Source organism: Lygodium microphyllum, chromosome 28 (assembly GCF_053477565.2).
Source record: "Lygodium microphyllum isolate KBCC chromosome 28, Lygodium_microphyllum_v1.1.10, whole genome shotgun sequence".
NCBI lineage: Eukaryota > Viridiplantae > Streptophyta > Polypodiopsida > Schizaeales > Lygodiaceae > Lygodium > Lygodium microphyllum.
In genome coordinates, this window is record NC_141162.1 from 121,837,603 (window position 1) to 121,909,691 (window position 72,089).

The 72,089-nt window shown below is 42.0% G+C and overlaps 2 protein-coding genes across 2 annotated transcripts; both read right to left on the reverse strand.

The window, feature by feature from the left end:
* Positions 1 to 14,540: 14,540 nt before the first annotated feature.
* Positions 14,541 to 21,159, reverse strand: LOC148011932 (glycine dehydrogenase (decarboxylating), mitochondrial-like). Its single transcript, XM_087670945.1, has 15 exons — positions 19,671 to 21,159; positions 19,336 to 19,581; positions 19,106 to 19,183; positions 18,917 to 19,017; positions 17,891 to 18,086; positions 17,697 to 17,779; positions 17,344 to 17,529; positions 17,009 to 17,122; positions 16,751 to 16,903; positions 15,911 to 16,102; positions 15,757 to 15,834; positions 15,505 to 15,630; positions 15,221 to 15,319; positions 15,014 to 15,131; positions 14,541 to 14,935 (listed from the first exon to the last, which is right to left on the reverse strand). Exons 6-15 carry the CDS (start codon positions 17,718 to 17,720, stop codon positions 14,844 to 14,846), a joined length of 1,182 nt encoding a protein of 393 aa, XP_087527071.1. The 5' UTR covers positions 17,721 to 17,779; positions 17,891 to 18,086; positions 18,917 to 19,017; positions 19,106 to 19,183; positions 19,336 to 19,581; positions 19,671 to 21,159; the 3' UTR covers positions 14,541 to 14,843.
* Positions 17,769 to 20,879, reverse strand: LOC148011933 (glycine dehydrogenase (decarboxylating), mitochondrial-like). Its single transcript, XM_087670433.1, has 6 exons — positions 19,671 to 20,879; positions 19,336 to 19,581; positions 19,106 to 19,183; positions 18,917 to 19,017; positions 17,891 to 18,086; positions 17,769 to 17,843 (listed from the first exon to the last, which is right to left on the reverse strand). Exons 1-6 carry the CDS (start codon positions 20,877 to 20,879, stop codon positions 17,769 to 17,771), a joined length of 1,905 nt encoding a protein of 634 aa, XP_087526559.1.
* Positions 21,160 to 72,089: the final 50,930 nt, after the last annotated feature.

A 72,089-nucleotide genomic window follows, 5' to 3' on the forward strand; every position in this document is an offset into this window, starting at 1 on the left:
TATCTCGAACTATTAGTTCATTGGAACCTTAAAGTCATGCATAGCTAGTACAAACAACAATCATTGGAATTAAGATTATGATGCCTTGAGATTCGATGATAGTGACTATGTTTATCAATCCTATTCAGGGTTGGGCTAGATGTAACAATAACTCTAGGGAAAGCGAAGAGCTCAAGGAATAGGAAACCCTAAGTCAAAAGAAAGACAGATGCTTTTGTACTCGTTAGGAAGAAGGATTGGTTATCAATCAAAGTAAGGGATTATTAGAACCCATATCTTGAGTAATGTCCATAGTTGAATGGATGAAGTCCTAAGTAATGTTTGCATGGAATCACTTAGATCCCAAGGGGGAGAGCAAACACGCGATGGAAGGTTATCGCAACTATTCCTACAATGTTTGGAAAAGGATACCATTGTTTTGTTGATTGATTAAATAACTTCTTAAATGCTTTTGCATTAAACTCATTGTGGGATGAGAATTGGATGATTATTCCAAGTGCTTGTGTTTGATGGTAAAAGCATGGCAGGGGTCTGTAATGACAAGTTGCCATGGGAATAAAGGAATGTTCTTCTTGGAAGATGATATTAGGCTAATTGCCTTGATTGTGCTTGATTCTATTCTAGATACTGGATAAAAAAGGAAATTATGGCCATGTGATTTGGACTGGGTACTTCTATTGGAGAGAAGGGATACATAATTCTCTTGTATGGGCGGGAGACAAAGATTAACTGGAAAATAAGTTAAGGAACTTGTTTGTCAAAAGGATTGTTTGCACTGTTTTCATGTTTGTGCTATAAGTTACGTGAATGAACCATGTTCCCTAAAAGGATTAATTAATGAAGCTGAGTTTTAAATGTCACACATAATTGTGGTAGGTTCTTATTAGAAAACTAAAGCTATCAAGGGAAGCAGGTAGACAGAACCCCCAACGGGTCTGTCCTACGGCAGGGTGGCCCCAAAGGACTGGGAGGCTTCTCACAAGGTTTTACCGTCATTCGACCACTAGGTAATGTTAATTTAGAACCGATTTATGCCGTTTTAGGGGACCGGAATAGGACTATGCCCTACAGATAGGGAGGTTGAGCAGTGCATCCATCTCGTTTCCCATTCTCTTTGAACCAAGTGTGGCATGGATCTGCTTCGGCTTGGGCATCTCTACGTAAAGTAGAATGTCCAAGACCCAACACTAAAATATTGTCAGGAGACCTTGACTACCAAGGACCCAGATTTGAGGTCGATCCTAGTGGGTTCGACCGCGAATGTTCCGTTGCGAGGCAGAATCAGGAAACCCTAAGCGACAAACCCCATAACATTCCATGGGAGTGCCGAGCAGCGATGCTTAGATTCGATGGACCGCTAGTACAAACTTCGTGATGATATATGATTGATTTATGTATGGTTCATAGACATATCCTAAATAGACTAAGTGAGATGATTTGATTGTCAGGCACCTTTTGCACCCACAAATGCTGACATGTAAGAAAAGAAATTTATTCTTAAGCAAGTTAGGGAACCCGAATTTGGTGGAGAAGGAATAGACATTGCAGCAAAGGCGAAGACATGGATTGAATCGATGGATGATTATTTCTCTACTTCGGGAATTGCTGCTACCAATTAAGCAATGATAGCCGAACTTAAGTTAGTTGGCATGGCTCGGATATGGTGGAAGCAATGGTGCAAAGATCAAGGTATTTCAGAAGTCGCTATTACTTGGGCTCAACTGAAAGATGTTGTACATGGACGTTACCTTCCACCGACCTACCAGACTTTGAGGATAAATGAATTCTTCAAGCTAAAGAAATTGGAATTAGCACTGGAGGCTTATTACTCAAACTTTGTGGCCCTACTAAAATACGTGCCACCTATGGATATTGCACAGCAAGTATCCAAGTTTTGTCATGGCCGTCTTGAAGCAATGCATCCAACAGACTTGCAAGATGCATTACTTCGAGCCAATTCAATCATCCAAGAACTTAAATTGAGCAATTGTAGCAAAGATGACTCTCGAGATCAGGACAAGAGATGCCACACGTGCGGAGAGATAGGGCACATCCATAGGAGATGTCCCTACCGTCAATGCTTCCATTGCAATGAGCTAGGACACGTTCAAGAAGACTGCCCTATTGACTTAAGTCCAGAAGATATGGAGCCTCCAAGTAAATGAAGCTACACAAGTGTAGTCTTCGGATATATAGAGGAATCGGATGAAGACGAAGGCCTAGAACCCACTACACCTCTTTAGGATGATTAGAAATCCTAGAAATTTTTGTCGACATGAAATACAACTTGTATTGGAATAAACTTTACTCTTGCAACTACAGTTAACCTTAGTAATATGAGTTGCATCTATTTTGAGCCTAGAACTTGCAAATGATTAGAGGTACTCATCAAGGAGTGACAATTATAACTTGCAGTGAATTTATCTTAAGTCGTTTCTTCTCAACTAATATGGATTGGGTCTTACCAGAATGTTGAAGCTTGGAAGTATTCTTTAGTATTAGAAGCAAAGCCGATTGTCCACGAAGCTCAGTCCCAAACTAAGAAGAGGAAAATCTAGGAACATGGTTTCCAAGATAAAGGACCACTTCAATCTGTTAAAAGGATCCTAGGACAATTTGGTCTAAAGAAGAAACTCCTGGCAAGGACAACTAAGGACCTTGCAACCCCAAGTGATAAAGCTCCACAGTATTTCTATTGCAGGGAGTTAGGTCATTTCAAAAGGGAATGTCCAAAGCACCCTAAACACCGATGCTCCGAGTGTCACAACATTGGACATAACTACGTCAATTGTCTCAACAAAACTCAAAGAGAACTTGAGCCTACAAGAAATGAGGTTGTACAAGCTTCACTAATCCAGAATTTACCAAAAATTTTATCAGATACTTAGGAAAAAGCCTAGAAGATATCCATGAGATGTAACTACAATAAACTCTTCACTTGTAATCCAGACTTGAATAGATCTAATACAATAAGTTGTTGTTTCAAAAGACCGCATGTTTATGAGTGATCAAAGTAGCATAGGGGACGCATGATGGGTCTTAACACACAAGTCCTAAGCCCCACTAGTGCTTGTCTTCCCCAGTTCTTTCGAGATGAAGACATCTTGGGTTCTCTAAGGGGGAGAGGATGTAACAACCCACCGTGAGATCCCCCCTTAATAATCGAATTAAAAACAAAATGTTTATAATTATTATTATCCTCCCCCTGTCGTCGTCGACAGGTGGCAAGGGGGGAGAGAAGGGAAAGAGGGCGAAGATGACGATGAGGTGAAGTGGGTGGCGGCCAAAGCTAGAGTTGACGATGACGATAACATCTAGGAAGCAGACAGAGACTAAAGGCCATGATGACAAGGGAGGGGAGGCCACATATTTACCCACCCCTCTGGGCATAACAGCCCAACTGAGCTGCTCTAAAAACTCCCCTCTGCCATACAAATTAGGTGGTGGGAGAGACTACCATCACTCTACACCCTCCCCCACTATCTCTTTCCTCACCCCAAAAATAAAACCCCCTCCTATTATAAACCCCCCCCCCCCCCTTGCTATCGAATTGTAAAAGGAATACCACCCTTTTTGCCCTTGTTGACTAGGAGAGAGGAGGTGAGAGAGAGAGAGAGAGAGAGAGGAAGACAGAGAAGAATAGAGAGAGAGAGAGAGAGAGAGAGAGAGAGGAGAAGAAGAAGAGAGAGGGAGAGAGGAGAAGAAGATAAGAAGAAGAAGAAGAAGAGAAAGAGATAGGGAGAGGAAGAGAGAGGGAGAGAGAGAAGAAGATAAGGAGAAGAAGTGGAAGAGGGAGGCCTTCCCCTCTTTAGAGGGTGACCACACACTTCATCTCTTCCCCGCAATTTATTCCCTTTCTCTGCAAGTTAAACCCTCTCACAATCAAAGGAAGTCACCTCGGCACATCATCTCTCCGACAAGAGACGACAGAGAAAGGGTAGATACATAAGCCGAAGTATGGCCCCCAAATGGAGGGAGACACTCACCAATGGTAATCTCGCACCCAACAATGGAGCCACTAGCCATGGCATTTTTGCGAATACAAATACAATGTTGGGTATGGATATTTGATATCTGAATGTCCAAGTAAATTCCTTCCGCAACCATAGATGACCTTGCATATAGATCTATGTTTATGGCGCATTGAGATTCACACAAACCCATGTAAAATACTTTGCATCCCTATACTACGCGAAAAAGTCATATGTGGCATAAAAGAACATATAAGGTTACTTAAGAGTTATGCACATAGACGATGCATGCATGGGAAAGAGTCGTATGTGGCATAAAAGAACATAGATTGTTACTTAAGAGTTATGCACATAGATGATGCATGTGAAAAAGTCATACGTGGCATAAAAGAGCATATAAGGTTACTTAAGAGTTATGCACATAGACGATGCATGCATGGGAAAGACACTATGAAACATGCATCGATGGTACACAAATTGATCTTGCATTAAAGTCTTGCTAATATCTCGAACTATTAGTTCATTGGAACCTTAAAGTCTTGCTGATATCTCGAACTATTAGTTCATTGGAACCTTAAAGTCATGCATAGCTAGTACAAACAACAATCATTGGGATTAAGACTACGATGCCTTGAGATTCACCGATAGTGACTATGTTTATCAATCCTATTCCGGGTTGGGCTAGATGCAACAACAAATCTAGGGCAAGCAAAGAGCTCAAGGAATAGGAAACCCTAAGTCAAAGGAATGACTGATGCTTTTGTACTTGTTAAGAAGAAGGTTTGGTTATCAATGAAAGTAAGGGATTATTAGAACCCATGTCTTGAGCAATGTCCATAGTTGAATGGAGGAAGTGCTAAGTAATTTTTGCATGGAATCGCTTAGATCCCAAGGGGAAGATCAAACATGCAATGGAAGGTTATCACGACTATTCTCACAATGTTTAGAAACGGATACCATTGTTTTGTTGATTGATTAAATAACATCCTAAATGCTTTTGCATTAAACTGATTGTGGGATGTGAATTGGATGATTATTCCAAGTGCTTGTGTTTGATGGTAAAAGCATGGCAAGGGTCTGTAATGACAAGTTGCCATGGGAATAAAGGAATGTTCTTCTTGGAAGATGATATTAGGCTGATTGTGCTTGATTCTTAATTGGATTAATTAATGAAGGATATTTGCACGGGTGGATCATCTCCAAGATCGCACTGCGAATTACCCCAAGAGGGCACTGCTTGATTCACGGGCCGAAGATCGAGTGGTGAAAAGGCCATCCATGGAAGTTGTGTCTCACTCCTAGGTCGCTTGGGGTCATTGGAGCTTTGGACACCCCTTGCCTAGTCCAGAACGGAGTTGTAGACTACCGTGAGCCCAACGTTTGGAGGCGTTGGAATATCCTTTTCTAGACACTAGATAAAAAAGGAAATTATGTTGCCATATGATTTGGACTGAGTACTTCTGTTGGACAAAAGGGATATATAATTCTCCTATATGGGCAAGAGACAAAGATTAACTGAAAAATAAGTTAAGGAACTTGTTTGTCAAAAGGACTGCTTGTATTGTTTTCGTGTATATGCTATAAGTTACGCGAACGAACCCTGTTCCCTAAAAGGCTTAATTAGTGAAGCTAATTTTTAAATGTCACACATAATTATGATAGGATCTAATTAGAAAACTAAAGCTATCAAGGGAAGCAGGTGGACAAAACCCTCGACAAGTCTGTCCTAGGGCAGGGTGGTCCTAGAGAACTGGGAGGATTCTCACAAGGTTTTACCGTCATTTGACCACTAGGTAATGTTAAGTTGTAACTTATTCATGCCATTTTAGGGGATCGAAACAGGACTATGTCCTACGGGCAGAGAGGTTGAGCAGCGCATCCCTCTCCTTTCCCATTCTCCTTGAACCAATTGCGGCATGGATCTGCTTCAGCTTGGGCATCTCTACATAAAGTAGAATGTCCAGGACCTGATGCTAGAATGCTATCAAGAGACCTTGACCACCAGGGACCTAGATTTCAGGACAATCCTAGTGGGTTCAGTTGCGAACGTTCCGTTGTGAGGCGAGCTGGAGAAACCCTAAGAGACAAACCACGTAACATTCCATGGGAGTGCCGGGCATCGACGCTTAGATTCGTTTCTCGATGGACCACTAAAACGTGCTTGGACAGCCGATAGGCGGGCACGTTACAGTTTGGTTGCCTTTACCTTAGCCTTGGAGAGCCTAACTTCAATTTGATGAAGATAGAAAAGATTACCGATGAAAATGGTTGATGATTGCAAGATATTGCTTCTAAAAGACTCCTAAAAGGGCATTTAATAATAGAGTCATTTCTTGCAAAATTTGAGCCAAAAAGGGCGTCTCTCACCAAAAAACAAGGCACTTACTTTTTTTCTTTTTTAAAAGCTATTTTTAGCAAGTGATAACTATTTCTAGGCCTAGAAAGGACCATCTCTCTTGGAATAAATTCACACTCCAAAGCAAAATCTTCAAAAATCAAGTAGACTTGCATACATTAATCTACGTTGTCATATAAAATGTGAGATCAGTTTCCTTTCTTTCAGGTCATTGACTTTGATGGAAAAGAAAGTCGCATAAATTGAAATGTGTTGTGTAAAATACAAATTATAGCGGTTGAGTTCATTGTTTTCATTGTATCCTTTCGTGTTTCACATGTTTTGCTCTAATGGTCCTTGATGGAAAAGCAATCACAATATGGATCATTGGTGCGTATGTGGGCTCTGTCATGTGAAATGTGAATTCAATTATGGGGATCATTATTACGCCTTTCTATTTTTGCATTTCAATGTCATGTAAAATGCGAATTTAGTGGTTGGATACATTGTTTTCAATGTATCCTTTTTCCTTTCATACATTCTTCTAGGGGTCCTTGATGATCACATAACCATTTAGGACTATTGTTCAACATTGTGCTTTAGTGATTTCTATCTTTTAATTTTGTGAATTTGTTTGCCTTTGATTCCTTTTCTCTCTCTCTTATCCATTCAAATTTTCATTTTTCCATCCTTGAATCAAGTTAGGGTTTTGAATTCGATGGGACACCAATTTTGGCCTAGGACACTAATTTTGGCATCAATATAGAACTATTGGGGCTTAGGGTTATGGCAGAGTTGCGAAGGAATCTACACACTCCAATGGGTATTTGTACTAATTAAAATATGTGTATAATATGAATTTAATGGGACATTCCTTTTGACCCAAATTTACCACCATTAGGTTTTTATTTATATGTTATATTATTCTCTCTCAAGTTTGTAATGGTTTATAGGTACTTAACTTTTCATGGATTTGTGAGATAAGTAATCCTAATTGTGTTGCTTTAGGTTCAAATGGAAAGTAACCTATTATTACATGCTCCAGTGGATAGTTGTAGTAACAAAGACATGTGTCTAATATGTATTCAATGGGACACCCCTTTTGACCCAAATATACCACCATTAGGATTTTCATTTATATGTGAGATTCTTCACTCTCAAGTTTGTTTCGCTTTTGGAGCTTAGTTTGGAGTGTCGTATGATACACGAATCTAGTTATATGGTTGTTTACTTCCCTTGGCTTTTTTTCGTGTTTCGTATATTTTGTGTAAAGTTGCTAGTTGATAAACGGGTTTATTTTTATATTGTTGGAGTTTGTTATGTTGAGGTATGGCTAGAACTAAGACTACTACAAGGAAGTACAAGGTTGATCCTAGAAAAAATTCTGAGAAGATCCAAAGGATGTATGTGGTGAAATTCAACCAGAGGTTGAGGAGCTAGATGAGATATTGGTGCCCCAATAGATTTTGGCACATAAAGAGAGAAAGATTAGAGGTAAAGTTTTCAAAAGATACTTGGTGAAATTTGAGAATTATTCACCAATGGATACTAAATGGAAGGAAAAGAGTGACTTGGCAGAGCACTCTCAATTGTTGTAGTTTTACCTTGAGTCTTTTTAGTTAGAGCCAAGCTCAATCAAGTTCAATACATCAAGGGTCCAAAGCATGGCATGATACTCGAGGGAAAGGTAGCACTTCCACTCCTTCAATGATGGAAAACTCTAGTATATAGTGGAACTCAAATGTATTCAGTATGCACCCAAGATGTTGTGATGATAGTATGTATGCCATCAAATCACTATCCAAGGTACTAGTCACTACATTTGGTATGCATGTGGTATGGTTTTTCATCAACAACTCTAAAACATATATTTGTATCGACTTGCATCAATGTATGATCATTAGAGAGATTGATTATCAGCTGTTGGATTTTAGTGGATGATCATCAATTTGTCGATTGTATTCAAATGGTTTTATGGACAATTGTGTGCTCTAGGAATTCCATTAATAGTTCAACCATGGTTTATGCTTGCTTCATGCTTTACTATGGTTATTTAGCTAGAACAACTAAGAAACATGAGTAATGGATGCATCCTATGAGTTTATGGTAGCAGTTTTGGATTTTAGTTTTATATGTTCGTTAGATTGGTTGGAAATTTTCATCAAGTATTTGGCATTAGCATGATTGAGTGATAATGGCCAATATTATTCTTACTATGATGCCTTTGGAAAGGTTCTAGTGCAATATATTTTGCTCGAACACATGGGAGTGAAATCGAGGAAAATTACAAGGATTTCAAGGGGGAGGTCTATCATGAGGATGTGAAACTTTGATGCTTTACTTAGCATTTGATTAAGAGTCAATCAAATGTGCAAATGTGACTTGCATATGTGATGTGTAAGTTAGTTATTTCACATAGTGAGACTGAGGATCCGAAGATGCTAATGGGTCTCAAAGGCAAAAGCTATAATAAGTTGTATTTAATAGGTATTAAGTGGTACATGAAATTAGAAGTGGGTCTAGATCACTTAGTTAGCCTTAAGTGCCAATGATCATACTGGGGATTGGGTATGAATGAATTATTTAATGCCATTCCAAGGACTAATGAGTGCTTAAGAATACTTGGGTAATAAATTGGCCTAGCCAATTTGATTATTGACTTATCAATTTTTTTAGCAAAAATAATAATTATTAAATTAACTTAATAATGTTGAACATCCTAAAAAGTGGATTAGAAAGGCTACCACTTGGCAAAACTTTCCCATGCAAGTGAAGAAAAGGCTATTGGAGACTAAGATAGGGTCACTCTAGTTGTGCACAAGCACACACACACAAAAAATACTATTATTACTACTACAAAAGCTATACGCCCTTTCCAACCAACAAGAGACCCTCTAGGAGTTGACAATCTACCTAGAATGATCTACAACAATAAGAAATAACCTAGGAAAATGTTTTGCAACTAGGGACAACAATTTGGGTCTAAAACAACACATTTAAGGTTTCCAAATAGCTGATGACAACAAGAAATATATTTGGAAATAGAGCAACAACAGATATGAAGAGTTTCTCACAAAGGAACTTTGAAATTACTCTCTACAACATTCTCTCTAATCTCCCAATCATTTCTCACATTTCTTCAACAAATTCGGACAATTCCAACTATTGTGGTGGGGATTGTGAAGAATCTCTATCGTAAACCCCAATTTACAGCGAAGTGTAGGGTTTGACAACCACCTCAAGAAGTGTGCTTAGATTTGCAAGCCTAGGACTTAAATTTTAACAATTTATAGCAGTTGATATTTGAAATTTTATAAGAGATTCAAGAGACTAGCTAGCCATCAATGATTTTGGGATGAATTCATCACCCAAGGAGCACCTTGAAGGCCAATTCCCTGAGTTAACCAAGGGGCAAATTCGTTTAAAGTTTGCTGGTCATTTGTGCCAGCAAGAGTTAATTGGAAAGTGAACAAAGATTCAAAGGATCTCATTGTATTCCATCCAAATTGCAATACAAGAAAAAAAAAATTGCAAGCACGATTTTTGGAACCAATAGGCTGCACAGCGTATTGTGCTAGATTAAGTGGTAAATTAGCATTTTCCCTTTATGCGAATGTTATGCTTACTGTATTATTGCTTGATCATGTTAATTACCACCCTATCTAAAAAGGAAGACAGGTCTCACAACACATCCCAAGCTTTATTCTATTCGCCAAGATGGTAGCTCGCCCTTGGAAAGTAGTACACATATAATCTCCTTCGACAAGCAAATTATATTTGGTTTCATGGCTCTTCACACACTAGGTTGCAAGACAATGTTACTACTACAAACCCCAGGGGCATATCCACACTTGAGCCTACCCAAAGTAGGAGCAAACACTTGTGTATCCTCACCTTTTTCAAATTCAGGAACCATATCTTAACCTTCATCAAGAATAGAGATTAGAGACAATTTCTTTGCTGGGCTACCTTGTAAGGGAGCCATACCGATGCCCAACATTTCACTTCAATTTAACCCTTTGATTTCATGTTGCATGCTTCCAAATTCCAAAGTTGCTTGATTGTTCCCAAGTTGCCTGAATGTACACGGTATCATCCACGTGAATTGGCCTTAAATTTGGTTTCTAGTCAGTATGTCTATGAACATCCTTGGCAAACATCCATCGTCTACACTGTCAATGGGGCGGGGGCGGCGGGGAATGCACAAGCCCCTCTCGAAACCTCCCTGCTAGCGACACCGAGATCCGACCCAACCCACCTCTCTCTCTCTCTCTCTCTCTCTCTCTCTCTCTCTCTCTCTCTCTCTCTCTCTCTCTCTCTCTCTCTCTCTCTCTCTCTCTCTCTCTCTCTCTCTCTCTCTCTCTCTGTGCTAGAGCAGCGAGCGTAGCAACAAAGCAATAGGAGCAATGGCTGGAGCAATTGGAGTGGCATGCACAGGCCCCTCTCGAAACCTCCCTGCTAGTGACACCGAGATCCGACCCAACCCACCTCTCTCTCTCTCTCTCTCTCTCTCTCTCTCTCTCTCTCTCTCTCTCTCTCTCTCTCTCTCTCTCTCTCTCTCTCTCTCTCTCTCTCTCTCTCTCTCTCTCTCTCTCTCTCTCTCTCTCTCTCTCTCTCTGTGCTAGAGCAGCGAGCGTAGCAACAAAGCAATAGGAGCAATGGCTGGAGCAGTTGGAGTGGCATGCACAGGCCCCTCTCGAAACCTCCCTGCTAGCGACACCGAGATCCGACCCAACCCACCTCTCTCTCTCTCTCTCTCTCTCTCTCTCTCTCTCTCTCTCTCTCTCTCTCTCTCTCTCTCTCTCTCTCTCTCTCTCTCTCTCTCTCTGTGCTAGAGCAGCGAGCATAGCAACAAAGCAATAGGAGCAATGGCTGGAGCAGTTGGAGTGGCATGCACAGGCCCCTCTCGAAACCTCCCTGCTAGCGACACCGAGATCCGACCCAACCCACCTCTCTCTCTCTCTCTCTCTCTCTCTCTCTCTCTCTCTCTCTGCTAGAGCAGCGAGCGTAGCAACAAAGCAATAGGAGCAATGGCTGGAGCATGGCATGCACAGGCCCCTCTCGAAACCTCCCTGCTAGCGACACCGAGATCCGACCCAACCCACCTCTCTCTCTCTCTCTCTCTCTCTCTCTCTCGCTCTCTCTCTCTCTCTCTCTCTCTCTCTCTCTCTCTCTCTCTGTGTGCTAGAGCAGCAAGCGTAGCAACAAAGCAATAGGAGCAATGGCTGGAGCAGTTGGAGTGGCATGCACAGGCCCCTCTCGAAACCTCCCTGCTAGCGACACCGAGATCCGACCCAACCCACCTCTCTCTCTCTCTCTCTCTCTCTCTCTCTCTCTCTCTCTCTCTCTCTCTCTCTCTCTCTCTCTCTCTCTCTCTCTCTCTCTCTCTCTCTCTCTCTCTCTCTCTCTCTCTCTCTCTGTGCTAGAGCAGCGAGCGTAGCAACAAAGCAATAGGAGCAATGGCTGGAGCAGTTGGAGTGGCATGCACAGGCCCCTCTCGAAACCTCCCTGCTAGCGACACCGAGATCCGACCCAACCCACCTCTCTCTCTCTCTCTCTCTCTCTCTCTCTCTCTCTCTCTCTCTCTCTCTCTCTCTCTCTCTCTCTCTCTCTCTCTCTCTCTCTCTCTCTCTCTCTCTCTCTCTCTGTGCTAGAGCAACGAGCATAGCAACAAAGCAATAGGAGCAATGGCTGGAGCATGGCATGCACAAGCCCCTCTCGAAACCTCCCTGCTAGCGACACCGAGATCCGACCCAACCCACCTCTCTCTCTCTCTCTCTCTCTCTCTCTCTCTCTCTCTCTCTCTCTCTCTCTCTCTCTCTCTCTCTCTCTCTCTCTCTCTCTCTCTCTCTCTCTCTCTCTCTGTGCTAGAGCAGCGAGCGTAGCAACAAAGCAATAGGAGCAATGGCTGGAGCAATTGGAGTGGCAGCAGGATCAAGAGAGTGGCAGGCGACACATTGGCACTCAACAATGGGTGCAACACCAATGCAAACAGGTGCGATGGCTGCAGTGGCGGCAGCAAGCAGGAGCAACAGTTGGAGCAGCGGGCGGCTCACTGGTGCAATAGGCTACACGGCGGGTGGCACGGCCCGATAGAGGTGGGGGGAGAGAGAGAGAGAGAGAGAGAGAGAGAGAGAGAGAAGAGAAGAAGAAGAAAGGGGGGGAGAGAGAGGGGGGGAGGGGAAGATGATGATGAATGAAAGAACAGTAGACATAGATAAAGGAGAAAGAAGGGGAGAGAGAGGGAAATATATAAGAGAGAAGAAATCAAGAGAAAATTAGGAGGGGACCTAAAAGGAAACAAGAAGAAAGAGAAAGAGAGAGGATTAAAATGGAGGGGGGGAGGGTAGAAATTTTGAGAAAATAGGAGAAAATCGAAAATGGAGAGAAAATAAGAAGCAAAAGAAGAGAGAAGATAAAGAAAAGGGGAGGAGAGAAGTATATATATTTATGCAAGGAATGTGTTCCTTGTGCGCGGATATTAACATATATATATATATATATATATATAGAGAGAGAGAGAGAGAGTAATGTATATATATGACTGATTTTATGATATAATATATAAAAGCTTAAGCTAATGTGATGCTACATATTATATGTAATTAACATATCATAATTTTACCATTTTTATTTTTATTCACCTTATACACATTAATAATAAATAAGTATATAATAATACATATATTGTATTATTATTATTAATGTATTATAAATATGCCAACTTTACACACACATATCTTCCTATCATTATGAAATTACACTCTCTCTACATCATGTCTCATATAGTAAGATTAAATGCTAGCCTCCTCTTTTGCCTTGGCTACATCAATGATCTACATCACCGATATGGGGACAAAAAATGACATAAGGCAAAGGGTATATGTGCATCAATATATTCATAGATGTCACATTGCATTGCCAAAACCCTTATAAAACACCTAGCCCAATGACCAAAGTCCCAATTCCTATTATGCCTTTTGGATTCAAAAACTAATTGTCCCCCAAACCTAATCCCATATTCTACAATCCCAATGCTATCCCTCAAACCTAATGCTAATCCGACTACCTCATCCTCTAAATATAATGCATTGCACAAAACCCTAATTGATTTGTCATACCAAGCACCCTAATCTCGTATCCCCTCTTGAACCCCATAAATCTTACCTTGTCACTCAAAAGGTATACATGCATACATGTGCACACAAGTGAGCATGCATGCATGTGCACACGTGCGCACACATCAACTCAATCTTAGCCCTTTGGCCCTAAGTGACATCCCTAATTCACCATCTCCCCAAACTAGACCCCATGCCCAAAATCCTAACTAGCATATCACCATAAACACTATAATTCTACACCTAACCCAAAGTTGATCCCACCAAGCCACATTTTCTCCCCCAATCCATGGCTAATCCTATGCCCGCTTATGTGTTTAGAGAATATAAGTGCCCAGCTTCCCATTAAGGAACCATGAATTCTCCCACTTCTAATTTCTAATGCTATCTCCTCCATATTGAAACCCTGATTTCCAATGCATGCCCTTCCAAACAATGAATGAGACACACTCGCACACACACAAAAAGAGAGCTAATAACCCCCTTCTTGCCAAGCCAACAACATTTTCCCACAAGTAAATGATTAAGGTAAAGGGAGTGTGTTCATGAATATATTCATACATGTAGCATTTTGCCCCCAAAACCCTAATGCTTCTCTCCAGAATGACAAACCCAATCACTTCAATTCTAAGTTCTACTAATAGTGTCCTATAGTTGACATACTACTATCATATTTAAAAAATCGGCTTTTTTCCGTTCATCTCTTCGTATGGAGCATGTTTATACATACATAAAGCCAAATGAGATGTGCATTTGGATGTGAAGTACCCTCAATATTACAAACATCAGTGCTTTGAACTTAGGTGAGAAGCACTAAGAGAATGCCAACAACAGGCCCGGAGAACGTAGGCGCAGAGCACCTAGCTAGGCACAGAGCACCTAGTCTAGTCAGGAGGGAATGTTGGCTTAGATCAGGGAAAATTGTGCACCCAAGTCTTGGAGCATGGGTTAGGAAAACTTAATGTTCTTTCAAATTGGGAAATATGCAATGTTAGGAAAAACCCCACTTTATGTCCTTTCAAATTGCAAAACATACTCATCTGACATCCACCCGAGAGGTTCCTTTTTGCAAAGCGCATAGACAACAGCATTAAAAAGCCTATCTGCACTTCATGATGATCAGAATAATGAGCCATTAATAGATTGCTGGCTCACATGGAACTAATGTACAAGTTGGAAAAATGCAAGCTGTAGCACTGTACAATATGGTTCATCCAACCGAACATGCATAGCTTACAATTGTGTTGGAATGGTTCCATACAACAGTATCGTAAGAGGATACAAGTATCAGAGCAGACAATGCTGGTCTGCATCATGATGGCTTAACCCAGCTTGTCGTACTAAGGAATGTTACAAAGTGGAAAATACCTTTATCATTAGGTGGTACTGACCAAACTAAACAAGAGTCTGCTGGCAACTTCAAGCAGCAGCAGCCTGTTCTTCGTACTCATGATCTGCAGGAGGAAGGGTGCACACAAGATTGCGATCCCCATAAACATTGTCCACCCGTCCTGAATAACAACCACAAGATTAAGCAACTTCACAACAGACTTGAGAATATTGCCAGGCTTTTGCCAAGGATAGCATACCTGTTGATGGCCAAAACTTGGAGGCACGCACCCAAGCAGCTGGGAAAGCAGCAGCCTCTCTTGAGTAAGACTTTGTCCAAGTATCGGCTAAAACTACTGATGCCGGATGAGGTGCCCCCTGAAACCACAGTTTTACAAGGCAACCATTAATATCAAATCAGGTGCAGACAGAACTTGTTCCCAGGCTGTTAAACCTCGGACTCTCACCTTGAGGACATTGTCATGCACACTGGATGCTCCTTTCTCAATTGACCGAATTTCTTCCCGGATTGAGATGAGCGCATTGCAAAATCGATCTAACTCAGCCTGCAGCCATCAGTAGGGAAAAGATTGCATCACAATATTAACACACGCTCGTATATAAGAACACAATTTTTTACAAGCACATGGAAGCATCCACCTCTCTGGCATAGTACTTTGAGTTAAACTTAACAATGACTACTGCAATGACCTCTTTCAGGTTACTCGGGTGGAATCATATTGGCACATACCTTACTCTCACTCTCCGTGGGCTCTATCATCAAGGTACCAGCAACCGGCCATGACATGGTGGGTGCATGATACCCATAGTCAATCAGACGCTTCGCAATATCTTCTGCCTCCAAACCAGCACTTACCTATGCAAATATACAAGAATTAGTTTCAACCCATAAGTTAATGCATATGTAATCAAGACCATTAGTCCCTCCTACAACATAGAGAATTTTGCAAAGCTCGGAAGCATATCAAAGTTAGTATCAAACCTTGAAGGGTCTTAAATCAATAATAAACTCGTGCGCACATGTACCATTCTTTCCTCGAAACAGCACTGGGTAGTCATTCTGCTCAAGGAAAATGAAAATAAGAGGTAGTCTAAGCTTTTTAACATGCAGAAAATCAGCAGCAGAAGATAAATACCTCAAGGCGCTTTGCCATGTAATTGGCATTGAGGATAGCCAGCTTAGAAGCCTCAGTAAGACCTTTAGAGCCCATCATGGCAATGTAGGAATAAGAAATGGGTAAGATCAATGCTGACCCCCATGGAGCAGCTGAAATAGGGCCTAGTGGTAAAAGCTTTCCCTCTGGTTGAGGAATTCCTCCCGTGGTGATCTGCAAAGAGAACAAGTTAAACTCAACATCAAGAGCTATATTTGAGAACAGAGCAGCACACCACAAGGAAGAAACTAGTATCACCAGAAGTGTTTTCATTATGACTTTATTGTAACCTAAGTGTTTGACAAAATGTCTCCCTCAAGGAGAACAAAAACCTACGACAGCTTCCATCTAGTCTTGGGTAGAAGTTCAAACCAATCAAAGCTTGGGGCCTCCACCAACTCTGCTAAGTATGTGAGCTCCAAAATGCATATCTACTCTAGATACGGTATGCATCCAACAAACATTCTTACAAATACTCTTTTGTTTCGTGCAATTCAGATCTTTGCCTCAGTTGTTGAGTGCCAAAATCTCTCATGTTCATGCAGATGTACTAGCAGATGCTAAACCCCACAATGTCAAGACCTTCACCAAGAATGAAACTTGTCTGTAGAACAGCAAGGATCTTCCTGGACTTACAGACATTATTTCCTCATCCAAAACTGACACCTTAAGACAATAAAGCAGATCTCAAGCTTTTCAATAATTATGAGATTTGGCATAGCCACAGGTGACAGGTATAAATTCAGATGCAAGATTCACAGTTCATGTCTACGATTACAACATAGACACTAACTTGAAAAGTTATCACCCAAAGACACTTACCACAGGGTGAGATGGTAAGAAAGGGGCAAGATGCTTTTTCACAGCAATGGGACCCATGCCTGGACCACCACCTCCATGGGGAATGCAGAAAGTCTTGTGCAGATTTAAGTGGCATACATCCGCACCAATATGTCCTGGACTTGTTAGACCAACCTGATGCAGCATACACAACCACCTTCAGGTTAACATTTTTTGTCATGATGTTAGCTTGTGGAGATGAACTGTCACCCAACTACAGCTGAAACATCAGCTTCATACCTGAGCATTCATATTTGCCCCATCCATGTATACTTGCCCACCATTCTTATGAATTATATCACAAATCTCATCTATGCCATCCTCGTATACACCATGCGTTGAAGGATAAGTGACCTGGATATAAATGCAGTGAGTTTCAGATCAAATCTGGCTAATACACAGCTAGATATTGACAGATGGCAGGCAATTGAAACCATCCATTTGGCAGGGACACAAAATATGAACTCCCAACAAATTTGGGAAAAAAGCCCACAAACACAATCACCCAGAGATCGCCAGCAATACAGAGAGCAACAAGCAAATCAATCCATGAGGGCCTCATCCACTGAACGCACCATTAATGCTGAGAGGTTCTCTTTGTTGGCCTCAGCAGCTTTCCTAAGCTCTTCAATGTTCACATTGCCTTTGTCATCTGTACCAACCGCCACAATTTTCATTCCACACATGGCTGCACTTGCTGGATTTGTCCCATGAGCAGAGACCGGAATAATGCACACATTCCTATGATAATCACCCCTAGACTGCATCACAGATTATCCAATATTCATAAAGTAAGTAAGTTATCTCAAGCAGCTGCCATGTAAGTAATACCATAGTTCTTTGTTCTATTGAAGAATTCTACGAAGATGTTGACGATTATGGTTGCTTCTATCAAATCCGTGGGAGATAACGCCCGAACTGCACTTACATGATGATATGCCCGGATAACCATGAGGCCTGCATACTCTCCATAATTTCACATAAAAGCTTGCCCAGGTCATCAAACATCTCCTGCAAGCAAATTTTGCAATTTATGTGTTAAGTTAGTCACATTCAAACAGCAACAATGGAACCACTGTGGAAGGAACGTTTTCAAAGTAGAGCTCATAGATTAAAACATACCTGGAAACCAGCTGTCTGGTCCACAGGGGCAAAAGGGTGAAGGTTAGCAAATTCAGGCCAAGAGACGGGCATCATTTCAACTGTGGAGTTGAGCTTCATGGTGCAGGATCCCAAAGGAATCATGCTGTGGCATAATGACAAGTCCTTTGCTTGAATTCTATGCAGGTACCTCAACATTTCGTGCTCTGAATGATACCTGCAAGGAATCAGCATATGCAAGAAAGTATAAGCTGAGAACATCATAACAAGCTTACAAGAAAAATCAATGAGCCCTGGGCTGCAACTATTGCAGACAAGGCATCCTCTGACAGCACGTCTAGATGGCTAAAAAATTCTAAGGAGACAAACACCGCTGGGCTTTCTCAGACTCTTATCCTAGATTTGAGTGCATGTGTGCAGCTTACAAACCTGCCAGATACTTTTAAGTATACTCAGTACATAGCAAGCAGACTTCACAGGGTATGGACTCTCACCTGCTAATCAGCTGAGCACATTTCTAAAGAGGTCCAAACCTGAAGCATCTAGTTGTTCAGCATGTATTGGAGCAACCCTGGAGTATATCCCTTAATAACATGAGTTCAACATCTCGCTAAGGAGCAACCCAAGAGCATAATGTTTGATGCCAATTCTACCGCAGCCTGCTCTTAACCGCCTCAAAAATGCCCTCCCAGTGTGCAAGTCAGGACTGGAATTGTTACTCACAAACAAGCATAAAGCTTGTTCCAAGGTGGCAAAAATAAATATCTATCAAATGCCATTACACAGTTTTATACATCAATCAAGAGTCATCACAGCATTTAAATAACATAGTATCTGATCTCTCAACAGACCACCCACCAATTACGGCATTCCCAATCATTGATCGCACTCTGCTTGAATGTTTACTTCACTGGACAATGCCATCCATCCATCCATTCATTAAAAAGTACATAAAATTAGATGACACAGTGCTTGATCCAGTAAATCCCATCACAACTTCATCATCATTAAAAACACATGAAATGCCACTGCACTGCAAACACTCACATGTTAAATATAGGATGTGTCAAATATGGACTATCCCGCTGAAGAGATGCAGGAAGATGAGGTTGTACTTCAGGAGTAAGAGATTGGGCAGTGAAATTCACCTGCTTCCAGATAAGATCCAAAGCACATTGATCAGTAGTTTCAGAACCACCAATAAATGTGTTACATACCAATGCATCAAAAACATACAGGCTTCCCATCGGCAAAGATCTGAAACAGCTCATCAACATCCTCTAGGGTTGTCGTTTCATCCAGAGCAACAGTAACCTGTTGAAATAGAGTTGCAAAGCATCAAACAATTGGACACCTGTTGAAATAGAGTTGCAAAGCATCAAACAATTGGACTTAATCTGGAGCCACGTTGCAAGTTCAACTACATGACTCCATGAACTTTGATATCGTAGATGTAGCATACTTACTGTCTTGGAGTCAAGAATTCGTAGGTTTACACCCTTTTTCAACGCAGCTTCCGAGACTGAAATCGCATCTGACACACCAATCTTGACAGTGTCAAAGAATGGCTTCTCCTCTACTTTCACATGATTGAATTTTTTGAGTCCAGCAGAAAGGGTGCTTGCCAGCCCATGCACTCGCTCAGCAATCTGCTTCAGACCTTCTGGACCATGGTAGACTGCATACATAGCAGCCATATTTGCCAGCAGTGCCTGACAGAAGTTAAAATTGAGTTAGCCTACATCGATATGTTTTTAACATCGGGACAGATCAACCATTCTTTCCACGTTTGATTAATCACCTGGGCAGTACAAATATTGCTGGTGGCTTTCTCTCGCCTGATGTGTTGCTCACGTGTCTGCATAGCCATACGCAGTGCAGGTTTCCCACTGGCATCAACACTCACACCAATTATTCTGCCAGGCATTGATCTCTTGTACTCTTGAGATGTTGCCAGAAAAGCAGCATGAGGTCCACCATACCCCATAGGCACACCAAACCGTTGTGCAGAACCAACCACCATGTCCACACCAAACTCTCCTGGTGGACGTAACACTGTCAATGCCAGCAGATCAGTAGAGACCACTACTTTTGCACCGTTAGCATGGGCTGCTTTTACAGTTTCTGATAGATCTAAAATCTCCCCGTCGGTTGCAGGGTATTGTACCAGAATCCCACAAACATCTTTACCACTGTAATCAAAATCTTTGAGACTGCTGACTTTTATGGTTAAATCAAAACCAGTAGCTCGGGTTTTGCATACATCAATCGTTTGAGGGTGGCAGTGGTCAGCAATCAAGAAAGTCTTCTTCTTGCCTCTCACAACACTACTACACATAGCCATGGCTTCAGCAGCAGCAGTGCCCTCATCAAGCAGGGATGCATTTGACATTGGCATACCAGTAAGATCTGCAATCATGGTTTGGAAATTGAGCAATGATTCAAGCCTACCTTGCGCAATTTCAGCTTGGTACGGTGTGTACTGGGTATACCAGCCAGGATTCTCCAAGATGTTCCGAATAATGACAGGTGGGACATGGGTATTGTAATATCCCATTCCAATGTAGGACTTGAAAACCTTGTTCTTGGAAGCGAGCTTCTTCATGTGTTCAACCATCTGGCTTTCAGTCAAGCCTTCATCAAACGTCGGTAGCTTCATCTCTGGCCTGAGGATTGATTTGGGCACAGTTGCATCGATCAGGGCAGCTAAGCCTTCAAATCCACAGAACTGAGCCATCTTAACTTGCTCTTCCGGCGTTGCACTGTTGTGGCGCCTTGGGAAAGTGTCGCTTGGCTTGAGGGCTTCCACGGAAATGCAGCGTGGACCTGAAACAGAAAAGAATCCTGGACTCCATGGCCTGCCGATTGCAGGCTGGGGGAACGCACTGATCTGAGGAGGAGGAGAACCAATGGAAGCCGGGTGGAGGGGCCGGCATGGAGAAGCGAGCCGGCGGAGGAGCTGCGGTGCTGCAGCCGCACGACGGAGGCGAATGCACAAGGCACCAGACATGGTGAATGGATCAAAACTAACTAGCAACTATGGTTATCAGCACTTGGGCTCTTCGGCAGGGGAGGCACAAACCCTCTCGCAGACAGAAGAGACCTCAGAGAGAGACGGGGGAGAGCCACCCACAAGGGAGGAGGGTGGCAAGCAGTGTGGAATGATCCAACCCAAATGGCCTCAATAAAAATACTAGCCACCCACTTTCTTCGCTGAGACCCCAGCGAGACAGGGGAGAGCCACCCACAAGGGAGGAGGGTGGCAGGCAGTGTGGAATAACCCAACCCAAATGGCCTCGATACAAATACCAGCCACCCAATTTCTTCCCTTTTGCTGGGTTTTTTAATTTTCTTTTGGAATAACAGGACCTCTTATTACCTGGTTTTCTGATGTGTGATGGAAGAGAGAGCGCAGCCAAAACAGGGGATCCCACCGCCTCTTCGCTTTTGCCTTTCCTCTGTCCTTGAAATGGGTTGATGCAGCGACCCTGTTTTGTGGCATAATTCAAGCATCCAATTCACACCTCTCTCAAACCTTATCATTTGCATGTGTTCCTTCTCTGTCTCCTTGGGTCCCACCCACCTGCTGTCCACTCCCTCTCCATCCACAAAACTTCTTGTTGCCTTGGTCCTCTTTGATCCTTAGGAGTTGTAAGGTACAAATCCCTCCACCCCTAATATCACATAGCCCTAATCTCACCATCCTTACCTTCTTCCCCCACACCTACAATAATGCAACCACACATCTCATGACACTTCACCACATCATGCATGTGCTCTCCTATCCTACCTATAGCCTATACACCCTTGGGAAGCAAAGCAAAATTTACCTCTATGGTGAAAGAACCTTGGAATGATACAATTTTGTACATAACATGTGATACTTTAGTGAATTGTGATGTTGAAGCTCCAACAATTCATCTTACAAGCTTACATACCCTTGAGTCTAAGCATCCTTCTTTTGAAAAGGCCATCCCAAATATTTTGAAGTTGCATAAATGTGCATGACATCAATATGTTGTTCCAAATGTCCCCACAAAATAATTATGAGATCTCAAAGCATTTGCATTCCCTTTCACATTTGTGGAGTGCATGCAATAGTTAATGTGCACAGGTGAAAAAGGACCAATATATGATGTACTTAAGCAATCTAAAACTCACTCATGTCATTCTAGTAGGAGCAGTGCAAATGTTGAGTGGGTTACCTAGGAAAATAGCTTTTTTTTAAAGTGAAGCATAACATTATTATTAGCATGACTAACAAATGATACTAGATAATCTAAACCTTGGCTACCAAGGATTTCATAACCCAAACTTGGAATGTGATGGAGAGAGGGTTGCTTAAAGGAAAGACTTAAGCAAGAGATCACATATATTTGATCAAAGTAATTGTATTTTTCTTTTGATGAGATGAATTTCTCTTTCTTTACTCCCTATTTTAGCTCTCCTCATATTCTGTGTTTGGTAAGCATATCTCAAAGATCTTCGAGTTTGCATGTTTTGATTGTGGAAGGTGAGATATCAAGAGTCCTAAATTATATTCGTCAACAACTTTTTGTAGATAATTCGATTTCATGTTCCTTTGTAAATTGCAAGTAAGTTTAGGTTGAACTTATGACCTCTTCTTCCATAGCCATATACTTTGCCTAAGAGTGGAGTCATGCATAGACCTACCAAACCTTTTAGATGTCAAATAAGTCAAGTTTTTGTGGTCTAACAAACATTTTTTCCTTCTTAATTACTAAATTTATAGTCACCTTTGAAATGCAAGTACAAACTATATGTGTGGAAGCACTCTAAGCTGAGCTAGCACTTGCTTGAATATCAAAGCCATGTGAGGCAATGGATTATAAATGTAATTTTCTCACATATTCGATTATATTGACTACATCATGCATACAAATTTGATCTTTTTTTCTTTTCTTTTCACGTTGGATTTGGATTCACGGAGGGTTAAACCTTTGACCTTTCCTTTCATAACCATACACACTGCCAATGAGGCAAGACTTGTTGGTAGAATTAAATTCACAGCGTCCTATCCATGAGAGAATAATCATGTGAACACTAAAGTTGCAACACCCTACGAGTGACCAACACTTGTTGGAAAACCAAAGCCACAAGTTGAGATAAGAGTCACAATGGCTCATGCATGTACTTGCCCACCTATTAAGTAACAAGGATATATTGAGAAGGAGTCCCATAAAAGACTGGAGCACTTGTCCCTCCTTGCAAAAAGTTCAATGTTCCTTTCATGTTGATGATGTGGATCTTTATCATGGAGATCATAAACAATGTATGGGGGCATTTAATCTCCACGTTAGCATCTTTTGTCTTATGTACTCACGCATTGTGAGTCACAAGCATATATCTACACGTGTTCTCCCTCCCACCTTCTTGGAGGCCTCTTATTAGCACCTCACAAAGTCTCCACCCCTTGTTGCAACTCCTTGGTGGTCTACCTTATCAAGATTATAATTTAAAAGCCATGTGCTTTTATGTGCTTCATGTATCTCTCAATAGGACATTGAGACATCCGCGATGCATTATATACTAATATGAGATCTTAGTAGTCCACTTCATTCGTGTAAATTCAAATTAACAATTGACCAAGATCCCAACCAATATGGATATATTGAAAGTGGATTTCTAAATAGAAAGTTTAAGGATACATGAGTTTCAATTTCGTTCACCTTTCACTTTAATAATCTAGTTAGAATTTTCACATCTCCATTATAAAGTTGAAAAAGACCCTTCAATCGCACAGACCAAGCTCACTTAGGCCATGGGAATTCTAGTTATCATATTTAAGTGCTCCTACCTTTCCAAAACTCTTACATTGTTCATTCTCCCAAAAAAATTATGGAGTGTATCATTCAAGATCTAAAAACTTTTGATCTGGAATATTATTATTAATTAGATTCGCGAAAGGCATGTTACATAACCATTTTCATTGGATAAACGTTTAGTGTGCACATGGAAAGATAACTTGAAGCTATTAAAGCAACAAAGGGCTCATTTCAATGTGCTTTCACAAGCAAAGAACAAGTGAAGTACAAACTTAATTCCTAGAGATAAAGTACAAGGACTTAAAGTTTTGAGACAATTCGAGAACTTAGATTGCATGGTTGAAAGTAAAGAGAAGATCAAGAACCTCATTCAAAAATGTGGTCTCACCCACTATGCGCAAATCTTGAGAGGTGAAGTAAATTATAGAGAATATACAAAATTCTTAATGCAATAAAGTAACCGAGATTGAGCATGTGTTTGTCTAGAGTCCATAAGGTCTAGTCAAGAATCTTCTCACCTTGATGAACAAGCTTGTGGAGAATGTGCTTAAAAGCAAGGGAAGAGCAAACATATGATAAGAGCCATACAACGTTAATGCAAGCCATTAGAAAAGATGACTTGAGAATAAAGGCACGGTTGCTTTTTTGGATTTAAGGTTGTAAGAGCACACACTAATGACTTGAAGAAGAAGAAACTTGAGAGCTTACAACACAAAAAGCACTAAGAATTATCAGTGTAGTAGATTTACAAGACTAAGAATTAACAATGTAGTAGATTTACAAGATTTAGTTTACCCTAGAGTATATGGAAGTATATACAAGGCTAGGAGAAAAATGCATCCTCAAGAGGGAAAAGAGTACCTTGGTGGTCCTAAGTGTGCTCATACACATCACTATCAAAATACAGTAACATATCCTATTTGGGAGTGATGTGATGACAAGAGCTAGCACTCATGTATAGGCTCGGGGGGTTCACTATATATATATTCTCTATATAACGTGCGTTCATGGCCTATTTATAAATATCCTAATTTGTGAATTTTTCTTAAATAAAACACAACCCTTTTCTATTCAATCTATAATTAATCCCTTTATATGACACCCTTCTGTATGTAAAAAAATGTATAAACATGGTGTTTTAAAAACCCCTTATCTTGAACTCACATTATATATACATATATTTATGAGTGACCGCCCCTAGTGTATAGGGAAGTGCCAAGTGCTATGGACTGTGCTCAATCCACAAAGGGGTGAAAGCCCAAAGCTTTGCAAAAAGCTTTGAACTTCTCACATGTCAAAGCCTTTGTGAGAAGATCTATAAGGTTGTCCTATGTTGATACGTATGCCAAGCCTATCTCTCCTACAGAGATTTTCCCCAAACATAACAATAATCCACCTCAATGTGCTTCATGTGAGCATGGACCACTAGGTTCCATGCAACAACTATCAATGTGTTATGACTAGATGGTGATGGTCGATGGCTATCCAATACCTTAATTAGCTAAAAGACACCTAAGCCAAACACACTTAGATGTAATTGTGAAAGCTACTCAATTGCACAAATAAAAGAGGCCATAGTGGGCTTCTTCTTGCTCAACCATAATATGGATGAGTTACCAAGCATGAAACAAAAAAGTAATGCACTTAGATCCCTCTTTTGGAAATTCAAGACATAAATTCAAATGCAATCTTCATCTTATTAATTTCCATCCATAAATTGGCCAATCTAAAGTTCTAGGTGAGAATTAAGAATTGACACCATTGATATCATACAGCACTCTTATGCTTATCACATGAAAACTACCTCTAAATAATTTTTTTAATAATGAGAAAAGGAAGGAAAATAGCCTAATAACTATGTGCCTTCCTTAATGACCTTTAATTCAAGCTCGACTATATCAAGCCACCACCAAAATGATCATAAAGTCCTTAGCATAGTGAAGGAATAGTTGGTAACAATCTTGAATTTTTCACTAGCACACGGGCATGATGTTATGGTTATTCATTCTAAGCGAGAGAGGGTGGGGACTTTGTTCCACAAGATGCTAGGCCAAAGCCTAAAATTGCAAAGTTTGAGAACTCATTGGAGATCCAACTACCTTTTCTACACTATTGGGGGGAGAGAAGAATATAATAATCCCCTCCTTATTTATTGTATTTGAAAAGGAGGGGACAATGGTATTTTCTACTTTTACTTGAGAAAGGGAGGGAATCAAGGATATTAAACTATTCCCCCTTCTTCCTCATACACCTTCTATGGCCTTCACGTAGAATTTTCTCTTCAATAGACCTTGAAAAAAAAATCATATCCTTCTTATAGCAAGGTTTTTATCCCATTAATCTCCTTTTTACCCAATATCTCTCCATTATCTAAAGGTTTTTTCATATCCCTCTTGACCACTCTTCAAAGCTTTTATCTTCCCATATTGTTGCTCCCCACAAATACCAAACGATTTATTTTTTGTGGTGTCTGATTGCTTGTATACGAGCACATTCAAAAGTCTATGTGCACATCAAAGTGGGTTGTTGCAATCACCATATTAAGCACAACATCTTACTACTGCAACGGTAATTCTATTGGTGGTGAGACAAGGAGTTCTTCAACAAGAATTTGATTTCATAATTCCAAGCTATGGAGCCAAAAGCTATTGAAGACTATCCATCCTTGCCCATGATTACCCTCCAACAAGTGAAAATTCTTCAACAAAATTTAGCAGAGGTCACATATGTTCTACAAGAACATGAACAACAACTAACCCAAGCAATCCAAGATGAAGATCATTGCATCACACATATCTTGTGCGGTGTTTTTGATGCACAACAAGCATAAAAGGAGAAAAAATTTAGTCATAAGTCCTTCCAATTTATGAAATATGATGGTTACATAGATGGTAAAGTTGTCCTAGCTCAGCTCAACCAATTTGATGATTATTTTATAGAAGAATCTTTCACTTGTCCCACTAACTACTTGTTTGATAAAGCTTCCCTTTGGTGGAATGTACTCTGCCATAGTGCCAACAAGCCAACTATGTGGGATAACTTCTAGTCCAAGGTAAAAGAATCCTTCTTGCCTCCACAATTTTTATCACCAAGCTAGACACATACATTGAGAGATTTTGGCAACGTCTCATTCTTCTATGCATGTTAAAAGATGTGGTGAAAACTACCCTATAACAAAAGTATGAAGATGGTTTATAGTAGTTGATTGACCATTCAAGCAAAGTTAAATACACTTCAATCTTCTTTACTTTATGAAGCTATTTCTTATGCTCACAACACTAAGAAAGAATTTCAGACCATAGCTCATCTCATCCATAATAATCAAGGGAAGAATTTTCAGTTTGTAGGTAACACTCACTGTTATAAGATCTGAGATACATGCTCGACCTTCTTATATACTTAAAAGATATAGAGTGAAGATTACGCTAGCGCAGAGAGAGAACAAATGAGAGAAAAGAAAGATGTAGAGAGGAAGAGAGAGAAATAGAGAGATTGACAACACACTAGGGACTGGAAGATGGGCCAATCCCCCTGCCCCCTTGTGGAGTTATATTATTGACAAGGAGCAAGCTCCTCCGTTACACATAAACCAATTCTTATCTTGTAGATCCCGAGAACAAGATCATAGTTCCTTGCACAGTATACAACCGGTTAACAGTTGCATAACTTGGAAGTTGATACCTTTTGATCCTTCTTGAGTCTCTCCTTCTCTCCTACACAATATATGTAGGGATTTCCTCTTGGAGCTTGATTTCATCAGAGCTTTCGCAACACTTGCACAACTCGAGGATTGACGAGCTTGAACTTACATAGATCCTTGCACAGTATACAACCGGTGAGCACTTACACAACTCGAAAGTTGGCTCCTTTGATCTTCTTAATTTCTCATGTTCTCTCCTACACAATATGTGTAGGGCTCTCTTCTCGATGCTTGATTTTCAGCAGAGCTTCTGCAGCACTTTATGAGATTTGAACTGCCTTCTCTTCTTCTCTTGCATGAATGCAAAGTGATGCTTCCTTCACCTTCTCCACACCCAAGGAGAGCCTCCCTTTTATAGGCTCTAAGAGCTTCTCTTCTTGGAGAGAGACTTGAGTGCTAAGATTGGAAAGGTTGATCTTCATGTAAGATGTGGTTGTTCCAACACCTACTCTATAGCACCAAGTTTGGAATATCTCTCTGTGTGTTACTCAGATGGAAAAATGTCCAACACAAAAGTTGTAGATCTCGTCGTTTCTAATAACCTGAGCAGGCTGTTTTTAGAGATCGGCTTTATATCACAATATATTTTAAAAATAGATTCACCATGTCTATTTTAAGAAAAGCATCTTTTTAAAATCTATTCTTAACTTGTGGTCAATTCAACCACTGTAATATTTCCACGCAATTAAAAATTAGTTGGTTAGTTTGAAAGTTAGTTAGTCAATTAATAAGTTAGTAAGATTACTAACTAAAGACTAACTAAAGTAAAAACTAACTAATGTTAATAATTAATAATTTTTATATAATTAAAATACATATTTAAAAAAACGAGAGTCGTAATCTAATATTTTTCTCGGATTGATAAGGACCGTAGCCACCCTTCACGGAAGTTACAACGTGAATGAGAGTTATGGGCCATATTAATAACTAATGTTAATATGTATAGTATGGATGCTTCAAAAATATTACATTTTGGGCGAAAGTAGCATATTTTAGATATTACTTATTGTAAATGTCCTAAAGAGATGGAAAATTTCTAGAACAAGATGTCATGAAAAAAAAAGCAAGTGATTTTCTAGCTAGTTTTGGAGATTTAATACAAAAAAGAGGGATTTGCAAAATCGCGCGTGCCACAATTGCAGTCTATAGGCAATGAACAACACTTCGAACATGGAGAAAAAGAAGGAGTGATCTGAAATTTTTCTAATCAAGTGTCTTGGGGTTTTACTCTCCTTTCGGAGTCAATGGAACCATCAGATTTATGATTTGAGCATCAGATCATTGATTTTTCCAAGATCCCCTCCACAAAGAGCTCTTTTTCTGAGACAGTCTCTCTTCTCTAATTCACTATAAATATGAGGCATGGGGAGACACAAGGAAGCACAAGGAGACCCCAAGAGGCTGCGAGAGAGAGAGAGGTAGAGGGATACCCCTCCAAGAGATTGCGAGAAGGAGCTTGAGAGAGAGAGAGAGAGAGAGAGAGAGAGAGAGAGAGAGAGAGAGAGAGAGAGAGAGAGAGAGAGAGAGAGAGAGAGAGAGAGAGAGAGAGAGAGGGGAGTTATCCTGAGAGGCTACAAGGGAGAGAGTTAGCTCAATTCTCCCCTATCTCAGTCTTCGACTAAGCCATCTTCTCTTATGCTCTCCTATCTCGAATCTATTCTGTCTTCTTTATTTCTCGAATCTGCTTACGAGAAATGGGCCCCAAGCGAAGAATGCTGCGTGTGGATGGCAATCCTACAACCAACAAAGAATCTTCGGGCGAAGGCATCACTGTCAATCCAACTACGTTACTGATCATAAGTGATGTATTTCCAAATTGATATATGCTTGTTTTGATTCTCGTACAAGATACGTTAGGTCCCATACTATGATGCATGAGTATAGGTCATCGGAAAGGATAAATTTCATCTCACATATTCAAAAGATGGAGCTTGCAAACTGCATGTATCAAGGGAAGTTAAATGCACCTAGTTGCATATGGCTTATTCGTTGATAGAGCAATTACAATGAAGAATCGGTCAGGGGTTATGAATGACATAATCGTAAAAAGAATGACATAAAAAATTATGCATACAAGTGTAAAGTAAATTTTACATAGAATCGCTCTTTGATTCCAAGGGGGAGAGCAGATATGTGATGGAAATGTTGTCACATCTATTCTTGAATTGTTTGGGAAGAATACAATTGGTTTTCTTGGTTGATCGAACAACATTCTAAATGCTTTTACATTCAACTCGTTGTTGGTTTGTTGTTTGGATTATTATTCCAGGTGCTTGTGATTTATGGTAAATGTATGGCAAGGGTCTGTGATGACAAGTTGTAATGGGGATAAAGGAACGTTTCTTGGAAAATTATATTAGGGTTGAATGCCTTGTTGTGCTTGATTCTTAAAGGATTTAATTAAGGAAGGATGTTTTGCACAGGGGGATCACCTCTATGATCGCACCACGGATTAACCCAAAGAGGGCACTACTCGATTCATGGGCCAAAGGTCGAGTGGTGAAAAGGTCAACCATGAGAATGATGTTTCACTCTTAGATAGCTTGCGGGTCAGGTGGAGCTCTGGACACCCCTTGCTAGGTCTAGAATGGAGTTGAAGACCTTCGTGGCTCCCAATGTCTAGGCATGTTGGGAGATCCTATTCGAGATAAAGGATAGAATTTGTGGTGCCATGTGATTTGGACCAGTTACTTTTGTTGGATAGAAGTGGTACATAATTTCTCATGTATAGGCAAGAGACAAATATTAACTTGAAGATAAGTAAAGGAACTTGTTTGTCAATAGATTGCTTACTTTGTATTCGTGTCTATGCTATAAATTACACGAATGAATCCTGTTCCCTAAAAGGCCTAATTAAGGAAGCTGATTTTAAATGTCACGCATAAATGTGACATGACCTAATTAGATAACTAAATAATACCTATTGAGGAAAGCGGGAGGGCAGAACCCTTGATGAGTTTGTCCTACAGCAGGGTAGTCCCAGAGAGTTGAGAGGCTTCTCACAAAGTTTTACCGTCTTTGACCTTAGAAATTGTTAGGATAGAACCTCGATTCATGCTGTTTTAGGGGACCGACTATGCCCCACAGACAGAGAGGTCGAGCAGTGCATCCCTCTCGTTTCCCATTCTCTTTGAACTAAGTGCGGTATGGGTCAGCTTTGGCTTGGGTATCTCTGCGTAAAGTAGGATGTCTAAGACTCAACGCTAGAATGTTATCAGGAGACCTTGGCCACTAGGAGCCCAAATTTTAGGTCGATCCTAGTGGGTTCAACTGCAAAGGTTCCGTTGCGAGGCGAATTCAGGAAACCCTAGGTGACAAACCCTGGAACATTCCATGGGAGTGCCAGGGAACAACGCTTAGATTTGTTTCTTGATGGACCACTAAAACATGCTTGGATAGCCAATAGGTGGGCACGTTAGAACCACCTTGAGCCATAGATAAGGAGAGTTCATTAGATTGCCTTGGACCTCAACCTTAAGATTGACTTTCACACAAAAGCTTGTGTCATCTTAGACCTTAGAAAGAGAAAATCACTTCTGTGCTCACTTCCAGAGGATCACGTCTCTCATCTTTCTTAGTGAGAGAATTACCTCTCTCATCTTTCTTAGTGAAAGAATTACTTCTCTCATTGATTCATTAAGAGAGAAAAGACCTTAAACCTTGACTTGTAAGGGAGAGGATGACCCCAAATGAATGCAATGCTCATTACACACAAGTAAACTTCCTAGGCGTCCCTGGATGCACACATAAATACATATACACAATGCTAATACACTTCCTTGTCTTAGAACTCAATCCATCTTCATTTATGTGTAACTCCTTGGTTCTTGTGTACACTCTTACACTTGGTAGACACTTCCTTCCCCTTCATAACTTGTAATGCATGTACCAGATATCCCCATCACAGTGCTTTGATCATCCCATTAAGTGATGCACTAGGAATACTGGTCTCTAAATGGTCTCATGGCCATGTTAGATCATCATCAACACTTAAAGAAAAGTGAGTCATTAATTTATTGATATAAATTTACTAAATAGAGAATGCATAATAAGCAATCAATTTAGTGACACTCACTCCTTCAAAAGGCCTTATCACTCTTTTTGTAATGGCATGAACCACATTTCACATGCATCTAAAATTCTCTAAGTCCAAAGATAAGACTAGATCAACAATATAAATGCTCAATGCAAATGATCTCGCATTGTTTGTTATTGACAAAAGAAGCCTAGCCATGTTCATGTTAATTGCAATGTCAAGATGCCTCCAACGAAGACCACTACTATAAAACACCACATAGAAGAGGTTCCAAATTATAAACCTACTTAGATGATTGAATCACTTTAACAAGAGGTAGCAATGAAGAATATCCATAATCAGGTATTTCTATTTCAATACATGCACTACTTCATACAAAAGGATTTATTTGTGATTTTGAAGCTAATATTTTACATGATGATAGTAGCTCGCACAATTTTATTTTTGAGAAATTAGTCAAAAGATTACATTTAGAAACTACACCATCTTTGCAAAAGGTTAAAATTTCTTTCTAATGAATCCAATGTAATGGTACAAAAGGAATAAAATAATCGGAAATAACCACGGGATTCTATTAAGAAAAGTGTGATTCCTTGGTCACTCCTCTACAATCTTCTAATCTTATTTTAAACATGCCCTTGTGTCACCAATATAACACTAATATTAATTATTGCATACATAAAATTTCTTTTGAATTTTAGAGGCAAATTATAACTTTTCAAAGCTACTCATACATTAGCTAGATGTGCACTTAGGAAACACAATAAATCTTGTATGGTTTATGCCACTAAGGTTGAGGAAACTATACCTTCTACTCATAGTCCTAGACAACAACATTTCTTTGATACTTATAAACATTGTTTTATTTACCACAATTGCCACCTTCCCAAGGTGATTTAGATCATAAGATAGAACTATTCCGTTAAATTTCTCCTCTAGACAAGGCACCATCTAGACATAGCCCATTGCACCAAAAGAAAATCAAGTGACAAGTCATTGGACTATTAGATAAAGGCCTCTAGACAAGGCACCATATAGATATAGCACATTGCACCAAAAGGAAATCTAGTGACAAGTCATTGGATTGTTAGATAAAGGCCTCATTAGACCCAACTCTTTGCCCTTTGCATCACTTGTACTTTTGGTAGTGACAAGTTATTGGGTTATTAGATAAAGGCCTCATTAGACCCAACTCTTTGCCCTTTGAGTAACTTGTACTTTTGGTAGAGAAGAAAAATAAAGAATATAAAATGTGTATTGATTGCTATCCACTTAATAAAGTCATAGTCAAAAACAAATTCCCCATTCAATGTATTGATGATTTACTAGATAAATTAAAATGAGCAAAAACTTTCATCAAAATCAATCTAAAATATGGATATTGTCAAATTAGAAGGGATTCAATTGATATCATTACAACATCTTTTCATATGCAATTTGGTTATTTTTTACGAGTTTATTGTAAGGCCTTTTGGTTTGATGAATGTACTTGCAATGTTTACTAGATTAATGAATACTTTTTAATTTATTATTGGCATTTCATTATTGTGTTTTTCAGTGATAGATGTCTAGTAAACTTAAAAATGAACATAAAGAACACCTAAAATTTGTTTTTGATTTATTGCATTGTAACTAGCTTTATGGTAACACTTCTAGGAGCAATTTCTTTCAAAATGAAAATGAATATTGGGTCACATCGCCTTCGCCAAATGTATACAAGTTGATCCAAATAAAATAAGTAGTATCAATGGGTGGCCGACACTTAAAACGGTCCATAAAGTTCATTCTTTTCTTGGTTTAGCTAGCTTTCATTGAAAATTTGCACGTAATTTCTCAATAATAGCCACTAGTGTTCTGCGCGCGCTTTGCCCACACAGAATGCTAGGCCGCTTTGCGGCAACACGCTGCCTCGAAGTGGCAAGCGAAGTTGCCGTGCTATCGCATGGCAACTTCACTCAACAATTCATTTGTCATCTTTCTCTCTCCTCTTTTTTCTCTCTTTCTCCCCCCCCCAAAATTCCCTATGTCTAATTTTCTCTCTCTCTCTCTCTCTCTCTCTCTCTCTCTCTCTCTCTCTTTCTTTCTTTGCCTTCTATTTTAGTTTATTTTTTTCCCTCTCCTGGTTCTCTCTCTCTCATTTTTTTCTCTCCCTGCTTTTCTTCTCTCTTTCTCTCTCTTTTTATTCTCCCCCTCTCTCCTCTCTTTTCCTTCTCTCTCCCTCTCCTCTTTTTTCCTTTTTTCTTCTTTTCTCTCTCTTCATTCTCTTTTTAAATTTTTCATTTTCTCTCTCTCTCTCTCTCTCCTTTTCTTCTCTCTCTCTCTTCTCTCCTCTCTTTTCCTTCTCTCTTTCTCCTCTATTTTTTATTCTCTCTCTTTTTAAATTTTATATTTTCTCTCTCTATAATTCTCTCTACATGTTTTCTCTCTCTTCTTCTTTTTCTTTCACTTTCTTCCCCCCCTCAGTCTCTCTTAAAGTATGTAAATTTTATCTTTTCCTTATATATAATTCTCTCTTTATGTTTATATTCTCTCTCTTCTCCTCTCTCTCTCTCTCTCTATCTCTCTCTCCCCTTTTCTTCTCCCCTTTCTCTTAATTTTCCGTTTTTTCTTCTCTCCCTCTCTCTTTCAAATTTTATCTTTTTATTCTCTTCTTCTCTCTTTTAAATTTTATATTCTCTCTCTCTCTCTCTTCCCCCTCTCTCCTCTCTCCCTTCCTCTCTCTCTCAAAAAAAATTTAAAATTTAAAAAGACTTCTCTCTTTCTCTCTTCCTCTTTTCCTCTCTCTTCTTCTTATTCTTATTCTTCTCTCTCTCTCCCCCCTCTCCTCTTCTTTCCTTCTCTCTCCTCTTTTTTCTTTTTTTCATTCTCTCTTTAAAAATTTTTCTTTTCTTTTTCTTTTAAATTTTATCTTTCATCTCTTTATAATCTCTCTGTGTTCAAATTCTCTCTCTTCTTATTTTCTCTCTCTCGTTTTCTTCTCTCTGTCTCTGTCTCCCCTCTCTCCTTTTTTTTTCCTTTTTTCTTTTCCTCTCTCTCTCTCTCTCTCTTAAATTTTATATTTTCTCTCTCTATAATTCTCTTTCTTTCTATTCCCTCCCTCTCCTCTTCTTTCTTTTTTGATCTTTGTATATTTCTCTCTCTCTCTCTCTCTCTCTCTCCTTATTTTAATTAAACAAAAAGTTTACATTAAAAAGTTTAATCACAGAGAGAGAGAGAGAGAGAGAACCTAGGCTCTACGCATGAGAGAGAGGGGGGAGGGGGAGAAGAAAAATGTTTAATTAAAAAAAGACTATTATCTTTCCTCTTTCTCCCCCTTCTCTCTCCGTCTTCTTCTTTTTATCATTTTTCTTCTTTTCTTCTCTCTCTCCCTTTATTCTATCTTCTTCTCAAAGTGTGTGAAAAACTATGTTCGAAAAATTTTAAATTAAAAAGCTTTTAAAATGTTTAATTAAAAAAAGTTTAATCTAATTGAGAGAGAGAGAGAGAGAGAGAGAAGAAACCTAGGCCCTACACATGAGAGAGAGGGGGGAGGGGGGAGGAATTTAAATTAAAAAGGGAAGGGGGTTTTAATTTAAAAAAGGAAGGTGAGGTGTTAGCCGTTGGCTTAACACTACATTTACCCTTAGAAAGGTGTATTACCTTAGTTATTACTATTTCCTATGTGAAGCAGCCTTTATATGTCTTATGAAGTTCACTGCCTCATGAAGTGCAGTTTTGGGGCAATTGCAAAAACGTGACCTGATGAGGCATTTTGTGTGTTCTTCTTGTTTATCTGATCACTGATGATGATTACGCCTGATGTATGATGTTTCTACCTAATTATGAAGAGGATCTGGCAGTTGGCGCCATCATGGTTGGAGTCTTGATCTCGTTTGTAGCATGTCTTGTGTGATTCATTCTCTGTTTTTTTATTAGTAGTGTTGAATATAGTGTATCTATGCTTTCATATGGTTAGTTTTGAGTTTCTATGATTTCTGGGTGTGAGATTAGGTATTTGCTTCATGAAGTATTCTCTGTTCTTTTATGTATTCTGCATAGAAAGGGCAACAACATGAGGAAAGGAGGCTTTAATGAAAAAAGGGAAGAGTAAGAGAAAATAAGATATTACACTTGAGAAAGAGAGGAGGGGAGGAGGTTTTGATTAAAGAAAAGAGGTTTGGAAAAGGGGGTAAGTTCAGGAAGCCCTCTGGAGGTTCGAGGCTTTCCAAACCTATAGCTAAAATAATATAGTAGTAAGATACTACTAATTCTTTTGTTGCATAAAAATAGTGTCTTTCATTAGGGAGCTAGCCAAAAAAAATCTTTTGATACACTAAAGTGCTTCTTGACCCATTCCTATACTTCAATTACCCAATTTTAACCAACATTTTTTTCTAATGGTAAACAGATGCTAGTGGATTTGGAATAGGTGTAGTGCTCATGCAAAATGACCACCATGTTGCATACAAGAGTTGTAAGTTAAAGCTTCAAGAACAAAATTACACTACTTATGATAAGGAACTATAGGCTGTAGTGCATGCATTAGATATCTGGAAGCACTATCTTATGAAAACTGAAGTACTTATTAAAAGATACCAACAAGTTGTTAAACACTTACTTTCTCAATCCGTAATCTCTTATAGGCATATCAAATGGGCTTCGTTTATATTTCATCCTATGATCCAATATCAAAATCGGAGCATACTAATGTTGTTGTTGATGCATTATTCATTGATCCCATGACCATATTCCATCACAACACACTTGCTTTTGATAAGATTAAACATGTCTACTTAAATCACATTTTTACTATAGAAATCTAGACTTTTGACTCAATGATTCCTACTTATGCATGTGATAATGACAACAATTTCGAAATGCAACAACTATTATTTTCAATGACTACACATATGTATATGGATTTTTATATTACCAAAGCAAGTTGTGTGTGACTACACCATATAAGACCACAACTATTAAAGAAATGTATACACCCCCATATTAGCTATATGTAAAGCACATTTTATTGGCCAAATTTAAAGCATGATGTTGCTAAGTATGTATTTGAATGCATTGTCTGACAATGCCTTAAACACTGTCACAATAAACTTCATGGTTTACTTATGCCTTTACCTATACCTAATGAACCATGGGAACATATCTCAATGGAATTATAATTGGTTTGCCCACTACAGTTTCCTATAATGACATGATTTGGACTATTGTGGATAAATTTAGCAAACAAGCATATTTTATACCCTATAAGAAGAGCATATCTGCACCTCAAGCATACCATCTTTCCTCATCATGGTTTTCTTAAGGTTATCATTACCGATCAAGGTGGCCATTTCTATAAAAAAATTTGATAGCTCTCTTTAAAAATTTAGGTACCAAATTGGATTTTACTTCTAGTTTTCATCTTGAGAGTATTGGCCAAATTAAACGAACCAACAACACTATTCTTAATCTTCTTAGGTCTTTTTACACTATTGGCCATCTTGCTAATAGGGATCAACAACTACCTATCCTTCAATTTTCTTGTAATAATATACCCCATTCAACTATTGGTTGTGCACCCTTTGAAATTGTACATGGTAAGAAATTACCTACACCCATCTCTACCATATCTAGTCAAGTTCCTGCATCTAATTCTATACACATTGACTATATGAAATTTTAATGAAGTCACTAACAACATTAGACAATCACAATTACTATGTATTACACAAGCTAATAAGCACCATAAAGCTATTATATTTAATTAAAATGATTTGCCATGGCTTCAAATTGAGCAAATAATATTAAAATCAATAGAATGACATGCCAAAATTAAACTTGCTTCCTGATATTATGGATATTTTTTAATTGTTCACAAAATTAATGATAATGATTTTATTTTAGGAATCCCATCTCAATGTTAAATGTGTAACTCTTTTTATATTGGTTTATTAAAACCCTTTATGGATATTTTTAATTTTGTTCACAAAATTAGTGATAACCCTTTTCTTTTAGAATCCCATCTCACATAGAAAATGTATAACTCTTTTCGTTTTGGTTTATTAAAACCCTTTAAAGGTAGTCCACTTATGACTCCTATAGTTGATGATCCACCACTACTTGAGGAAGACACTAAAGTCTTAAAGTCTTAACTCTTGAAGTTATCATTGACTATGATAAAACTACCACTCGTACTAGTCATGAATGTCATTGATATTTAGTCAAGTATAAAAACCATTCATTGAAAGAATCCCAATGGATTTAGAAAAAATCTATTTCTCCAACTTATAATGATCTAATTTTTTTCTACCATTCACAAATGTAATTAAGATTTTAATGAAATACCAATGTGTCACACGAGGCATTATTTGTGGTTCATAGTCAGTTGTTATTGTTCCGATTCATTTCTTGAGGTAGCACATTTGTTTCTTGCCCGTTAAAAATTTATTTTTCAATATAGATCCACCGCATGAGGCAATACTTGCATGTGGCCGATTACCCATGCCAATTCTTTAACTTGTCAACTAAGGACAATTGCTTTTCTACACCCTGGTAATGTTATGAATATTCATTTACTTTGATTTAGAGTGGCTCAAATTTTTATATATTATGTGGAAATTTTATTTTTTGACAATTCACCACATAATTGTGACTTGTCGCATGTGAGAATGTGTAACTAGTCGCATTGTGCAATATGGATATTAAGAGGATTAATGTGTTTTGTCTTGGTGACAGATATTTAGATCAAGAATTTGGAGAAAGGTATGAAACGCTAGACAGGGTGCTAATAATCAATCTTGTTATTTACGCACTTGAAGTGCAAGATATTTTATTGTATGCTTTAAAGCATTAAACATTTTATTATATGTTTGTAATGTTGGGAAATATAATTATGTTTGAGCCTAAAATATTCAACATATTGTGTAAACTTTTTGGATATTAACTAGATATTAGGAAGAAGGTAGCCATTTACAAAAAGAGAGAAAATCATGGATACAAATTGTTATTATGGATATAAAAGTAATGAAAATCTATAAATAATGCATTAGAAAGAGCCCTCTCAATTCATGGGGGCATGATTGCACGCAATTTGTGTCATGCTCTTATCTCTCTATTCTTCTTATGTTTTCCAATTTTATTTAGTCTATGAACTTGTGGATTAAGGTGCCCTTGTCTAACAAAGGATATGGCTTCAGCTCTAAATACAAGGTTAGCTCTAATAGTGACCATGGAATCCCTCAAACTTCTAAGATTCAATGCACCAAGGGGGACCTACCTGTCCACCTAAGGTGCAAGAGGTTGGAGGAGGAAAGGAAAAAAAAACAAGGATTTAGAAATTGAGACACATAGAGACCTCACAATATCCCTAAGAATTTTACTAAGTTGAAGAAAGAAGATCAAATTATGGTGTTGCTAGGCACAATGACAGGCATATCTTTGTTAGTTATAGTTCCAAAAATTTATGGAAAGATCAGAGTGTGTGCCAACTATAAAAAAGTCAATGTCATGACTAAGAGAGACAACTATCTCTTTTCACACACCAAGCACATGCAAGAAAGAGTAGCAAGAATGATTATTAGGGTTACTTGCAAGTTCTGACTAATACCCCTACTACCTTGTAGAGACTCATGTGTGCAATTTTCAAGGACATGTTATGGAAGTAGACCAAAGTTTTCATTGACAATCTTTACATTTATAACCATTGGACAAGACACCTAGAGAAACTTCAAATTGTCTTTGAGAGTTCTCGACATGGTCTATCCTTAATTCCCTTAAAGTAACTACTAAATATATCCTAGGGCACACTATATTGAAAGAATGGTATTGCCATTGACTTCTTGAAAGTCAAGACCTTCCACCTCCAACCAACTACAAGGGTGTTTAGATCTCTCTTGGCCATGCTAAATATTATTCGCAATTTGTATTGGACTATGCATTGATTGCTCGGCCCTATGCAAAACTTTTTATTGTCTTCAAGTGGACTGAGAAATATTACTGTGCATATGAAACTTTGAAAAGGACTCTTACCACAATACCTATATTATGAGCCCCGAACTACTCAACAACCTTTCATGTACATACTAATGCATTGATGTTTGCCATGGGAGCATGCTGTGCCAACTTGGAGATCATGATATGGAATTTTCAATGAGTTTTACGAACATGTAGCTCATTCATGCTAAAATGAAATATTCCACCACTAAAAGTGAAGGTTTGGCAATGACGTTTATTGTTAAGAAGTTTTGTTACTGTCTTTAAGTAATATCATTCACATTTTATGTTGAGCATCAAGTATTGCTCTATCTTGTTAGCAAACCATGCATGATAGGACACAATGCCAGGTGGTTGTTACCTTTTTAGAATTTGATTTCTCTATAATTGTTCACAAGGGCAAACAACATTACATGGCAAACCATGTGTCACACCATGCGTCACAAGTAATGAATAAGGAATCCACATGAAAGAATATCATGGATGATCTATTTGATATCTATTTGTTTAAAAAATTCCATAGAAAAAAGTTATACAAAGTGTACGTCACTCCACATTAGGCTTGAGGGTCATATCTTGTAGAAGTGCTCTATATAATGTGTATTCAAAGCATATTAAAAAACCCATTATTATTATTTTTTGAACCATGTTATACATACCTTCTATGAATTTCAAAGATACTAGTTATATTCCTACTGTAATTCTAATTTTAAAAAAAGGTGCATTTTCATCGTCCCTTCTGTACAATTTAAATTAAAGCATGATGCTATAATACTTAAGCCATGGAATTTTCACTATCATCCAAGATGAACATCTAGACATGATGTCAATGTTATGAACGTTTTACACTAGTAGTATGACATAGAGATGTATGCAAAAAGTTCCAAGATCCACATCCAAAGCATGTCCTATATATTTGGATTGTTTAATATGATGAAGGCTATGTATCTATACTATGAAAAAAAGGAGTACAAAACAATGTTGACTCCATTAATTTCATTACTGTCCATCTCTATACATAATGTTACTTGAGAATACTAAAAGATGAAAATGCCATAAAACTTATCTAAGAGAAACAAAAACAAATGCCATTGTGTTAAGGACTCACTCATCAAATAGTGCACACAAGGTGCCCTTACGTCTCCCTTTTGTGCCAAGTGATGAGGATGTAAAACCTAGACACCATGCTTAGTATGGTTAGCATATGCATAAGGAAATCCTTGTATCTTTGTGTGATAAGAGAGATTTGAGACATTGACACAAGACTAATTGTATAAGCTATAAGCTAGTTAAGTTAGATGCATGACTACAGATGCATCACTATACTAATTATGGTCTCTCTTTGGTGTCAACAAGCCACAAGGACATATGACCTAGACAAGCCACAAGGAGATATAACCTAGACACCATGCTTAATGTAGGCATAATGAAAGCCTTGTGTCTTTGTGGCTAAGTGAGGCCTAGGACACCGACACAAAGTTGAAGCACAAGTTATAAACCACTTAAGTTGGATGCATGACTACACTAATTATGGTGTCCTTTTGATGCCATGCTACAAGGACATGGGAACTAGACACTATGCTCAGTGAAAGCATAAGGTAAGCCTTATGTGTTTGCATGCCAACTGAGGCCTAGGACATGACACAAAGCCACAAGGACATGGTAACTAGACACCATACTTAGTGCAACCATAAGAAGGTAAGCCTTATGTCTCCACATGCCAAGTGAGGTTTGGGACATTGACACAAAGCTGAAGCACTTAAGTTTGAAGCTTGAGCTATAAATGACCTAAGTCCAAGGCACAATCTTAGTGATTATAGGGTACTTTTAGTGCCATGCCATGAAGACCTAGGACCTAGACACCATGCTCAATGTAAGCATAAGGTAGTTTAGAGTCATGAGCTACAAACGACTTAAGTCCAATAGATTTATTGTGTCTCTCTAATGCTAGGCCATGAAGACATGGAACCTAGACACCATGCTCAATATAGGCATAAGACCAGTCCATGGCTACATTGATTTTGATGTCCCTTTAGTACTAGGCCATGAAGACATGAGACCTAGACACCATGCTCAATGCACACATAAGGTAGCTTGAAGGTTCCAGGAGCTACAAATTTATTTGAGCTTCACATAAATTTATGTGGGAATTTGGGAGCCCTTCTTTTTTTATGAGATTTCTCAAAACTGGCTAAAACACTTGCTTTCTACATGTCACCCTATTCTAGAAGTTTACAATACCTTTTGAGGATATTTACAAGAAATAATGGCCAAAATATCAAAAATAGGCTAAAATGGTCCAAAAATCCCATATTTTTGAACCATCCATACTATGGACACTAACACTAATGACTAATATGACATTGACTCTCTAGATTAATAAGAAAGCCAAATGATGATGCACTCTAGGGTTTTTCACACTATGTTCGTGTAGTGGCATGACATTGTAACAATGAAATGTTGCCAAATTGATGTTAGTTCAAAGTGAGAGCTTGCATACAAGATTGATGGTATGATCTTGAAGATTGCTTTATAGGTAGGAAGCTCGATGTATGACAATTGAAAGTATTTGGGTGTATTACATATGTTCATGTATTTGATGAGTTGAGAAGGAAACTTGATCCAAAGGCTAAAAATCACATCTTCACTAAATACTCTAATGAGTAGAAAGGGTACCACTATTATAACCCTATCAATAGTAAGTTTAGGGTGAGTAGAGATGTGATCATTTATTAGATGAGCAATTAGTATATAGCTAGTGGTGATGCATTGGACAAGGATGATGCTCATGATAGTCATGTGCAAATAGCAAAGTAGGAATTGTGTGATCTTAGAATATAGGAGACATCATCTAGTAGTAAATCTATAGCCATTCCTTGGTCTGGGAGATAGGAGTAGCTCTACAACTTCAAGTGCATCTAGTAATATTGTATGTAACTGTAGAATGCCAATTGTTGATGATAAAGGAAGAAGAAAGTTCTAGATGGTAATGATGCATCTACAAATTCATTCCTTGATGGACATTCTAGTGGGTGAGAGAGTTTGGATGATAAGCTTGGTATTCCTTCTATCAGGGCACTTGATGTGCAAAAAGCATATGGCAATGTAAAGATTTGATTGAGTGATCGATCCAATTGTACATAGGTCTAATAGGGTAAGATACCCTGTCAAGAGATTTGGTTTTGAGGATTATAGCTCAAAATTATGCTTATGTGATGAAGGTAGTTAAGAAATTTGCAAGAAGAGATATATATGGAGTATTCAATAGTTTATGAGGATTTGAAGCATTCCACATAGTATGTAGGTTTAAAAGGTCACTCTATAGGTTGAAGCAAGCACCATGGTCTAACAAGATTGGAGACTATCTTATTAACATTGGTTTATTTCTAATGTAGATCACTAACTTTATGTGAGGAAGAAGAATGCAAGTTTGGTCATCATAGTCGCTTATGTGGATGACTTGATCATTGTTGGTGGTCGTGATCATTGTAAAATTGCTAATCTCAAGTGCATTTTAGAAGCAAAAATATGAGATGATCTTGGTGAGTTGAGGTACTTTCTTGGCATTGAGGTGATCTAAGTGTAATAATGAAATATGTTTGTCCCAAAGATAATATGGCTTGGATATATTGTCCAAGTATGGTATGACAACATGTAAGCTTCTTTCAATACCACTTGATCAAAATATAAAGTTGACTATTGATGTTGAAGATGAGATAAAAGACCTTACAATGTTCAGGTGGATAGTGGGGAGTTTGGTTTACATGTCTATCATGAGTCCAAACTTTAGTTATGTTGTTGGGCATTTGAGTCAATTAATGTAAGTACCTGGGAAGCCACATTTTTGGACGTAATCAGATGCATATTGAGGTATGCAAAGTCACTTTGCATTATGGACTTTTTAATGAGGTAGGGAAGGATATATAGACACTTGGATACATGAATACAAATTGGGAAAGCAATATATTTGGTAGTGTTAAAGATTGCAAGCTCACATAATCTTAGCATTTGAATAATATCTAAGGTTAATCATAATCATATGCACTTGAAGGTAAAAGTGAAACATGAGAATTAGCCCACTTGGAAAAGCACTCCAACATTTGCGGTGAAATTTGAAGTAGTACCTTTTCTAGAAGGTGGTTTTACATAGTTGATATCTCAAGATCTAACCATTAGATTTCTATAACTTAAGAAGACAAAAAACATTGCTCTCAAAATGATCTACAATTGGTATCCCCCTAATTTTCTTAGATCTCTTGATATCAAGGCTAGATTATAGCTAACTAGAAAAGTGTAAGAAATCTAGATTACACTCACCTACCTACTTGGAGAGCTGAATAGCTTGAGCTACAACCATCATATTGAGATATAATATAGATAACAATGTTCCTTACATCATGGACCATCTATCTATGAAAGGGTTTGATGAGATCAACTTTGATATAGCACTAATAATGTGATCTTTAGAGCATAGTTTTCCACGTTGTGCTATTATATGTAGATAGTTATATAATGCTCATATCAACATAGTTTATTGTAGCATGCTATTGTATGTAGGTAGTTATATAATGCTCATATCAACATAGTTTATTGTAGCATGCTATTGTATGTAGGTAGTAATATAATGCTCATATCAACATAGTTTATTGTAGCATGCTATTGTATGTAGGTAGTAATATAATGCTCAATCAACATAGTTTATTGTAGCATGCTATTGTATGTAGGTAGTTATATAATGCTCATATCAACATAGTTTATTGTAGCATGCTATTGTATGTAGGTAGTTATATAATGCTCATATCAAGAAATAACCAACATAGAGAATAGAGAGAGAACAAATGTAATTTATTGTAGAATTGAAGTAGAAGAGCTTCAACTCAAATTAGTGTGAATGGATTGAGCCATTTTCCATTAGTCTAATCATCGATTTGATTCGGATATCATTTTACTTGAAATTTAGTCATATATCAATCAAAAGTGAGCTCTCAATTCATTATAGGGTCAATTACATTGATTGAAATCTAAATTAGTACTTGGTTTTTAAATCACAAATGTCACTAACATTCTCTAATAAATAGTTGTTTGTGTCATCATTAATAAAAGTACTTTTGTATCTAGAGAAGTACTTTCATCTTGTAAAGAGTAAATTTTAAACTTATTATTATCAGTATTCTACTAGTTTCAATTGAGTGTCATCTCTTTCTCCACTCCCATATCCATATTTTCACATGTTATTAGAGCCAACTTGCTCTCTCATGGAAGCTCTTCCAAGTCGCATAGTTGCTTTCATTGAGATTTACTGAAGATTCAGGGTTGATGTTGGTTAAGAAATCCATCTCTTCTTATTCTCAAGACAAATAGTCAAGAAGAAAACTCTCACACTATTTCATTAGGCTTGCTAAGTAGAATCATTCATGCAAACATATGGAGACAATCCTCTTTCTTCATGATTATTGGAATATGGTGGAAGACAAAGACAATAGGCTTGAAGATGCTAGTGAGGCCCAAAGAAAATGGGATACAAAGGCTATGTTTGGTGTCCATTTAATAAAATAGAATGTGAAGGATTAATTTCTTATCAGCTCACTAATACGAAGATTCATGATGATGCAAGGGAGATATCAAAGAACTTGTTTGATGCCAAAAGCACCTCAAATTAATTGATTATTAGTAGACAAATTACAAGTAGGCCATTGTGTCAAAGGATAAAGTGCTATCTCTTATGTTTTGAAGGTCATAGAGCTCCACGACAAGCTAATGGCTATTGGGGACAAGTTATCAGAGAATGAGATCACCACAATGATCACAAATGGACTGGGTGAAGAGTAAAAAATCCTTCATTGGATGATCTTCAATAGATTCTCCTTGACAAGAATCAACGAAGAGAAGATATTAAAAGTAGCATAACTTTCTATGGTGGCTCCAATTGAGACATGTGACATGCCAAAATGAAGCTTGTAAGTGTACTTTTAACCCATATAGGTTACATGTGACTGTCATTAATGCATGATCAAAATTGTGCTAAAACAGTGTGCTATCTACAAGTAGTTTGTAGTCCAATCTGGGTCATTGTAAGCTAGTCTTTAGCCAAAATTATATTGATTAGGTAGGGAAACTCCTCCAAAATAGTTGTTGGTCTCTAGGAGGCTTCTTCCAAAGATAAATCCTACCATTAAATAAGATATTATTGAATAGACCGAGTTCTCATCTTCTTTTCTCTTTGTCCAATAACTACCTCAAGAGTGTACTGGATGATGCCCTCTTCGTCTATGGGTGGAAACTCCTCCACATAGTCTTTAGGAGACCCAATAAAAGATTTCAAGTGACTCACATGAAAAACATTATGAATCTTAGTGGAGGGAGAGAGTTGGAGATGATAGGCCAAGTCACCCAGTCCCTTGACTATCTCATAAGGTCCATAATAGTGGTGTGCAAACTTGTTACTAGAGCCATCCTTCAGTGTGGAGTTTTGGGATTTGGATACCTTTAGGAGAACCAAATCACCTTCTTGAAACTCAAGTGAGTGCATTTTTTCATCAACATAGAGCTTAATGTATTCTTTGGCCTTCTTGAGATTCAACTTACATTGCTTAAGTAGGGCTTGCATGTGGTCCAATTCTTCTCTTCCATAAGGGTTCAACTTCTCATTGAATATGACCATAGGAAGGGGCACCTTGTACCCATACATGGCCTTAAAGGGGGATACTCCAATGCAAGCATGATTAGAACTAATTTAAGGAAACTCAGCCAAATGGAGCCACGAATCCCACATATGCTATACATAATGATAAAAATGTCTCAAGGAGGTCTCAAGCCACCTATTTACCCTCTTAGTTTGGTGATCTGTTTGGGGGTTGTATGCTATAGATTGAGCTAAATTGGTCCCCATGGAGCTAAAAACTATATGAAAAAATGGCTCATAAATTTGGCATCCCTATCATGCACAATGACTTGTGGAAGCCCATGCAACTTAAAGATATGCTCCATAAATTGGCTAGCTGCTTGAGATGCTATATATAGTGTCTTGGTGGGGATAACATGGGCTACTTTGGTGAGCCAATCCACTATCACATAGATGCTATTCCAACCCTTCTTGGTTGTGGGCAAGCTAGTGACGAAATCTATTGTAATGTGCATCCATTTCCCCTAAATGATAGGCAATGGTAGTAGGAAGCCCCCTTGCTTAAGAGTTCTCCTTGTTTTGTTGGCATGGCACACATCTAGATATAAATTCCTTGACACACTTCCATAGGCCCTTCTAGTGGAAACTCTTTGCAATTGTATTATATGTCTTAAAGATGCCCAAATGACTAGTAAAATAGGCAAAGAATGTATGTCTTCCATTATTTTCTATTTAAGAGGAGAGGTAAGAAGGATTACAATCTTGCCATGTGATCACATGATACCATTTTTGAGTTGATAATGGGAGTTCTAAACCATGTTGCCTTCATGTAATTTTTGAAAGATAGGGCTGAAGCCATCATTAAGTAAGTAAGCCTCGTGAAGCTTCTCTATCCAATCATTGTGAAGCTCATAAACAGATGATACTTTGTATGCCCACATACAAGAGAGTAAATTGGACACAACATTATTCTTTCCCCTAGTATGAGTGATATCAAAATTGTAATTCTATAAGATTACCACCCACCTTCTTTGCTCACAAGTCAAATTTGGTTGTGATAGAAAGTACTTGAGAACTCAATGATCACTTTTTACTCTAAACTGGCAGCCATAGAGATAGTGATTCTTGATAACATGAAGGATGGTCATATGTGCATTTGCCACTGTTTTTCATCCAGTTTGTGACTTTTGGAAGTAATGACACCATGTTACAATAAGACATCACCTATACCCCTTCCACTAGCATTACACTGAAAAGCGTATTCTTTTGAAAAGTTTGGGCAAACAAGTATGGGGGTTGAAGTAAGGAATTCCTTCAGTTGGTTGAAGTTGTAATCAGCTAGAGCATCCCAAAAGAAGGCCTCCTTCTTCCCTATCAATCAAAGGTGCTACAATTGTTGCATAATGGTGGAAAATAAATCTCCAATAGAATAAGGGGAGACTAAGAAATCCATGTAAAGAAGTGATATTATGTAGTATGGGTCAATCCTTGACACATTTTACCTTTTTGGGTCAGCAGCCTGTATTAGCTTGATAGGGACTATAAACATGGTAGAAAATAAAACACAAAGGCTCTACAAGACCACCTTGATGAAGCTCTCCAATGACCTAAGAGTGACCTTGTATAGTGAAAGTCAGCATTCAGTCTAGTTGGAGGTCTACAAATTGGTCAAGGTTAAGAAACAAGAGTTGTTCAAGAGAGCTACAACATCGGCCCACATGCCTCAATCTAAATCTCCAGATGAACTTAAAGCCAACTAGGATTGATCTCTAACACTCTAGAAAGCACAAAAATAATTCAAGGGATTAATCTGATGATGAAAGAGACAACTAAGAAATAGCTAATTTGATAGTTGCAAAGGCTATGTCAATTATGAACTCAAAGCAACATGTCTAATACAACTTGACATGCCTTAGTCAACCTCCCCATCACCTTAGAGACCCACAGCCATGACATATCCTATGGATATACCAGAGCTCCTCCTAGATTTTGACATAGGGGAGTTAGAAGAACACCCAATAGAGTGCATTTGATGGTAAATGTGTAACATGAGCATTAGCCCAATTAAAAAAGTACTCATACAGTTGATGATAAATTTCAAGCAGTAACCTTTTCAAAAGGTGGTCTTACGAATTTGATATCTCAAGCTCTAATCATTAAAATTATTTGATGAAAAAAAGACAAAATAATGGGATCACATGGATTCAACTTAGATCTCTCGATATCAAGGGTATCTTATGGCTAATTCGAAAGTGTAGGAAATCTAGATTGCACCTACCTACCTACCTTAGGTGCTAAATAACTTGAGCTATAGCCATAATCTCAAGATGCAATATGAAGAAGGATCATTCCTTACATAATAGACATCTGCATATATGAAATGTTATGATAAGAACAACTCTAATATAGCACTAGAAATGTGATCCTCATACCCCATTTTATTGCATTGTGTTGTTGTATGAGTAACTATATAATGCTCATATCAAGCAACAACTAATGTAGAGAATAGAGAATTCATTATAGAATTACAATAACAAGTAGATTGAGTCATCCTTCCTGATCTTAATCATTTATTTGATTAGGATTACCATTATCATACTTGACATTTAGCTAGCTTTGAATTAGTACTTGATTTTCATCACATATTTCACTACCATTCTCTACTAAAATTGTTGTCTTGGAAGCTTACTTAGAATTGCACAGATATAGTTGAGCTTGAGCAGGAGGGTTGAGATGGCAAGCTCAATAAATGTAGATATTGATGCAAAATGCCTTGCTAGATGGTTTGACATGTCTATACTTAGCACTGTTTACTGCAGCACAGAAGAACGAAAAATGGAGCAGAAGTGCGGGAGAAATGGAAAAATGAGATAACCAAGAAGGCACAAGACAAAGAAAGGAGAAGGGTAAAAGCACGCCTGGATGGAGGGCAGACTTTGAAAATCTGAACAACGGTGTCGCCTCGAGAAAAGAGAAGAGTAAAAGCGCGCCATTAAATATGAAGGCGTTCCCGAATCCTTGTAAAAAGAGCGCCGGGCTCACTCCTGTGCCAATTGTATGCATTAGTGGGAACGAGATAAGTTAGAATGGTGGGAAATAGGAAAAGAGGGCCTAGGCTAATGGCCGGCCATGTGAAAAATGGGGATGACCGCCCAAAAAGTAGGGCATGTATATAAAGTTCAAAAGTGAATGAGAAGCTCATTCTTGGGTGTGGCTAAAGCTTCTTCTTCCTCTTCTCTTGCTTCTTACCTTCTTGCTTGTGCTTGAGCGAGGGATTGAGGGAGTGTGAGGGAGTAAGGGAGTGAGTGAGGGATCGTGGAGAAGAAGCTCCCCATCTTCTCCCTTCATTGTCCCTTCTCTTCTTCTCTCCTCTCGTCTCGTGCAGCTATGGAGGATGGAGCTTGACAGAGAGGGATTGAGGTTGCTTGAGCTTGCTACAAGGATCGTGGAGCTACCGGAGTGTGAGAGAGAGGAGGGAACTCAATTGAGCATCAAGGTAAGCTCACTACACCCACAAGGTAGGCATTGCGCATTGGCTATGTGAGAGGTAGCCATGGCCGCTCGGCTTGAAACGCTTGATCAATAAGCGGTTCGTAGGTCTCGGGATAGAGCTCCGTAGCTCCCCTACATTTTGGCTTCATTGCCGGGACCGACGGAATAGAGTGTGGAAGCTTTCGCTCAACCGCCAAGACCCATGGACTGCTTATTGTTTCAAGCGTTCCAAGAGAGCTCTAATGGCTATCTCTCACCTAGCCGACGCGCCGTCGATCCTATGAGTGTAGTGAGCTTACCTTGATGCTTGATCGAGTACCCTCCTCTCCCTTGCACTCCGGTAGCTCCACGATTCTTGAGGCTAGCTCAAGCATCCTCAAGCCTCCTCCATCTCCAAGCTCTATCCTCCATAGCCGCAAGCGCAAGCGCAAGAGAAGAGAAGAGAAGAGAAGAGGAGATGGTGAAGAGCTTCAGCCTCTTGATCCCTCACTCCCACACACACTCACTCCCTCACACTCTCACACTCCCTCTCTCAAGAGTACACAGAAGTAAGAAGGAGAGAAGAAGAGAGGAAGAAGAAGACTCTTTTTGCCACACACCAAAAGAATGAGCTTCTCATTCACTTTTCAACTTTATATACAAAGCCCTAAATCCTTTTTGGGTGGTCATCCCCTTTTCCCTTTTTTTACATGGCCGACCGTAGCCTAGGCCCTTTTTCCCATTTCCCACCATTCTAATTTATCCTATTCCCAACTAATGCGTACACTTTGCATAGGAGCGAGCCTGGCGCTCTTTTACAAGGATTCAGGAGCGCTTCCACATTTTAATGGTGCGCCTTTTACTCTTTTGTTGTCTCGAGGCGACACTGAGACTTTTTGAGGGTCGTGCCCGAACATTTAAATTTTTCAGGGTCTGGTTACCGGTTAAGGCACCTTTTTCTGCTTTTATCCTGCGTCTTTTTTGCTATTTCTTTTTTTTTCCATTTTCCGCTCCTCTGTGCTGCGGGAAACATGGTAACATTACCCCCCTCCTAGCCAAGTGCCAGTCCCATGGCACTGCGGTGGGAAGTAGTGGCTAGTTTTGTTTGTTGCTAGGTGGAACTGGTACATGGCACTGCGGTGGGAAGTAGTGGCTAGTTATGTCTGCTGCAAGGCGGAACTGGTAGGTGGATGACACTGCTTACAAGGTGGTTGTGTGAATGAGAGGTGATGGGGTTTAATGAGGATGACCAGGAGAGATGCCGGTGTGCTTTAGGCTTCATGAAGATGCTCGGCATCTTTCACACAATTGTGGCGTCCATTATGTAGCCGGTCATCCCTTGAGCATCAGAAACGCTTGAAGCAATAAGCAATCCCTTAGGAGGATGGTATTGGAGGGATTTATCCTGGAGAAGCCCCTCTCTAATTCTGCCTTGACAATGATATGGTTTGTCTTTGCATTGAAAATCTGTGTCTTTGATTTGAAGATCTTTGTCTTTGAGTTGAAGGTCTTCAGTGCTGCATTGAAGATCTTCAACCTTGCATTAAAATTCTTCAGGCTTGTGGAATCAATAAGCGATCTGTAGATCTTGAGGCGTTGGGCATGCACCTTTGGAAGATGAGGTTCCAAGATCTATGCCAATGGCAGGTCTATTACTGAGTACTCCTTTTGCTTGATTTGGTTCAATCATGGTAGCCATCAACAGGCAGATGGTTGGTGGCATGAGACACGTTGGTCCGTCCATTGCAATGCAGAAAAGCTCCTGAAACAACAGCAATGGTGTCATGTCCGGCATATGGAACAGATTTTGGTCATTCAAGGATGCCGATGGTGATCTTCTTCAGCTAAGTAGCCAGTTCTTGAAACTCGAACATAACCTGCAAGAAAAGTTGTGCACTCCCTAAGGGGTGTGTTTGCCTCTCCGTGTAGTGCGTGGTGCTCATGGGAGTGGAATTGGAAAATGGGTCTAACCTTGGGCAAGCCCTTGGTAATGTCCACACTTGAGGACTCAGTTCGTGTGTCGTCGGAGGTGCGGTGCAAGTCTTAGGGTGACAGGTCTGAAAGTCCTGCCCTTGATGTGCCCTAAGCGTGAAGTGGGGAAGGGGCTAGGGAGAACCCTTGATGCAGTGACTGTGGTGCATGACGAGGCGAAGGGGAGTTGCAAGCAGATCTTGCGAATGTCTCTCTCTCTCTCTTATCTTTGCTTAATAATAGATTCATCCCTTGGCCTTGCTATGCTTTGCTGTTGTCTCTTCTTTCCAGTTCACCCTTTTTTGTTGTTGCCTTGTGGCCTTTTTTTTTTGGTAAATGATATAAAGAGGCTTATACATAGATGCATATGGTACAAGGGAATGACGGGAGTTTAATCCTCGTCATTCGAATGGCGGGTAAGGGATTTTGGAGGGCGGGGGTGCGATTTCCGGCACACTGGTACTGGGACCAGGTGCTTTTGTTCCGTGCGGGCTCTTTGCGCCTTCCTAGTCTCTTTTGTGCTGCTTCTCAATGGAACGATGGGTGGCCAGCGCTATTTCTTCCTCTTCCTTTCTTTTCAACTCCTCTTCAGTCTTCTTTTTTCTCTCCTCCTCATCCTTGAGCGACTCCCTTTGAGCCCTCTCCAGATCTTCCTTTTCTTTTTTCCTGTGCTCCTCTTCCCTCTTCCCATGCAGGGCTTTCGTTCTTTGTTCTGCGTGCCTCTGTGGGCTGCCCTGGGACTCTCCCTCTTTGTCTTCATCAGTCTCCGTTTCATCTGAAAACCTACGCTGCTCTTTTGTGTGAGGTGGGGATTGTGATGGTGACTCGTCGCTTCCTTCTTCGCCTCCCTTCTTATCTTCTTCTTCCCGTCCTTGCCCTAGTGCTTCTTGGATTATGGCAGTAAGGACACCTCCAAACCCTATGGTTGAGGCTTTGGAGGATGATGCCTTGCGTGTTGATCGGGACGATGGGAATTCTCCTCCAATAGCTCTTCCTCCTGTCGCTAGGGCCTTAGCTGAAGCCTCTATGGTTCTCCTCACAAACCCATTCAGGTTTACCTCGTCCAGTGATTGTGCCGCAATACTGTCGAGCAGAGGCACGTTGATTCGGCTCATTATGCTGTTGTATCTCTGGCTTGAGAACAAAGCGTGCACCATTTTTGCTTGCAGCTAGATGTCTGGGTTTGGGATGTCTGCCAAGCTAATCCCATCGTTGGTATGGATCTTCACCTTGTCCATTCCCAACATGGCGTAGACATCCCTCTTCGGCTTTCTTTCCACCTTATTTGGCAGCCCCAGTGCCCTTTCCACCAACTCCGGGGTCAGCTTGATCTGTACTTGCCGGGTGGCTTCATTCTTGCGCACCGTGATGGTGCCTCTGTTTCTGTTAAAGGTGTGCAAAAAGTCAGCGCACTGGGTGTAGTCCACCCTTTGGCCCACTGCATCTAGGTATTTCTGTAGATGGCACTGGTCTATGATCTAGCGCACTGCCGTCTCTTCGATAGCCACGTCTTCAAGGTTGAAGATGTGACGGAACTTCAACTGGTTGAAGGCTCTCGTCTCCACCGTGAGGCCGTACTTCGCTTGCTCCTCCTCCGAGAAGGGAAGCTTGCTAGCCTTGTCCTAGCTTGCCATGATCGATGCCTGCAAGTTCAACCATTTCCACCATTAGTGCTTTTTTAGAAGTAACTTGCTGAAAGAAGAAAAGCGTAACAGATTTTATTGATCTGAAATATTTTGAGTGTAGCCTTAACGTTTCTTTTCAGACTTTTACCATTACATTTTACCATTGCATTTCAAATTTTATTGACATTTCCTACTTGGTTCACTTTTTAAATTCCACCTTACAATTCCACCTTACCCCCTCCCCCTTTGGAATGAGAAGAATCCATCCCAGGATTGGAGGTTGAGAGGACAAGGGTGTACATCATAAAGGGCATCGGTCTATTTGCATAGGAGCCAAGAATAGAAGTTGGGGTTGTACTCTAGTTGAGCTTCTCGGTCTAATTCGAATGGGCGGATATCCACGTGCATGATGTATGTCAGAACATCGGTTAGGAGATCGCCAGAATCGACCCGACTTGCAATGTGGAGCTCTTCTTCTGTTAAGAGGCGGTCAAGGTAGGGATGCCCCTTGATGTGCTCTTCCATGGGTCAGCCACGAAGAGTGGTTAATACTCGATACGAGGTTGGCGTGACGTAGGTGGGGTCGTACTCTGCTATTTTGATTATGCGGCACTGCTCAGCGTTGGTCATTATGCGGCACCCCTCAACTTCCCATTGCAGCCTAAGAGTGTACCAATGCTTCAAAAACATGGAGTTCATATCAGCGAGCTTGGATAACTTGGTGATTTCCTGATCAGTGATAGCAGAAGTGGTTCACTGATCGTAGGATGTGATGAGACATTGTTTAATGGCTTGCTCTTTGGAGATCTCGTTGTAGAGCAACTCAGCAGCAGCAGCAGAGCAAGAAGCTTTTGCAAATGCGAATTCAAAAGTCTCCCAAGAGTAAGGCATTTTGCGCACTTCCATTGCAAAGGGTTATTCTAATAGACCTAAGTCCAAGTGGTCATAACTGAGGGCTAGCAACACGAAGGTGGCATCGAGTCGTTTAATGCATTCCATCACGTCATCCCCAGTGTCCTCAGCAGGTTAGCACGGCTAGCACTAGAAAGGATTTTCGTTCATAGGAGGGCGTGAGGCCGACGGTGGGTGGTCGAGGTTTGCTAGAACTAGAGGCCTTGACAATACAGAGTTGCGGTTGGGAGTTTCCTTGAGCCTGCAGTTGGGCTGTTTGGAATATGGGTGGATTAGGGTCAGCCACAATAGATGGACTTCTGCATTCAGGTTTGCTTTGGGGAGTCGGATTGACTTGGTCGAATGATGCCTCCTATGACGGTGGCTGTTGCTTGGGCCGATAGGCCTGTGCGACTCTCTTGGGCCGAAGCGTAGATGAGTCGGATGGCTGGGGCTCTGGAGAGCACTACGGCTTATGGTTTTGAGGTGTTATGGGACGTGGGCTAATCAAGCTTGAGGGTGGCGTATAAATAGTGCCTCTGGCTGTGGGGGCCTTAGGGATCCACGGCTAGGTATTTCCCTCGTAGTAGCCTTGCGAATGCAAGAGGGATTTAGGGACCCATCTTTGCTTGATCACGTAGCGCTTCCTGTGATTGTGTCTTGGCCTCCTAGGTTTAGAGTTCCGGGTCTCATGAGGATAGGAGCGTCGACTCCTAGGCAGTTGTTGCGGCTGTTTAGGCACCCATTGAAAGTGAGGCTGTTGGGCCTTAGCTTTGGCTGCTGTGGGTTGCGGTTTATGGAAATCGGGGAGTGGCAATTGCGCACTACCCCCTCCTTAGTCTTGCCTACGGACGTTTCTACCGGTAGCTTTGCGGATGGTGATGGTGTCGCGCAGTCCTTGGTGCTGAAAGCTTTGACAATGCGCATGTTGCCTATTGCTAGGTGGATGCTCTGCGACTCATAATCAACATTGCAATGAGTTTTCTTTTTGAAGGTTTGCCCCAGCAGTGACTCTGTGCCTATGTCTGTAGCACTTGGCAATACGTAAAAAAGCATTGGAATAGTCTCAGATTCGATAGAAACGGCGACCCTGCACTTGCCGAGAAGTGCATATGAGTGGGCCCCATATGGGTTTAATTTGGCAGTTGTGGGTTGAAGTAGTGGTTTGCCAAGTTGGATCCAATGACTGTGGGTTAAGACATTGAAGTCAGCTCCCTCGTCGATCAAGGCATTGAAAGCGCATGTTTGCTTGGCAGTGACCGTGATACGGAGGTAAGCGGGTTCTACGGCTTCCTCATCTTCTTCGTTGATTTTAGCGATTGTAGCTACTCGTACCTTGATCGGCGGTTCTAACAATGGTGGCTCATGCAAGGCATGCGTGGGAGGGTAGTACTTCTTGACACGACTGCCATTGAAGAAGCCTATTCCCTCACCGTCTAGCGTCTCAAGCTCGACATTGCCGGTTCAGCTGATTGCACGAACCTTGAAGGGTCCGAGACCTCTAAATTTCATTTTTTGCTTATGCCCCTTAACTGAATAAAGGAGCACTAAGTCAGCCTGTCCTAATTCACGCCGCTTGACATGCTTGTCGAACTAGCTTTTGCGTTGGGCTTTCTCACAGATAAGCGCGTGGGTGGCTAGAAGATGAGTCTCTGATAGGCATTCAAGCTCGACCAGGCATTGCGTCCATGCATCTTGCCCTTCCCATGGTTCCTGAAGTGCTATTCTCAAGCTAGGAACGAAGAATTCTAATGGTAGAATTGCCTCAGTTCCATAGGTCAGCCTAAAGGGGGTCTGGCCGACAATCGTTTTATAAGCTGTGCGGTAGGCCCACGAGGCTGCCATTAGCTTGTTGTCCCAGTCGTTGCGTGAGGCTGAGATTACTTTAGTCAGGACATTGATAAGAATCTTGTTAGTTGATTCTGCCTGGCCATTCGCTTGAGGGTAATATGGTGAGGATTTGCGATGGACAATGAGAAAGGTGGATAGGAGATGTGCTATCACTTCATTGATGAAGTGTGTGCCTTGGTCGCTAACCAGTTCGATGGGGCAGTCAAAGCGCGAGATCACTTGCTCCCATAAGAACTTGATAGTCATCCTAGCGTCGTTTTTTTGTGTGGCTCTTGTCTCTGTCCATTTTGTGAGGTAATCTGTGGCCACAACAATGTACTTGGCTTGTGAGTATTGCGCCGCAGGACTGATGGGCCCTATGAAGTCGATTCCCCATTTTTCAAAGGGTTGGCGAGCAATAATTGGGGTCAACTCCATTTGATCTTTACGAATCGGGACTTTTGTCCGTTGGTACTTGTCACAATGCTTGACGAATCGCTTGGCATCGCGGAAAAGTGTGGGCCACCATAGTTGAGACTGCAGCATCTTCCTGCTGTTGTGTCTCCACTAAAGTGTCCTCCCACGATGCTGCTGTGTGCCTCCGAGAGCACATCGTGCATCTCATGCTCAAACACGCACCTACGCAGCAATCCGTCTTGCCCTAGCCTATAGAGTTGGCCTGCAATCAGCTGGTAGGGTTGGATCTTCAGGATCAAGCGCCTAAGTCGGGCTTTTTCTATTGGTCGCTTGGGTAGTCTGTGCTCGAGCACTTGGACTATGTCATCCGCCCAATATGGCGCTAGATCAACCTTAAATAAATCTCTCTCGCTGGACAGGTGGAATAGGTGGGCGTCGGGTAACTCGTCAACGATGCCTTGTCCAGCGGGTTCTCCTGTGGGGACGTGTGACATGTGATCAACCATGTAATGATGTTTTCCCTTTCATACTACCACGGAGAAGTCGAACTCTAGAAGTAGGAGGAGCCATCGAGCTATGTGCCCTATAGCACAAGGTTTGTTTACTAAATAGAGCAGGGCTTGATGGTCCACAAAAAAGATGAAGGGTGTGGCCAATAGATAATGCCGGAATTTCTTCACAGCGAACACCATGGCTAATCCCTTTCTTTCTGTTGTCGAGTAGTTCATCTCCGTCTCAGTGAGTTGTCTGCTAACAAAGCTCACTGGATAATCTAAGTTGTGCTCACTAGGTTGGCACAACATTGCCCCCACGGCAAACTTAGAAGCATCGATGTGCACGTGGAAGGTAATGGTCCAATCTGGGGCTCGTAGAATTGGTGTTGTTGTTAGAGCCTTTTTCAATTCTTCGTACGCTCGTTGGCATGCCTCAGTCCACTCGAAGACAATCAGCAGCTTGTACAATGGTTTGGCGATCAGCGCGTAGTTCAGTACAAACCACCGATAGTATCCTGTATGGCCTAAGAAGCATTGAACTCCCTTGTAATTAATTGGGGATGGAAGGTCAACAATAACCCTGACCTTCGAGAAGTTAGTGGCAATGCCATTCTTCGACACCACGTGTCCTAAGATGCATCCGTGCTTTACCCAGAACTAGCACTTCAAGGGGTTCAAGGAGAGACGATATAAGCGACACCGTTCAAAGACTGCGTGGAGTTTGTCTAAGTGTTCGATCCAGGTCGAATGGGCACACAGGTCATCGACAAAGACCTCTAACTCCTTGCGAAGCATGTCCTTAAAGATGGTGCACATGAGATGTTGGAAAGTGGTAGGGGCATTAGTCAACCCGAAGGGCATGACTATGTATGCAAAGATGCCCCACTCAATGGCAAAGGCGGTCTCGTGCCTTCCGCAGGATGCACTTGCACCTGGTTGTACCCTGAGAAGCCATCCAAAAACTGTAGGCTTCCTTTCCTGCCACCCTCTCAAGCATGTGCTCGGTGTATGACAGTGGTGGATAGTTGTCTCTCTTCGTAGCAGCGTTCACCTTCTAGTAATTGATGCACACTCGGATTTTTCCGTTCTTCTTCATCACAATGACTATGGGTGATACCTAGTCTGTGTGCTCAATTTCGTAAATGAATCCAGCTCTCATCACCTTGTCAATTTTCTCCTTGACAGCATGAGCGTATTTTGGATTCATAGGGTACGGTCGCTGCTTGACCGGTGTTGTGTCCGACGTCATGGGTATGTTGTGAGTCACAACACTCGGATCTACCCCCTGTAGCTCCTCTAAGGACCAGGCAAACATGTCTATATACTCTTGTAAGAGAGTGACAAGACTTGTTTCTTCTTTACCAGTCAAGTCGTCGGCAATGAACACTAGTCGGGGTGCTTCCCCTTCCTGGGCTAAGTCTACCTCCTTGACTTTGGCTGGTCCCTCGATTGGTTCGCTCGTCTGCCCTCGCTGTTTGGCACCTAACAAAACTACTACCCTATCCCCTTTTTTGAATTTCGTGAAGCGTTTAGGGAGGTCATGCGGCTTTCACTGTTCTTCCATTCGTGCATCCCTAGGTTGCTTTGCCTTTTCCTACCTTAACCGTCTGCGCCTCAGGTGGACGGGTAGGTCCCCTTGGTGCGTCTGGTCATGAGCGGCCTAGGGATCTCTGGATCACTATCTATTAATCCTCAAACGAACGAAGGTGGAAAATCTAGAAAAGCTAAAGCAGAAGACAAAGACAAATGCCAAGGCAAAGAGAAACGGAAGACAAAGACGCACAATGAGAAGAGTCCTAAATAAGGGAGAAAGGCGCACAAGGAAAAGCGCAAGTCAAAAATTTTGTAAAAGAGCGCAAGCGCATCATGATTTAATTCAAGGAGCGCCAGGCTCTCACCCGTGCAATTTGTAAATGTAGACGGGCGGTGAAAAGGAATCTAGGAAGATAGAAGGACAATGGGAAAAAGGGGCCTAGGCTATGGTCGGCCATGTAAAGGGGATGATTGCCCAAAAGGGATTTAGGGTTTTGTATATAAAGTTGAAAAGTGAATGAGAAGCTCATTCTTGTGTGTGGCAAAAGTAGCTCTCTTCTTTTTCTTCTTCTTCTTCTTGCTTGCTTGCTTGAGCTTGTGCTTGAGAGAGGGAGTGTGAGAGTGTGAGGGAGCGAGTGAGTGAGGGTGAGGGACCGAGGAGGAGAAGCTCTCCATCTTCTCCTCTCTTCTTCTCTTCTCTTCTCTTGTCTTGTCTTGCTCGCGACAATGGATGTTGGAGCTTGGAGCGGGAGGATCGAGCTTGCTTGAAGCTTGCACTTGGATCGTGGAGCTATCGGAGTGTGCGGGAGAGGAGTAACTCGAACAGCACGGAGGTAAGCTCACTACACCCGTAAGGTAGGCATTGCGCGTCGGCTATGTGAGAGGTAGCCATTAGTGCTCGACTTGGAATGCTTGAAACAATAAGCGGTCCGAGGGTCTCGGCGATTGAGTGAAAGCTCCCACATTTTGGTTCCATTGCTGGGACCAACGGATTCAAGCCTTGAGCGCTTGCGCGCTTCGAATCGAGCATTGGAGTAGGGTTTTCCCCAAACCGGTGCTTGAGATAGGTAGGAAGTGAGGGGGTTGAAGATGGTATTTGATCTCCTTGGCAAGTAGGTTTTTCGCTTTCTTGAGATTTATGTTGTGGAATGAAGTAGTGTAGGTATTTACTTTGTGATTTGTATGCATTTAAGGTAGGAAAAAAACAAAGAAAAAGAAGCAAACAGTAGGGTTTTCTGTTGCTGCATAACAGGCTGAACAGGAAAATAGGGGCACAGATCCTTGGAGTGCCGCTCGATTTGAGCACCATAGTGATTCCAGGCATGTCTGGCACTTCCTGGTAGTGTTTTGTACCTATCTGGAAGGCGCTGGCCGATTCGGTGTAGTAGACGTCAGTCTAGAGGCCTCACGTGCAACTCGCGGGCCGTCGGCCGCGTCGTCAGACCAGGCTGTCCGAGTCCCAGAATCGGACCACCCAAAATCAGACTAGGTCATCCGAGCCCCAGAATTGGACCAGTCCCAGAATCGGACTGTCCGACTACTAGAGTTGGACCAGCCCTGTCCGATCGGACGTGCCACGTGGCACTCGGACCAACTAGAATCGGACGGACCAGGCCGTCCGAACCTCAGAATTGGACCAAGCCGTCCGAACCTCAGAATCGGACCAGGCTGTCCGAGTCCTAGAATCGGACCAGGCTGTCCGAGTCCTAGAATCGGACCAGGCCGTCCGATTCCCAGAATCGGACCACTTTTTGATCCGACTCCTAGAATCGGACGTGACCAAAATTGGATCACTAGGCCGATCGGACCACCCAGAATCAGACGTCCGATTCTGATAATTGGACTCCTAAAAATCGGACATCTGAGAATCTGACAGAAAACTATCAAAATCGAATAGGTATCTAGACACAAATTTTGATACATCTAAACCCCGAGATTGACCCCAAAGGCTATGTAGAGCTAAAGGCACATCACAGATCCATCACTGGGCTAAAATTTAGAGCACGTAGTTCAAAATTTGGCTATAAACGGTCCTCCAAATTGTGCATGGCTTTTACCGTAACAGCCCTGCGGGCCGGGGGGGACTGCCCCCCCCAGACCCCCGCAGAGGGGGCTCTGCCCCCTCCGCATCTCCCCCAAGTAGGTTGGAGGGAAAACGCGTGCCGTGACAGGTCCTCCAAATTGGACCCTAGTGTAGTAATGGCTCTACATGAGCATGGATTCTCACTTGCAAAAGAGCAACCAAAAGCCCATACCCGAACAGAGAGAAACAGAGACCCTAGAATCTCAATGGGAGAATCTAGCCATTAGGGGCAAAAAGGCCACACCACGAGAATACAAAGACATTGTGTTCAGACAATGTCTAGTCAGAGCGGAAGGCAACATCAGCAAGCTACAAATGCCGGGATGACTAGACATGACACTCTTGACGAGAGATGTACCTTGAGCAACACTGCACAGACAACCCAAGACATTGGTGGAGAATCCACGTCGAGTCATGCAAGTGGGGACTCAAGGGCATCTGTCAGAAGGCTTAAATTTACAAGCCAAGACTCGGAAGATGAAGACATAGTACCACCTGCTTATCTTAGGATCAAGCTCACCGCGAAAAGAGAGCATATTATCGATGCTATGATTGATGAAGGAGCAGATTTTAACATCTTGACCTATGAATCATGGACCCTACTAGGCTAACCAGAGCTCACCCCGACTAGTGCAACTCTTAGCCCTTATGGGGGACACCTACAAGCACTCATAGGGAAGTGCAAAATCCTTGCGACAATTGAAACAGAAAGCTTGCCTATCCTATTTCATGTTCCTCCAAATAGTGCTAGCTGCGGGAAAGAAACCCTCCTAGGTAGACCCTTCAAAAGGGCGACCAAGTGTGAGGCTGACTATGTAGCACAGAGGATACACCTGACACTACCGGGTGTGAGGATAGTCACAACCTTTAGCAAGGGCGACCTCATCAAACCTCAAGGGAAAGGCAAGGAAGGTGCTGACGTAATAGTCAAGCCTACTAACGAGAGCAAGGACTTGTTGGAAAAACTGATACAAGCACAGGTCGAACAACGAGAACCAGTGAGTGAGGCCAGGCCTGAAAAGAGGTCAAGAGACAATGCCAAGGATGGGCTCTGGACTTACAAATATCGTAGAAGACCCCAAAAGAAGCCCAAGCCTTATAAACGCAGGCATCGATGGAAGGACAGTACAACACCGCGATGGATATCCAAGGCGTTGCTTCGTGCTCAAGGGTATTATGCAGACAATCATTGGATTTGGGTACCCAAACTCCCTGCTAAGCCACCTCTATCAGAAACCCAAATTATGTCCAAAGCAAAGAGGCATAGGAGGAAAACTAAATGAAAGGCCAAGTCTCGAACCAAAAATATTAGAGTGATCGAGCCCCTCACTGTTGAAATCAAGAAACCAAACATGGCCTATCAAAAAGTAGATCCCCAGCCTAGCGTACTTAGCAAGCAGATATCAGAGGTAACTGTCAAGCCTACTAGTGCCCAAGGAGCCTTTGACTTCCGAAGAGGATAATGGGCACCATAGGCACAACATTTCTCATGATAAGGTTGATCACTCAACAAAGCTAATGACAAAATCGTCTAACAATCACGAGCAAATTCTCCAGTCAGTGCCAAGCCCACGTAGGAGTCCCAAATCTCCTACATCCTCTTCACCTAAATTGACACATAAAGCGCGGCAGCAGCAGCCTCGTGCCGCTGCTCAACCTACACAAGTGAAGGTGCAAAGGGCAACAAAAGGCACGACCACTTCTGATTTGCCTAGGGACTTGACACCATAGTCTACCAATGGTAGCCAGTCCACTGAACTAGCCACCACTACTTCCAATCAGGGACCACAACAGCCACAATCTTTGGCCATGACAACACCCCTTGCGGAATGTGTCCTTAGTAGCTTACCTATGGAGGAGGTGTCGCAACCAACTTTCTCGACAACTCCAACACTTTCAAAGTGCCTAGAGCAGAGGCTGGAGAAGTTATACACAAGGGAGTTGGCTGAAGAGCTAGACTCTCCAAAAAGGGAGGCAGTTGTGCTCTCACAACCTAGCGAGGTTGTTTCGTAGGCCGCAACTAGGTCCCATGAGAACATACTAGAGAAGGGAAATGCTAAGGCCCAACTAAGCACATTAGAGATCAACCTAGCCCAAGGTCTTGAGTCATTAGATGCACCTGCATTGACCAAGAAAAAGGGGAGAAAACAATGAAGACAACAACAGTTGCAGGTGGTTGTGGACCCCAAGAACATTGGGACGAAGAGCGCCGGAGAGTTGACGAATAAAGCATCGAGTCCATCCACCAATGGACCCATTAATTCCTCTCTTAATAGCGGTGAAACCTTGGACACATCCGTATGCTCTGAAAAAGCAAAGCAGTCGCTACCATTAGTGGCTGCTTGCAACACTCTATCCACTGACAATAGAACTCACATTGACCAATCAAGAGTGGATACAACGCTGTCACGACGGGGTGACAAGACCATACCAGTCACACCCAAGGAGAACCATGACGCAATAATGAATCCTCAAGGGAAACAAGGAAACCCCAAGAGCATGAGCAGTCCTGGCGTTGACCAATCTTGCTCATCTAGGCCTGAGCCCCCAGCTACGCTAAAGCCCAGGCAAACTCCTAGAACCTTGCATGAGATGGCAACCAAGCAAGCCCTCGTTGAACATAGAAGTGTCGCAGAATGCTTAACTGAGTTGGATGCTAAGCTCAAAGCGTTTGCACGTATCTACGTCCTTGCGGACATGGGCGCATGCCCTAAGGAGCATCTTGAAGAATACTTGTCATTCCCCTTATCTTGGGAAGAGCAAGAACATCTTGATGAGCACTATAACAAGCTCTTACATGAACGCGTGCAACTCATCTCTGACGAGGAGGCTAACAAACTGTGCTTAACCGTCACATTCAATGAAGTGCTCTGCCGACCAAATCTCATAGACATAGAGCAACTAAAGCGACTAACAGAGGGCCGAAGTCAATTTGAACAGCGTTGGTGTGAACGCCGCGTTGCAATGGCCGAACTAGGGGCTCAGATCATGACAATCTCAGAGGAGCGATTGGCCAAATGGCGGTCTCAAAGAGACCCAACCTATGTGGCACCAACTTCCCTTCGAGTGCTGACTGCCATTCGGGGTACAGACTTAGCTGGAACTAGCCAAGAGAATGCTCTGTTTGATAAGGTTCTCACTGAGGAGGAGTTACACGTTGCCAGTAGACTCGGACAAGGTTCCATGCTGCTCGATGTGGCAAAATATCTATTGGTACTAAGTAAGCTGCCATGAGTGCTGGATGCATGTGCCACACTCCAGTACAACCCCGAGTTCTACAATTGGTTCTTATCCTCGTGAAGTGACATTATGTATATAAATAAACACTGATTCTTGTGTCACCTTGTATAAACAATATGAACACACACAAGTAATGATAGTCAAGCGCAGGGAGAAGAGTTGGGTCTGGCAAACTAAGCTCCTAAAGTCCTCCTCTCATCACGCATTTAAAAGCCGTGTGACCATCCCCACCTCCAAGTGAAGGGCATGCAACCCACATTACCGCCATAGGAAGCCTTGACTAACAACACCGATGGTGTAGATAGGGTGCAGTCCCTTTCTATACACCTTCTTCCCTTTTTGGTCTATCCTTCCGAGGATGTGCCCTGTCCCACTCCATGACAACCAGTCCCCACAACTTAGCATAAGCCAATATCTGCTAATGGCTAGAGGCAAAATGAACATCATCATGGGGGCCATCCCTCTACGACGAACACTGCCTGCCTCACCCCTCCCCTTCTTGTCATATGCGCTTGATAAACCACACTAAAATCCCTTCCATGCGAACAAGTTATATCCTGTATCAAGGTCTAACCCTTGGATTTCATCTTGCAGGCTTCCAGACGAAACACATGGAGAACCATGGACATCTGGCATGCAAGGACGCTCTTCACAGATGACGGGAGCATGTGGCATGCGCCCCTCCACCGGAGCGCTATGTGCCCACCCTCAAGAGGTATGCCAAGAAGCGAGGCCCTAAGCGACACCGTCCCAGACGAAGGCCAAAGAATCCTTGAGTCAAGAAAGTCGAAACCCAAAGAAACGCGCAGCAGGTGGCAATGCCAGTGGCACAAACTCCCAACGTACGCTCGGGCACCAGATGCTCAAGGGCAGAAAAGGCGGCTTGGGACATGGAAGAATTTAATGAACTGTTTAAGGACATTTTGGAAATGGTCGCGGCCCGGGACTACACCATTCATGTCCCGGCTGACATGTTCCCTGCCCAGACTCACGGGAGCCCCGCACTAGCACCGCCCTAGTCGCCTAGCCAACCGGACTCACCCCGCCTTGTACCTATCGACTAAATCCCTATGATGTACAAGTAGCTCGACAAGTCAGTATGCCGATCTTAGGCATCACTAGCGAGCATTTTACCCATTTTGCATGATTTTTGCCCTGTTTTGAAACAATAAACCCTACCCTTCTCCGGTTCAATTTCCTAACTCTAACCTACGCTAAATGCAACAAAAATCAAAGTCAAAAAACTGAAATAGATTCTCCATGCTTTCCAATCATCAAACAACCAAAATATCCCAAAATACTTACTTGTTTTGAAGATAAAAAACACTCAAACTTTCTACCTATCTCAAGCTCCGTTTCAAGGATGAATCCCCTACTTCGATGCTCGATATGAGGTGCGCAAGTGCTCAAGCTTGAATCCGTTGGTCTCGGCAACGGAACCAAAATGTTGGAGCTTTTGCTCAACCGCCAAGACCCACGGACTGCTTATTGTTTCAAGCATTCCAAGCGAGCTCTAATGGCTATCTCTCACCTAGCCGACGTGCCGTCGATCCTATGAGTGTAGTGAGCTTACCTTGATGTTTGATTGAGTATCCTCCTCTCCCTTGCACTTCGGTAGCTCCACGATTCTTGATGCTAGCTCAAGCATCCTCAAGCCTCCTCCATCTCTAAGCTCCATCCTCCATAGCCGCATGCGCAAGAGAAGAGAAGAGAAGAAGAGAAGAGGAGATGGTGAAGAGCTTCACCCTCTTGATCCCTCACTCCCACACACACTCACTCCCTCACACTCTCACACTCCCTCTCTCAAGAGCACACACAAGCAAGAAGGAGAGAAGAAGAGAGGAAGAAGAAGACTCTTTTTGCCACACACCAAAAGAATGAGCTTCTCATTCAGTTTTCAACTTTATATACAAAGCCCTAAATCCTTTTTGGGTGGTCATCCCCTTTTTCCTTTTTTACATGGCCAGCCGTAGCCTATGTCATTTTTCCCATTTCCCACCATTCTAATTTATCCTATTCCCAACTAATGCGTACACTTTGTATAGGAGCGAGCCTGGCGCTCTTTTACAAGGATTCGGGAGCGCTTCCACATTTTAATGGTTCGCCTTTTACTCTTTTGTTGTCTCGGGGCGACACTGAGACTTTGTGAGGGTCATGCCCGAACATTTAAATTTTTCAGGGTCTGGTTACCAGTCAAGGCGCATTTTTCTACTTTTATTCTGCGCCTTTTTTACTCTTTCCTTTTTTTTTCCATTTTTTGCTCCTCTGTGCTGCGGGAAACACGATAACATAGAGCCTTAAGCGCCACGTGCATTGTATCAAGCATGGCAGTAGGGTTTACAGCCTGAACCGGTGCTTGAGATAGTTAGGAGGATTAGGAGGTTTTAATCCCTGGAGCAAGTAAGTATTTTGATTTGCTATTGAATGTAGAGTAGGACCATCTGTCTTTATTTCTGTTTTTGTTTTCTGTTGCAATAGGTTAAGGGTAGGATAGGAAAAAGAAGGGAACAGAAGGGTTCTATTGTTACTGGAGACAGGGAAGTTGGGGCGTAGATTCAGACATCTGGCTGGTGGAGTGTATGTGATTAGTCTTTGAGTCCACAACAGACTCTGGGAGGTAATAAGGGGCACAACATATTAGAGTGCCCACATTTGACACCTTGTTTTCTGAGACAACTGTGAGACTGGAAGCCCGAGAGAGAGTGAGAGAGGGAGAGAGCTACGGGAGATCGCGAGGTGCTGACCGATCGAGTGCCCCATCGCTTCGAGGTATGCCAGTCTTTTCCCTCTGTCGCTCGCATTGATTTGGAAAGTGCGGCACGATTTGATAGAGTAGGCATTAACCTAAAGGCGCCGTGCGCAGCTTAAGGGCTGTCCGCCGCGCAGTCGGACCGGTCCGTCCGATTTCCAGAATCGGATCGTCCGATTGCGAGAGTCGAGACTGGTTGAAAATCAGACTAGTTGAATCTGATTCCCAGAATCGGACCAGCCCACCAAATCGGACCACGTGTCCGAGTCCCAAAATAGAGCCACTCGACCCATTGCACTGGTCGCCCCGTCCGACTAAGGGAAGCCGGACAGAGCCACTCGATCCATTGTAGTGGTCACCCCGTTCGACTAATGGAAGCTGAGACCAAATCCGCCCGTCCGATTCCCAGAATCGGACTAGACCGTCCGATTCCCAGAATCGGACTAGACCGTCCGATTCCCAGAATCAGACCAGAGCACCAGAGCCTGAATAGAAGGTTACTCTCCTTGGTCACAGTCCTGGGAGTCTTGGTGATGTCTCTGACCCTCCAGGGAACCCAGTTTGATCTTGGAAGTTGGATACCAGACAAGGTGACTAAAGAATCACTCCAAATAGCTAGACACCAGGCTGACATAATCGGGATTGGATGCAATGGTCGGCGACCAGCCACCCAAATAACCAACCCTGAAGCAGAATAGGGAATGCAGCAGGGTCTTTCTGTAAGACTTTAGAGTGGCCACGACCTGCACCTAAAGCCAAATCAGGCCACAACTGGAGGTAGTGAGGCGGGACCTGCATCAGGCATTTAGTGCATCCTCACCTCACCTCCTAATTTCACCACCTAGGGTGCACTACAAGGAAAGGAAAAGCCTGCTTCCACACCGAGCACTAGAAATCACTAAACACAAGTTGTGGATAAGATTAACGATGATTTTTAGTAACAAGGAGCTTAACAAGAAACATAATAACATCAAGGAACCCACTACTAGGAGAGGATCCCAAGGCATAGCGGGCTACTAGAGAACTCCCATCTGTAGGGCCCTGAGAGGACACGAAGGTCCGAAGGACCGCAACATAGAGAATCAGATGCCGCCAGAGCTAATCAAGTTGGTTGACGACCTAGTGAACCGGGAAGCAGAAGCAATGTCAGGATCCCAAGGCGGACCAGGAGAGGACAGGCTGGACTTGGGAGAATTTCCAGTCATGGTGCAAGAGTTAGTCAACGAGTATGACTTGCGGACCAGGACGGTAGTTCAGGGTAGGCCGGTAGAGGAAGTAGTAGTAGCCCTAGAAGAGGAACAAAAAGCAATCAAAAGGGCGCTAGAGAGCATGATCACCTATAACCACGAGTAGAAGACTAGGAGACTCCAACAAGACGTGGATATGTACGAGGCCCGGTGCGTGCTAGCCCTAGCTGGAGTAGCAAAGGTAGGACCAAACGTGGAGAGAGAGCGGGCAGTGGAGGTTGACTTGTCATTAAGTGAACTTGTAGCCAGGCGACTCATGGACAACACATCCGTTGAGTAGGGCGCGGCAGCCTTGGCCACAGCCTTACTCTCAGGATTGGGGGTCACACAAGGGGCAAAGGGGCAATCTAGGATCCCTATAGTGGCGAAACAACTAGACAAGTACGAACCTAGCAACGAACCATATAGCTTTGTGGAGCAGTTCGAATAGGTTTGTGAAGCAAACGGCCTCACAGACCTTGCACAACGCTCCCAAGCTTTTGGGCTGTGCTTAGGCAACAAAGGGAGGGTGTGGTACACCAGCTTGGATGCAATTGAGCACGGGAACTTTGCCCATCTTAAGGACCACTTTATCAAGAGGTTCTCTGAGGCAAGATACTCCGACAACCTCATCGCCTGCTTGATGAATGTTAGCCAGAGAGAAAAGGAGGATGTAAGAGACTACGTCACACATGTACGTAGCCTCTTAAAGAGGATCCCGACCAACGAGCAACCTAATGAAAAGGCAGTGTCTACAGTGTTCATAAATGGAATCCGTAGCGAGGAACTCTACAAGGCCTTGGCTAGTAACTCCACACTACACAGAGATATGCTGGATAGGGTTTTTGATGAAGCAATAAGAGTAGATGACCAGCTGAGGGAGCGAAGCATGAGGAACACCTGTCAGGACGGGTAGGTAAGAGGGCTTCAGAGTGATCAATGACGTTGGGTGAGAGAGAGAGCTCTAGGGCCCGGGATAAGGGAACAGGAGTTGACCCCTAGTGGCGGAGGTGAGAATGGAGCTTGCACGTTTGCAAGAACAAATAAGGAAGCCTACGTGAGCCCACGTGCAGTGCATACACTGTGGTGGAAACCACCTTCCAGCCGAGTGTCAAGATCTGAGATCTAGACTGTGTTCAAACTATGGTAGGTTCGGACATGACACATTGCATTGCAGATTGCCCAGGAGGTTTCCATATGCTCAGCAGTTCAACCCTCCTTACCTAGGCAACAGGCCATCTAACTTCCTTGGCAGGGGAGCCCAGCTAGCCCTCCCAGCACCAAACGACACGAGACTAGCCATCCTTAGGCTAGAGATGAACCCAACAGGCATATCCAGACCACTTGGACCCTACATAACCCAACCACCGAGTGATGCTCCTGTTCATTTTGTGGAGGAACCTAGTGAAGAAGAGAGCTACATAAACCCATACATCTCCTATGATGAGGAGGGCAATCCAATCCTGATGGACTATCGACCGGTGCCGGTGATGGCGCTAGGCAGAGGAAGAGGCTGAGGCTTTGGAGGACCAAGCCAGGATCCAATCTCATGTTGGACCTGCGGTCATCCAGGCCATATATCATCACGCTGCCCAGAAAGGGAACAAGCAAATCAGGACAAGGAAGACCTTAGGTGAGCTGAATGTGGGATCACGCACTTGTTCCCTGACTGCCCTAGGCGGAAGCCATCAGCCAATTCGGCCAACGTGCCCTCCATGCCCTTGGGGCTATTTGGGGTAGAGACCTTTGGTGGAGAGGACACACCTATCCCACTGCATGTCATGATGCAAGCGCAAACAAGACGAATAGGCATCTCACTGCCTGGGCCAAGTAACCTGGACGCCGCCTCGCTGGGAAAGAAAAGCCAGAGGAGAAGGAGAAAGAGAGCAGACGCGAGGATCACTCTTAAGACTGAGGAAGCTACAACCTTAGCGGCGAGAAGAGGGGTCACAGACGTCGAGGTAGAGACCTCTGCCCCCAAGACAGCAGAACTAGGTAGTGCCAAGGTGGGGGAATACCCTCATCCCAGGCGGCAACTCGAGGCTATCGCCAAGGTAAATGAGTGGGTCAAGGATGCCCAAGAACACCTTAAAGATGTAGAACCCATATTGGAGGATCCGATGGAGGACCTCTCTAGTGCAAGCACACCCGATTCGCCATCGGGACCTCAATCGGGGAGTGCGCTGACACCACGAGAGATGCCACAAGGGCAAGACCAGAAAGAAGCTTATCAACAAGCTAGCCACGACATGTGGCCGAAGAGTGGTGATCGAGGAGAAGGCCAACTACCTAGCGATCTCCTCACCACCATAGTAACCACCCCAGTGACCATTCATTTGGGAGACTTGCTTCGGCAGCACCCTCCATTGTGGCAAGAATTGAGGCACTAGGTGGAGGGAAAGGGGGAGTATGCTGCCTTTGACTTGCACAAGCAGGACGCAGTCACGCAAATTCCAAGCCTAATGCTGCACTCAGCTCCAAGGTCACTGCACATCAATGCCTTCTGGGAAGGCACGGAGTTGCATGTAGTCCTACCTGTCCTAGCCTTAGGGGACACAACACGGAAAGGAATTGTGGACATCAGTGCAGGGGTCAGTGTCTTGAGCCACGCAGTTCTACATGCCTGGGGAAACCCACCTGTGGAAGCGGCTAGGTTGAATGTTACACTGGCCAACGGAATGAAGGTCAGACCATTCGGGGTCTTAAAAAATTGGCCAGTAAAGATCGCAGAAGTGTAGTTCTTCGTAAATTTTATTGTTATGAAAGGGGTGGACTACGACATACTGCTAGGCCGGCCATGGATGAGGAATGCACGAGTGATTGAAGACTGGGGAAACAGCCTCATATTCTTGGGGAATAGGACGGAAGCGGTAAGGGTTGAGATGGACACATGGAAAACTACCCCAGTTGACCTCGACGCTATCTCGATCATGTTAAAAGGTGATGCCCAGGCGCGCAAGCCTTATGGGACGCTGAGACCAAGTACATTCCCTGCCCTGAGGACAAGAAGGATTGGATGCATGTCTTGGCAACCATTGATCTGCCATTCTCGGATGAGGAAGAGTTGTATAAGCAAGTGGCTAAGTCACCAAGAATGCCAGTAGAGGAACCCATGGTGCCGCTCTGCATGATGGTGGGGAGCTCGCGAGAACCAGGGAGACCGGTCTCGTTCCAGAGCCCCATGAATAAGCTTGAGCTTTAGGGAATCATCGGGTACCTAACCATTAAACTGAAAGGCAGCGAAGTAGCTAATCTAAATCCCCTAAGCGATCTCTTAGCTCGGCCTGAATGGGAATGGACCAAAGTGCATGAACTCAACCTATCATACAACTAGGCGTTAATCACCAATGAGGAGGAGATCAAAGAGGAGAACCTAGGGGATGACGAGTAGTCGGATAGGCAAGATTCCAGTAATGAGGAGTATGAGCACTGTCGCTCTGAGACGAACGAGAGCGAGGAAGGGTTTAACACGATAGATTATGACACTGAAGGGAGAGCAATCGAGCAGATTGAGGCACACTCGAGGCCAAAATGGGAAAGGGATGGAAAAGGAGTTGTGCGGATGGAATGCGATAGAACTTGGCTGGAGCAGGTGGGAGCTATGGATTATGAGTAGGCAGGGATGGCACAATCGCTGGTAGTCCCAATACTGAAGACGGAATCACCTACTACTGAACTACGACCCCCGGGCGAGACCCCTTCCTCAAGCAAGGGATGCGAGTTTAACTCAGAGTCTGAAGTCAGTACAGAGAGTGATCCCAAAATACCCCAACCCTCTAATGTCAGACGCACTAAAGGGGACTTGCCAGTCCACTTAAGGCGCAAGCGAATTAAGGAGGGGACCAGGAAGCAAACTAAAGACTCAGAAGGAGAGAGGCAAAGGAAACTGCAAGACCTACCCAAACGCTTCACAAAGTTTAAGAAGGGTGATAGAGTGGTGGTTCTGCTAGGAGCAAAGAGACAAGGGCAAGCCAGGGAACCAATTGAGGGACCCGCCAGGGTCAAGGAAGTCAACCTGGCAGAAGAGGGCAAGAAACCACGACCCGTGTTCATTGCTGAAGACCTGACCAAGGAGGAGGAGGCTAGGCTGGTGGCCCTCCTGCAGGAGTATGTCGACGTGTTCACCTGGTCCCTGGAGGAACTGAGAGGAGTCAATCCTAGGGTCATGACCCATAACATTCCCATGGTCCCAGAAGCGGTGCCAATGAAGCAGCGACCTTACCCTATGAATCCCAAACACTCTCATGTGGTGAAGGAAGAGATCGATAAGCTTATGAAGGCAGGATTTATATATGAGATCGAGCACATAGATTGGGTATCGCCCATAGTGATAGATATGAAAAAGAACGGCAAGATTCGAGTGTGCGTAAATTACAAGAAGGTGAATGCCGCTATGAAGAGAGACAACTACCCTTTGCCATATACCGAGCACATGCTGGAGAGAGTAGCAGGCAAAGAAGCTTATAGCTTTCTGGACGGGTTCTCAGGCTACAATCAAGTGCAAGTGCACCCTGACGACAAGACGGCCTTCGCCACGGAGTGGGGCGTCTTTGCCTACATCGTTATGCCCTTTGGGCT

Bases quoted from the DNA above. Each gene is read 5' to 3' on its own strand.
- LOC148011932 (XM_087670945.1), bottom strand. From the start codon at position 17,720: ATGGTTATCCGGGCATATCATCAT. The intron at 17,123-17,343 runs GTGCGTTCAGTG...ATTTATATCCAG, and splicing joins AGAACCTCTCAGCATTAATG to GTCACTTATCCTTCAACGCA. The intron at 15,132-15,220 runs GTGAGAGTCCGA...CTGTGGTTTCAG, and splicing joins TGCATGACAATGTCCTCAAG to GGGGCACCTCATCCGGCATC.
- LOC148011933 (XM_087670433.1), bottom strand. From the start codon at position 20,879: ATGTCTGGTGCCTTGTGCATTCGCCTCCGTCGTGCGGCTGCAGCACCG. The intron at 19,184-19,335 runs GTAAGTATGCTA...CTATTTCAACAG, and splicing joins GAATTCTTGACTCCAAGACA to GTTACTGTTGCTCTGGATGA. The intron at 19,018-19,105 runs GTATGTTTTTGA...ATCTGGAAGCAG, and splicing joins TCTTTGCCGATGGGAAGCCT to GTGAATTTCACTGCCCAATC.